Below are 60,948 nucleotides of genomic sequence, written 5' to 3' on the forward strand. Positions count from 1 at the left end.
TTGATTTATGTGAGGGATCCTTAGCTTTTCGTTCTGCTGGTCAACTAGATCTCAGGCTAATTACATAGAAGAATCATTCCTGTGTGAGTTTTTAACAAACCTTGACATTGTAGCGTGTGAATTTCCAAGATACGATGTTTTTTTCTTCTGTATTGTCTATTTAGTTCGTCAAAAAAGTAGCTTCGACATGCCAGGTAGTAATTAGCGAATGTATTTAACGTCGGTGATATATTCTATTTACTGTCACATGCTTTAATTTGTGTGTTGTCTGATGATATGCATAGATGAGCATGGTTACCAGCAGGATATATTTTTAGTTAAAACTTGAGCTAATGGGTTAATGCAGGGGGTTCTCAAACTTTTTCGACTCGCGGCACCCTTTGAGGGTTCAGAATTTTCTCAGGACACCCTATTCAATTTCTATCCTTTGAAGTACATACGTAAAAGCAGTTCTGAACGTAATATCTCGCTCCTTTATGATTGAATTTCTCCAGCTTTTGAATATTCATTAGATGATTTATAGAAGCTAAGAAAATATAAAACGAAGTGAAAATTTTAGTTTCAATCATGTTTTTCAGCAGTTTTAAGAACAAAAAGCGATTTGATCTCAATAGGATCGTGGACCATGATAAGAGAAACTCTGAGGAAAGAACTTCACACAAAGTTGAAGACAAAAACGCCAAAAAGTACTATCAAACTAAATCGAATTGAAATAGTTTTTAATTATATTAAACCACATTTAATGACTTCAAAAACATATCAAAAACATCATGCTTACTTCCATTCAGAAAAGTTCCTGGAAAATAATGAGTAGCTGATATGCTCAATTTCTACCAGTAACATATCTTGCAAAAAGCAGGAGTGTTTTCCTCTAAAAGTCAGTAACCTTCCTGAAATTAAGCCTGGAATCTTTGTGAAGAATTCAGTAATCTCACCGATTTAAGTCAGTCGAGATAGAACTTACGTAAGTTTAAAAATAAAAGCATAGCGCCTCTGCCAAGCTCCGGAATCACTATTGCAACTAGGGGGAATGCTGTAACATAATTGCAAGCACCCCGCTTGCTTGCAAAGCTGCGGTATCCAGACTTATTCGCTCTCTTTGGGAACTTAAAATTAGTCTTCATAAACCGTAGTTAAACTGAATCAGAAACACTTAATATGTACGCTCAGTTAATCTTTAAACTGGTAGCTAATAATATTTTTCACAACAGTGAGAAGTCTACATTCCTACAACTTGTAGCAATTCAGGAAACTTTGTAACGATAATACTTGATTTTCTCAGGAAATGGGTAAAAACCATTGAAATCCCGAAACGTCACACTAAAATAATCAGTAACGTTTCGGATTTTTTCATAGTGTATGAGAGAGAGAGAGATTTGATTCCCCTTCTCTCTCTCTTTCTTTTGTAGAATGATTAGTCACACTTGAGAAGATGCAGAGACAAAATGTTTTGTAATTACGGCAACTATATTGGAATTGTTAAGACATTCGTGAGCTGTAAAAAACCACTAACAAATAGAGGTGTACTCCAATTTCTTCCTCAGACCCGGGGGAATAGGAGGAGCTAACAAAGCGCTTATTGTTAGCCGATGCTCTCCAACCATACCTCCCGCAGAGAAAGGTGTTTGAGAATACAAAACTGTTTTTCCTTTGAAAATGAAGTTGGCGATTACTTGGCGTCTTAAGGGGTTGCCCACCCATAATAGTACAGTGCAATTAGACATGAACCTCAACATCCAAAGTAAAAGTTTCCCGTCAACTCCAAATTGTTGTATACTGTCCACATAATGTTTGGTAAAAAGTTACACCGTTTTCAGCGTCGGGTTTTGGGGGGAGGGGGGGAAGAAGTTGGTAAATTAGTAGTTTTTATCAGTTTTTTGGAAATATTTAGAAAACTATGGTGTTTAGCGCGAAAAGTGCAATATACAAAATAATCTACTCTAAATTACGAACAACATGGTCCTAAACATTATTTTGTTAAGTGAACGGTTCCAGAGTTACGGCGGGTGTAAAAGTAGAAAGATTTTCGCATTTTTAAGATTTTTTGGAAAATGCAATTCTAACTACGACGTAAACAGAAATAACTAAACAATTTTATTAAAAATTAATATTGTATAATCGTATTCTAGTCTAAAATAAACTAGGAGGCACCACATGGGGTTAGAAACGTAGAAATACTGGGAACAAAAACCGGTTTTCTGCAATTTGTGTGAACTGTGATAAAGCACTTGAAGTTAGACTACTAGCTTCAAAGAAAGATTGAGAACAAAACTTTCAGAGATACACTTGAAAAGAAAGTTAGCTGTTCAGTCTCTAGCCTCTATTACCAAGTCTATGATAACTAACAACACCACTGTATGTGTGAACCCTAATACTAGGGGTGTTTGTGATCCGAAATTTCAGAAATTTCAAAAACTTTTGGGTTGACAACACATTTTAAAACTGAAAAATTATTTTTAAAAAACTTTAAAAATAATTTTTATCAATGATTTAAATGATTTTTGTATGCATATTTGAAGAGTTTTTACTGGGGAGGGAGAAGGGTCGAGCTTCCTCATATTTTTAGAAATTTTCACACTGCCTTCAAAAAATTTTACTTGAATCCACGCGCTCCCCTGCCTAATACTCTTTCACATCGAATGGTGTGCACTGTAAGAAAATATGAGAGACTTTAAGAAATGCTGTCGAACCCGCTTAAGTGAATAGCCACGAAAAAATATTCTAATAAGCGGGATATTCTAAAAACCGAGATAAAAACAACCACATTACATTGGTTTGGTGCATTGAAAATGTATTATATTAAGCGGGATATTCTTTTAACCGATATTCTAATAAGCGGGCTCGACTGTATTTTAATTCGAATTACGTGCATATCCTCCACCCTTGTTCTACGAATCTGGCTTGATAAGGAAGGGGAGCAACTCTTCTAGTGGTGTCTGTTTTGGTTCCAGATTCAAATGAATCATCGGTCATCCCTTATTTAGAAAAAGCGTCCTACATCATTGATGAAGATCACCTTCTTCATCGTGTTTTCTGATGTTTCCCAGCTACCTTTAAGCAGATTTGCGAGCAATACATAAATTACGTAATTGCTCATTATAGGCCAGCAACTTGTTTTTGATGAATACGATCAAGGAACCACAAAAGATAAAAAACAATTATGTAGATCACGTTCTACGACTAACATTGAAAGTCATTGAGTCAAAGTTGAAGACTCAATCGATGTAACTGCCAACCAAAGTGAATTTCTAGCTAACACTAAGAACAAAATGGGCCTAATTTCTCTCCTGATAATGTACTTGCAAAGAGGCGGTTACACAGTTCATCAAGCATCGGGTGAACGATGACTTATTTATAGTTTTAACAGCGATCGATAAAGCTAAGAATGGAGTTGAAGCTTGTGTGATCGGTGATAACATGGACTTATTAGTCTTGTTGAATGTTCACACACCATCAGAAAACAAATTGAAAATGATGGTACCAAAGAAAGGAAATCAGCAGGAGAAGGTGTGCACTGTTTCGGACATTCAGCGAGGCATTGGAAATATGAAGGGTGTACTCTTTGCAATATACCCCTTCACAGGATGTGACATTGTACCATCTTTCTACAAGAAGAAAAACATTTCACCGTATAGGAAAGTGTAAGCCAACAACGCTTTTCGTACGAAGCTTCTAAGTCTTTAAAGATTCCAAAGCTGACCCCAGTGCGGTGGTTGACGCAGGAAAGTATTTCTTTCTTGCGATGTTTGGAGCAAAGAGTACTGAAGATCTAGATAGCTGTCGCTACCAGTGTTACTTGCAGGCTATTGCAAAGCAGCCCATACATTCATTGTTCGAGTTGGCTTACCCTCACTTCAACAGCTACCAGACAGCCTTCATATAGAACCTACCACTAGGTTCAGCAGTGGCTGGATGAGGAAAAAATTTACCTCTAGTGGGGGTGGAAGAAGATTGGTGAATACCTGAGACCAATTACAACAATGCCTTCTGCAACTTCCTAGGAATTACTTTCCCTCATAGTGCGCGAGCGCGTTTAAAAAGCCGAATGCGTCCATAACTGCGAGTGCCGAAGTAGTGGTCTAAACTGCTCAAGCATATGCAGTAATTGCTCAGGTCTAGGAAGAGTAATAACAGGGGCACTAATATCATAGACGAAGATCTAGAAGAGGACAGTGGTATGCTTGAAGAGGACTGAATCCTGGTGAATACTTTACATCAAAATATGTCACATTCAACGTTCTACATTTTTATTAAACATTAGTATTGAACTCGTTTACGAACGTCAAAAAGTTTGATAAAATATGGCTGTAATATACAGGCAAATATGCCTATTTTCTAAAGAAAAAAACTTCAAAAGCTGCACTTATAATAAAAATGTTATTAGTAAAAATGATATAAATATAAATCATAATTGTTATGAATTTTTATAATTTATAATCATCGTATGTTTAAAATATATTCATTCTTATTGCGGCATTGTCTAGCCTCCTTGCAGTTGGACAGTCTCAGAACTACATGTTAAATGGACGAGATATCTCGTCATCAACTGCAAGGTGGCTAGAGAAAGTTTGGGTTTCTCCGTGCGGGCAGATTTATATAACCACGGTCCATGAATGCTTCTTTTCCCTTAAAAGTAGAGCCCCTTGAGTAGGTGGTGAGGTTGTCGTTCCTTCAAGGGCTTATCACAAACATACCACCTTCCCCATAAATCGCAATTTACTTTTACAAAGCACTCCTCATACAAAAAAATTAGTTTCCTGAGTGATAATGAATTTTTTTTCCGAAAAATCTAAAAAAATACGAAAAATTTCTATTTTTCACCAATCGTAACTCTGCAACCGTTCACTTTACAAAATAATGTCTAGGATCATTTTGTTCGTAATTTAGTGTAGATTATTTTGTATATTTCACTTTTCGCGCTAAACACCATAGTTTTCTAAATATTTCGGAAAAACTGATAAAAACTACTAATTTACCAACTTCTTCCCCCCCTCCCCCCAAAACCCGACGCTGAAAACGGTGTAACTTTTTACCAAACAATATGTGGACAGTATACAACAATTTGGAGTTGACGGGAAACTTTTACTTTGGATGTTGAGGTTAGGCCTTTTTTCGGTCTATTTGCACCGTACTATAAACAGGTGAGTGAAAATTAAGAATAGGTAGCACGTGTGTCCACGATTTCAAAATGGCGGACGTAACATTTATTCAATCTACTAGAAAAAGAAAATCTCCGCAACATATAACGATTATTTGTACTGCATATTTTCATTCCAAAAGAGGAAACAAGACGTACTGGTCCCGCATTAGAAAATTGACATGAAATTGTCGTGAAAATTTTCTGTCTTCTAATTTTAAAATGGTTTTCCAAAATAAAAGAATCCTCAAAACTTTTAGTAATAATGAAGTAAAAGTACTGGTGAATAGCGAATAGTTAAGCTGATTTTATTTTTTCAACTTCTGAAATTTTTTTAATAAATATATTTTTTTAAAAATTAATAAAGGGGCCATTTCATCGTATTTTTTCCGAATGTAAGGCTTCAACATGACACTTTTTTTTTTTGCCATAACTGCTTGATGAGCACATTGTTTTATTTTGAGTTTGCGTGTTGGAAGGACTAACTCAAAATAAAACGATGTGTAAATCAAACTGTAAATTAAACTTGGTTAGTCATTCAGCTTGGACACAATCTGTGAAATTCGGTACATATATTTGTTCTAGAACATAAAATCCACAAATCCAAATTGTCAGTTTCCATGTCCATTTTTTATAATTACTGAAATCCATGACGATTTTCACTGACTTTCCAGTTGCACGGGTACTCTACAATTACATGTTTGTTCAATATTAAGGGATGACATTTCTAAATGTTTAAATCCGAGACAGGCTTATAGATTGCAAGATTACTGGGTAAAGATTGTAGATGTTTGTTGTTTTTGAATAGTTACATAATTCAGTAAGCTCATTTTGTCATCAGGGCTGATCCTAGGGTGTCGGCCGCCCGTGTGCAAAGACCTCATGTGCCGCTCCTGACCTCATGTGCCACTTCTTCATGTTTTGACTAATACTTAACGCCAATATAAATCTTTCTTCAAATTCCTGTATCAAGTTCTAATTTAAAAAAGAAAAAAGAAAAAAAAAACAGAAGAAGGATGAATTTATTAACTTATAATCTTAAGAACTTAGTTAGACCAGTTAATCAGTACGGTAAAGGTGTTCTTGTGTGAGGGTGTATATCAGCATCAAGACTTGGAACTTTTTAATTTTTTGATGAAATAATGAATCATGCTATTAGTTTAAATATTTTAAAAAACATTTTTAAACTATTAGCTCAAAATTTGGTAATCGGAAACAACTTGGTTTTTTTTTTTTTGTTTTTTTTTTTTTTAAATCAAGATAACGATAAGCAGCACAAGTTTGCGTTTGGTGCCTCAAAAATTGACCTTAAGCTTAGAAATATCTCGTAAATCGCTAGATTTAAACTTAATGGAACATATTTGGAGATATCTGGTGGCTAGATTACGAAAATACACCATTGAAACGAAAAGCGAGCTAGAAACTGTAAGACTCGAAATACGGCTGAAAACTTACTCAGAAATTGTGGAAAAAAAGGAAGAAAAAACAATAAGCGAAAAGTATTCTAGTGTGAAGATATTTTTACACTATGCATCACTTCAATGGTACATAGTGATTACTTTAGATTTGCTTGATTACTTAAGTTTTATACTCAATAAATCTTAAGTAATCAAGCAAATTAGGTAATATATGAAGATTTGGTTGAAATATGCTTTTTGGACTATTTTGAAATGCAAAAGGCTGAAAAATAATGATAAATAAAAATTATAACAGAGCTATTTGGATTTTTTTTCTATGTAATTTTAGAAAAACTTACATGGTCTGCCCTGTATATTTATGTACCTAATAGAAACGCTGCATAGGTTTTTAAAAAGAAAAAAATGAAAACTATTCAGCAAACTTTCATTACCTTAAAAAATATAATTTCTTAATTTATTGAATCGGTAATTTATCTATAAAGCTTTGCTAGTTACCTTGCATTAATTATATTTTATTCTTTGCAATAACATATTAAATTGATGAAAACATCTGGGGGAAAACAGTAAAATGGTTTTTTAAAAAAACACTTAGTTTAAACCACGGTTTAAACCAACGTGGTTTAAACCAAAGAACCCTGCCTATTATGCACTATTTTTCTTTTACTAATAATAAAGTTGAAAGTCTCTATGTCTGGATGTCTGTAGAACTCCCCCCCCCCCCTTTCTTTCCAAATCAAAGTTCCATTCGAATGAAATAACATCAAAAAGGTCTATTTTTTTGGAGTTTCCAGCTTTTTTTTTTTTTTTTTTTTTTTCGCGAAATAAATCAATCCACTGAGCAGAAAATTATTTTTTGATCGATTACTAATTTTTACCTCCGAAAAGGGAGGGAGCAAGGAACCCTTTACTTTTAGGAGTGAGGAGGCAGTCAACTCCCTTTACGACTCATCCGCCGCTGGGATGTTCATTATAAAATTCGTTAAAGGTTAGCTAAACTTAATAGCAGCTAAGCAGTTTCAAATGTATTGGCTGCTCCAGAATTAAATTAGTTATAAAGGGGAAAAGATAAAATGCAAATTTTTGAGCTTTGTCATCTAGAAATCATATACTCATTTATTACATTTGATACTTTTTTAGAACGAACCAAACTCATATAAATAGTCTTCAGAATTAAAAACCATTTTGTGCATTTTATCTTGAAGTTTTTATCGTTTTGAAATTCATTTGTGGTGAAACTTCTTTAAATTAAAGGTAAATTTACCTGTTATTTTTTTTAAGTATAGACTTTCATTAAAAAAAATTTATATTAAGCTTAAAGAGAGAATAGCTTATGTTTCCCATTATCTGCTCTAAACATTGCAACTTTTTAAGCTCGAATTCAAAAACCATTTTGAACAATTACACTGAAAAAAAAAAAAAAGATTGTTAAAAGCGCTTTTGAACTGATTTTCGAATCACAGAAAGCTCAAAAACCTGCATCACTTGAAAAGTTTAATCCTCCATGTTAATTCGTTAAATTTATTAGCTAAACTCTAATTTTAAAATTACTATTATTTTGTAATGTTTTTCAAAAAAGCGTGCATTATGACCAGGGCCGGATTAAGCCAGCGTGGGACCCGTAGCAAATGCTTCCAAGGGGCCCTTCGTTTTCGAATGATATAGTGAACAATATAGCACTTCTTCATGGAGACGGGAGGTGTACTTATAACGTATATGAATACATACATGTGGATACAGTTTTAGAGCTTTACGATGGTATCCCCTTCTATTGTCTCTCGTCTTCCCGTTACTACACGTTTTTAACTTTTAATTCCAAAAACGCAATTTTTGGACAATATACAGGGAGGGGGTCCGGGGGCTTACCCCCAGGAAATTTTCGATATATCAATTCTAAAAATTCAATTCTAACAACCCCTGATCATATTCGGAAGAGAAGATTCGGAGGCCATTATTTGGAGAAACTGAAGCCAAAGAACGCGATCAAAGTAAAAAATTTGGGTTCACAGCGACTCTCCAGGCAGTTTTTTAAAATTGAAGTCTTAAATAAAACTAGATTATCCTTAATGATGTTGCAGAGAGAAGAAAAAGTGGTGTTCAAGGAGGTCCCATTGGAAAAATTTTTGAATTCATTATTTGTTATTAATCTAAAAACACAATTTTAAGCAAAAATTCTCGAAATTATATACTCTGAAATGGTATTTTTTTACGTTCCTTGGTGATTTTGGGGCGGAATTCGTGAAAGCCATTTTCTGGAAATTTCTCGAAAGTGAAGTTGTGAAAACGTGATAGATAGTATGCCATCGGCGGTTACGTTTCGGTATGGGATGGGGTTAAGGCACTCTCCGATGCAACCCGGAAAATTTTCGAAGTTAAAGTCTTAAAAGTGCATTTTAGAATACTGTTAAGAATGTTGGAGGGGGAGAGGTACACACCCATTTTAATTTTTCGAAATTATAGTCCAAAACGCGCATTTGCAGGCCACCTTATTAGACGACGTTATAGGACGGGATCGGGCTCGGTATTACACCCATGGAAATTTTTCGAAACTGAAGTTCCGGAAAGCAGTTTTAGCGGGTTTTCGATTATGCTAAACAATTTTCTTCCTGAAATTATCTGAATTTCAAGTTCGAATAAAAAAGTTTTCGGCTACCTTTGGTAATACAAAAGAAAAGGTTCGGGCATGGGTGGCAGCTTTTTAGTTCCCTCCCACTCAGTGGAAAAAATTAGAAACGATATTTAAAGTCTTTCTTCTACACATAATTATTTTAGTTCATCAAAAAATAATGTTCTCTTTACAATTCATTTATTTCGCTCTACATAAGTGTGAAGTCTCAGAATTTTTTTTTCTTCTATCATAATCTCTTAATTTTGCTCATTGTTGTTTAGTGCCGGATCTACGGGGTCGTGTAACGGGCGGAAAATTTTGAGGATGATAAATTGAAATGAAGTTGAGTAAGCAAAGAGAGTTTAAAATGACTAATAATTACCTTTTTAGGACTCCAATTTCGAACGCTTTAAGAAGAAAGCCACTTTTAAACAATTTCTGGATGGTAACCTTTTCCCCTCTCTTATCTAACATCACCAAAGAAAGCCTTAAAATGTGGTTTTAGGACTTGTGCTTTAAGAATTTCAGCATCCTCCTTCTCCTGCTTAAATTTGAGTTTTTAGAACTTAAAATCCGAAAAATTCCGGAGAAAGCCCTTAAACCATCTCGATTTCAAAAAAATTCCAAACGAGAATACCCACCTACTTCCCTAGCTTCTCAACATTCGGGGGAAAAGGCTCCAAAGCATCAATCTTTACCTAAAATTAGAACTAAAGATAGCCTGCGTCTTGAAGATTTTAGTTTCTAACATTCTGCGAAGCAACCCCCCCCCCCCCCCGATAACGTCTCCAGTGATAATCTAAAACCACGGTCTGAAACTTGAAGTCAGAATTGTTTCTGGGGGAGTTCAGACCCTCATCCCTTTCTCTAATCTTCTCACATAGCTTGAAATTTTGTTTTCAGCTAAACCATGGGTCGATCCCTCAAACCCCTTCCTCCCAAAGATATCCTGAAATTGACTACAGTTTTGAGCACAATTTCAGGAAAGAACCCCTTCCCCTTTCCTCTATTATTATGAAACAACCAAAGCTTCCTTTTTTAGGCTTGAATTAGCTGAAAGTTTTAGGATCCTAACTCCCTTAAATTTCCTAAGGTAGCTTAAAATTGACTTCCTTTAAAAAAAAGAAAAAAAAAATCCAGAGAAAACCCAATTCTCCGTTCTCCAAACTTTGCCAAAAATTGTAATTTTTAGGTCATTTTTGAACCTTTTCTGACCCAACAGAGCTTCCACTAAGAAAGATCAACTAAAATTGAGTTTTTAAGACTTCAATTGGGAGAAATTTCTGGAAAGCAATCTATCGAAAAAATAAGATTTTTATTTTATCTGAGCATTTAGAAAAGCTAAATCGAGAGAGAAGAAAAAGATAGAGAGAAATTTAAACGGGTTAAAGTACGGAAAGTAGCTTTTTTTTCTAGAATTTTTTCTCATGGCACGGGGCCCCCAGAAGCGAGGGACCCGTAGCATTTGCTACTTCTGCTCTATGGCTAATCCGGCCCTGATTATGACAGAGAAGGTATGTTAAGAAATAGTCTTAAATTAAAAAATAAAATGAGTGAGAACGACTATATACTGAATGCTGTGACGCATCTCTTATTTCTTTTCTACCACCCTGCACTGCAAAGAGCAGTTTCACGGTTTCCAAGAATTTTCGAAGAACTGTGAAGAGAGAACTCTTTTGGAAGGATTGCAACAATTTGGCCTGTTATCCTTCTTCTTTTGGCGAGCGTCTATCCAGAGATTTACAAATTTTGCATGACCAGTAATGGCGGACACATTGTACCTGCTTTTAAAGTTTGTTTCCTTTGACAAAGGAAGTGTCTACAATGGATAATCTGACAGGTGACGTCTCGAGGGAGAGGAACTTGGGAAGAAATTGGATGTACCCGTACAAACCACGCTCCTCACCTATTGTTCCTCTGGTAATATTGTATTGTGAGCGTCACACTGACCATAGCTAAATTAGGCAAGCGAAAAACAAATTTTTTCTGGGATTAGGTTAATTTATTCTGACATTGGAAAGCAACGAAAGTCTTTTCTCAATTGGCAAGGAATGTTTTCTTTCGAAATTTACTATCGTCACTATCTGGCAGAATTGTAATTTTAAAGCAGCCCTCAGCGTTATGGGTACATTTTTTACGACAGAAGATAAACAATTTGTAGATTCCTTTACAATAGTTGCCAGAAAAATCAACGAAACGTACATAAATGCTTGCAACACAAAACAACAGTTTCCTTTCCAGATTTTGAATAAATAAAAACTCATTTCTAAAGTTTGTTTATTACTGAACACAATAGTTAAGACTAATATTTTACTTAATGTAATCCTTTTCACTAACAGAAATGTCGTGTAATAAAGACATTCATTAAGAAGCATCTTAGCAAGTGTGGACTTAGTTTTGAAAAATCGGATGTAGCGAACCGTCTGTTATAGCGATCTTCTAAGCCCAGTCCGCTGCGGGTTCGTTATAGAAAGGTTTGACTGTATGAACTTTCTGAATGGTTTTTGAACTAGAATTATTAACTTTTTCTCGCTTTTTCTTTGTATTTGGTTGTGTGTTGCACATTTCTTGGTTTTGGTATTGTTAATTTTTTCCTACAATGTTATGCCGAATGCACTTTCTTCAATATCTTCTGGTTTTTTTTTTTTTTTTTTTTTTTTTTTTTTTTGAACAACCGTGAAAATTTAGCTTGTTAAATTCCCGTTACTTAAATGAATGACTGCTATTTTTGATTTTACACGTGGTGCCGATCTGCCAGTTAGGCACCTTGTGCCCGAAATAAAGAGTCAAATACATTGCCCCCGACAGAAGGATAAGGGACGTTAATCAGAATCAAATATAAATTTAGACGTTTTTATCAAAAAGAAAATTTAATTTGAAGCAATTCCAAAGGTTGTTGTGCAATAAGTTTAATTTTTCAATGCATATTTTGTAGAATTTTCTCTATGAAGAGGATTAAAGATATTCATATATATAAATCTCACCCATTGAGGTATCGTTTTGTTTTGAGCGTAATATCGTTTAGTAACATTTTATGCAAACATTTTTATGATGGTGAGCATTGGTAGCATTCAAAAATGCAGTTTGCCTTAGATTATTTTGCTCTTTTTATCTTTTATTTCTTTCGTTTACAATTTGTAAAGTAAGACACATATTTTGCACGGAATAGCAATGTTCCAATAACATGAAAAATAATTATATTTACTACGGAATAAAAACATTAAAAGTAAGTATACAGATAGTGTAAACACCCAGCATTTACTTATCTATTAATACAATGTCTCAAAATGTCAGAAACAGTGTTATGTATGTACAGTGATGTACAAGATGTCGCTGGAAATATTTAAAAAAACATCATTTTGAAATCATTTGATCTTAAGTGTTAAAAGAAGAAGAGCCAAAACTTTATATTTCTCTAAATTCCATTATTTTTGGAGACTTACGAGTATTTTTTATTTTGAAAACATGCTGCCTATTTATGTTGTACTGATTTTCATTACTAACAGCATAGATAAAACCAGAAAGGGCGGAGAGTTGCCCTGTTCCCCGCCCCACAACCCTTATGCGAGTATGTTTACGTATGTTTTAGGAAAAGTTCCAGTTACGTCACTTATTAACACGATTGGTGCTTATTGTATCCACCTCTCAGCTCAACAATTTTCAAACTTCTTTGAAAATTAATTAATCAAGTCGTGAAATGTTATCTAAAACCGTGTTTCTAACTTAAAATGGCACAATAAAAAAAATTCTTGTTCAAAATATAAGTAAGAAATTTTTTTCCCCACCAATTTTTGGTTAAACCATATATTAGTCAAATGGTTTTAACATTAATGAGGAGTCCATAACAAGGAAAAATAATTTTAATTACCGTGAAACAACAAAGACTTATTCGAGGAAGTACATTAGCTGTACAAGGTGCATGAAAACACTGATAATTTTTTTATTAATTGTACCTAATTTTTCAGTATTGTCACATTTATTTCACTATTAAATGAGTAAATCTTGTTGAAATCTGAATACACGAAGATTACATTTTAGGATTCTTCTGAATGGGTCCGATATACAAACAGATTTTGTCGCAGACAGTGAAAGGTCTGAATTGCAACATTATTATATGTAGTTTTTGTTATTGAAAACAGACGAGTTCAGTTTGATAAAGTTTTAAACACTATTAACAAAGAAAAGAATAAAAAATAGCTTTTATCCACTCCACTGTCAATAAATCAACTACGTTAAATAGTGTGCCCAATTAAATTTATTGCATTTTAACTGTAATATCTTTTTCGATTATATCAAAATAAGGTTAAGAAAATAAGAGAAAATACATAAGGATTCAAAAGTCAGGAAAATTTTAAAAAGCTGTAACTTTAAAACGAATAAATATTGTTAAAAGAAAAAGCTTCGGTATATACTCTAATACTCTAAACGAAAGAAAACGAAGCCGACATATTGGGCAAAAAAAAACTCCAGAAGTATATCCGAAGATATTATTGGCTTAATGAGGCTATTAGAATAGACATTGGCTTACCTCACGAAATAACGAATCCACCATGTTGTTTCCAACTGTTTTGAATCTGTATTGTAGAGTTGTAAGAAGTCATACTTCTGCTGCGGAACATACGCCGTCAATGCTTTAAAAACTGAACTTTTAGAACTGAAATGAGCGCGCAACCAACTTTAGAAGCATGACCACCTAATTCCAATCTCTCAGTGCAAAGGATCTTTAAATAACAGGGGATTATGCGAAGCCAAACACGGCAAACTAAAAGGCACAGCTTAAAAAGTTTATCTTTACTAAAGAAAGCCCTCTTCAACTACAGTCGTTCCCGTTTACAGCGAAGTCAAAAGGACTACGTAAAGTTTCGTCACAGCCGTAATTTCGTCAGAAAATTTTAAACTATTCGCAATAAAACGTAAAGGGGAATTGAAGCCTTTGCATTGTAGCCATTAATTCGCTATAAACGGGCGAGACTATCAAAAGCATAAAGCAAATGACAGTGTGGCATTGCCAGGGCATATCCTGCCATGTATGGTTTTTCAACCCTTAACTGGCAGGATGGGGCCGTGGTAGCCTGATCGGTAAGGCATTGGACTCGGGGCCGGAGGGTCTCGGGTTCGATCCTTGCTGGTCGAAGATCCACCGTCGTCACTGATGGTGACTGGGCGACGTTAAATATGCTCGTGGTCACAATGTCCTCCAAGTGAAACGATACCTCTGGGGGTGCCAGACCAGGAAGTTATTTGGCTCCTGGCCTGGTTCTAAATTCTCTCGAACTGTCTATAGATGGCACCATCATCTATTGTGTTGTCTTTGTATTGTCCTGGAACAAAAAATTGGATCATTAGAGGTAAAAAGCTTCTCCGCTGAGAATAGCTATATACCCCAATTGTGTGTAATACGAACTGGTAAGGTTAAGATTTTGTAATGTCTCAGGTGGAGCGTATGGTGTATGTAACCTCTTCATTATATGTCTTGTGCACTCCACAAAATTTAGCAAATTAAAGTAATGAAAGCATTGGAAACTGTCCAATGCTTATTATACTGTGTATTTATTTATATAGATCTAACTGAAACTGTACCGTAAATGATATAAAAATACACATACTGCTGATTAAAAAAAAATTCGCATTAGGACAGCACTGCCGTGGACAGGTAAACAGCAGTGTCTGCAGAAATGAATTTTCGGGATACTTGAAGAAACGAGTTTTAGATTTAATACTAACAAGAAGGGAATGCTGGAATTAGACTTCGTTTCAATCTTTTTTTTTTCAGCGGAAACCAAATAAGCAAGCTTGTACAATAAAACTAACGTATAACCGATGACAAAAATGCAAAAAAAAAGGAAAATGAAAAATTTGCAGTTACTGCCCTTTACCTGCCTACGGCAATCTAAAACCGCTTGTGTAAACATTTCAAAGAGTTGGATTACAAAAGTTCAACTGTTCTGGGGTATACGAATCCCCACCTCACCACAAAGGTTGAAAATTCGTGTTTTTTCCTTTTTTTTTTCATCAAAAAATGCCTGGTTTTGTTTTTGTTCGGTGCAAACCCCATCTTTCTAGTCTTAGTCATTTTTGTGCTGTTAATTTTGAGTTTTTCAGTCCTTTTAGATGACTGTACATGAAGTGTGAGCGAAAATTAAATATTTTTATTATTTTTAGGATATGGAAATATATCTCCATGTAACAATGCGGGAAGAGCAGTAACATCAGTTTATGCGGCATTTGGGGTTCCACTCATGTTCTTAGTCTTAGCAGATTTGGGTAAACTATTCACCAAAATTATGAAATTTATTTTTCGTTACTACCGAAGATATTACAAAACTGGGACCTGTAGAGAACACTCTTCTGCAATTACTGAAAACAAGCCTTTACAAGTAAGAAATTTACATTCTTCTTACAAACTTTTTTTGAATACATTTGAGTAATATACTCAATACTCCACACGTATTAAATATTTATAAACATTAAAATTGTGAGTAATATACAAGGCCAACTAGAATAGGCAGCTGGTGCAACAAAAAAGTAGGAGTCAAAAGAAGCGAGGGAGGGATAGGCGACGGCACCCTTAAGAGGTCACAGTACCTTTCAAACAATTTCTTTTAATTTATATAAATTTTATATTTCCTTGAAACCATAACATGCATACTTATTTCATAATCAATAATTTATTTTCAAAATTTAAAAATATTGCCTACTTTTTCAAAAATTCAAAAAATTGAGGAAAATTTCAACTTTTTAAAATCCCTAAGGCTTTTTCATTTTTGCACTAATTTTAAAAACGTTTCTTGCAAAACGATCACTATAATCATCTCTAAAAATCTGTGCATTCATTTGCTAATGAGTTCATTAGAAAATTTTCTGTGAACAATTATGTAAAAAATCGAAGTTTTTTTTAAAGAAATTTGGTTTTTAAGAGCCATCATTTTGAAGTTCAGACAAGGTGTGGCAGTGACCATTTTTGATTTTTATAATTTTTTTATATGTCAAAGTAGGTCATGAGAAGTGAATATTCTGAAATTTTTAGCCTTCCAAAAAATTTTTTTCGCTCGTTAAAAATTTCCAAAGTTTGAGGTTTTGCAGCGATTTTTTAGAAAAATTCTATAAGTCGCATTTCAGTGCGCTATAGCTCTTTACAGAAACACCACCTAACGGTTAGGTTTATATTTATTGGTTGTACTGTATCTAGTGATGATGACTTCATAGTTATTTTGGTTGGGGGTTGTTGCTTTCTTCACATAAGGGGTCGCAAAGTATGAATTTTATCCGTTTTCGCGCAAGTTTAACCTGCGTTATTTCCCCCCAAAAAGCCACCCCCGAAAAAAATGTGACATATACTGAAAGTTTATACTATAAAGAGAGTAAATAGCACAAAATTTGTTTGAGGTTTAATTTTTTTTAGGAGAAAAATGGCCTGATATTTTTCAAATTTTCAAAAAATGTGCTTTTTTGATCGCAATTAACTCAAAACAGCATCACTAGGAAAAAAAAACCTTTTATATATTATGGTTCCTGGCTATGTGTAAAACATCATGAAAAAGAAAACAGCATGGGATCTCTTCTTGTTTTCTAGAAAATAATTTTTTTTTTTTTTTGTAGCTCATTTTATGCGTATTCTCGTGCGTAAAACGTGTGTCTAGTATGCAGATTAGATCTGCTAAAACTTCAAGTATGTAGTAGGAATGTATATATGTGTGAATAGAGAAAGAGAAAAAGACTAGCAATACTTCATTTTTCTGATTTTTACAAATTGATGGTATTTTAATTGCAGGTTGATCAGAAAACGATAAATCGATATCATATATGTATATATATATATATATATATATATATATATATATATATATATATATATATATATATATATATATATATATATATATATATATATATATATATATATATATATATATATATATATATATATATATATATAAATAATATTATATTGATTTATCGTATCAATGCCGAAATAATTCTTTTTTATTTATGTCCATAGCAGTGGAAGAAATTTCATGAATAATATCTGCTTCACTTTCCTCTAAATGTCTATTTTCTATGTCATCTTCAAATACCTGTTCAGAGTTCTGTTTCTTATGGTCTTGGTCAGGCATCTACCAGTCAACAAGGAGAAAACAAAGAAGAAAACATTTTGTCAATCTCATGTGAGGGGCGGGCTCTCTTAACTCGTAAAAGTACACGATTTTCAATGAAACAAAGAGAGTTTCTTTAAGAAAAGTTCCTTTATGGTGAGAAAACCGGGAGAAAATCAGACGCCCGACCAAGTAGAACATGCAATGAGAACAGAGATGATTGAAGACATAAAAATATTCCAACCGAACAATATCTGACAAAAAGTCAAATTCAAGCTGCTTTTAGCCGATATACAAAGCAAAAAAAAAAGCAAAATAATACTGATTTATCAAGAACCGACAGCCTTTTAGAGATATTTGAAGATAACATAAAAAATAGACATATAGAGGAAAGTGAAGCAGATATTGTTCATGAAATTTCTCCCATTGCAATAGACATAAATAAGAAAGAATTATTTTGGGATTGATACGATAAATCAATATATATATATATATATATATATATATATATATATATATATATATATATATATATATATATGTGATATCGATTTATCGTTTTCCGATTTACCTGCAATTAAAACACCATCAATTTGTAAAAATCAGAAAAATAAAGTAGTGCTAGTCTTTTTCTCTTTCTTTATACACATATAAATACATTCTTTGTACATCCTTTAAGTTTTAGCAGATCTAATCTGCATACTGGACACACGTTATACGCACGAGAAAACGCATAAAACGAGCTACAAAAAAATTATTTTCTAGAAAACAAGAAGAGATCCCATGCTGTTTTCTTTGTCATGATGATTTACACATAGTCAGATACCATAATATATAAAAGTTTTTTTTTTCCTAGTGATGCTGTTTTGAGTTAATTGCGATCAAAAAAGCACAATTTTTGAAAATTTGAAAAATATCAGGGCACTTTTCTATAAAAAAAATTTAAACCTCAAACAAATTTTGCGCTATTTACTCTCTTTATAGTATAAACTTTCAGTATATGTCACATTTTTTTCGGGGGGTAGCTTTTTGGGGGGAAATAACGCAGGTTAAACCTGCGCGAAAACGGATAAAATCCATACTTTGCGACCCTTTATCTGAAGAAAGCAACAATCCCCAACCAAAATAAACTATGAAAATCATCATTACTAGATACAGTTTAACCAATAAATATAAACATAACCGTGAGGTGGTGTTTCTGTAAAGAGCTATAGCGCACTGATATGCGACTTATAGAATTTTTCTAAAAAAGCGCTGCAAAACCTCAAACTTTGGGAATTTTTAACGAGCGAAAGAAAATTTTTGGAAGGCTAAAAATTTCAGAATGTTCACTTCTTATGACCTACTTTGACATATAAAAAAATTAGGAAAATTAAAAATGGTCACTGCCAAAATTTCCGTTTTTTGTCTGAATTTCAAAATAATGGCTCTTAAAGGTTTAACATGCTCTAAACATTACAGTAATTTATAAAATGCTTATCCAATGCACAGTTTTGTCGAATATGTTATCCCAATTGTAAAAAGTATTACTTTAAAGCTGTATCTTTAATAGAAAAAAATTCTTAGGGATTCTAATGACATCAAAACACAAAAAAACCCATCATCGAGAAAAAGCAATTTGAAGTTTATCTTTTGCATAAGAACATATAGGAAGCATGGCCTAAAACCACTCATAACTTTTTAAATATTTGAACTAAAGCATTGAAACTTTTCCTCTGTGTTCAGAATAGTTTTTGTTTTGAAATAAGCGATAAAAAAATTTTTTGATCGTTCCATCATTTTTGAGGTACTGTAAACCCTTAAAGCTGGTTTTTGTAAAATTTGGTTATATTATTGGATTTTAACTTTTAGTGATTAAAAGATCTTGAAAATATGAAACGTTGTCTCAAAAATTACTGAGATGACTACCGTAAACTTCCCTATTCCAATTCAAAGTTCCATTCTTATGAAAAACTATCATAAAAGTATATTTATCTGTAATTTTTATTTTCGTGAAATAAATCAATTCACACTAAAAAATCACTTTTCTATCGATTATAAATTTTCAACTCTAAAAGTGAGGGGACAAAGCCCCTTTGCATTTGCAAGTGAGGAGGCAGTTTCCCCCCTTGCCTCCCGTACGCGCCGCCTGTGCAAACGAGAGGCCTTGTCATCCTAATCGGAAAATAGGAAAGCGGCCTATGTTGGAATCAGAGTAGTAAAACTTTTCTGGTTGTGGGGTGTCCGGTGATCAAACTAACAAAAGGCCTACTTTGGCACTTGGCATTCCTAAGAATATACTCACAATTTTAATTCAAGAAATTCCTTTCCAATAACTATTGCTTTATGTCAACGCATAAAAAAGTAAGCTATACTTAAATGATAATTGAAAAGTTAAATATTTGAATAAATGTTTTACATTCAAAAATTAGTAACAAAAATATGCAAGCACATTTTTTTTTTTTTTTTTTTTTTTTTAAATATTGCATGCACTTGTTCATGGGTTTTTAGAAAAAAAAATCCTAGCTTTCAACGCTAAAATAGCAGCAGCAGAGAACTTTCCTTATGACTTGTTGCTTACGGTCGTATTCAACAGCCGAATTGAACCGTATTCAAACAGCCGAGGTGCCGATGGAAGCTTAAGCATTGGTTTCCTAGGAGGGAATCGCCGACCTTCGGCGTCGCTTCTCGCTGAGAGGAAAACTTGATTCTTCTGCGCATGCGCGCCCGAGCAAAATCGGCGTTGTGAGTGGCACGCCGGAATCACTTGACTATGAATTTCAGCGTCACGGCGAGCAGCGACGTCAAAGCTAGGTGATTTCGCTTCTAGGAAACCAGGGCTTTATTGATTGGTTGAAGAAGGTTTTCGGTTCAGGTGTCTGACTGAGGTCTAACTTGGCTGGTGAATATGGCCGTAAGGATCGGGAGCATAAAAGCTTGCCATGCATTGAAAAAGATGAATCTTTTGTAGCACCTAAACAAGTGTGAGCATATGCTTGCAATTTTGGGCTTGAATAACATTGTTCTTATTTATTTATATTTTTGGAAGGGGGGAGGGGGCAAAAAAGGAAATTTTTTACCTCTTATAATGTATACAATTTTAACTATGTATTACAGACGTAGGACTTTAAATTCTTGTTTCATCGTGTGCTAGGAAATGAGCTTTTCTATGTTTCACTACCACCAGACCCGGATCTACAAATTTTTGGTCCCCCTACCAAAAATTCTGTATGGTTCCTCACCAGAGGCCAGCAGTTTTTATTTGCAACGTTAATAAATCTCAGTGCTAGTTTTTTTTTTCAATTTCTTGGACCTTCGGACCTTTTAAGGACGTCCCCCCCCCCCCTCCACTGCGGGGTCTGCGGGTTACACAGATCCGGGCCTGTTCTCCGTAAAACCACCACTGATTTACATACAGTAGTAGGGGGAACATGGGGTAAAGTGAAATAGTGAAATATTTACTCTGCTTTTAGCTACACCTATCAGGTATTATTTTAACTATACAGTATCATATGTAGTCTATTCCTGTCAGAAAATCAATACTGCCGAAGATTTAAGTATTTCATAATACAGGCAATTTTAAAAAATTGATACTCATATTGTAATATTTCGTTGTAAGTCAAAAATTATTTTTTTCTATATACTGACAAAGTTGTTGTTATTAACATTTTAAATATTAATTGACACCTCCTCATATTCAATGCAGTAATAATGTAGTTAATATAAGGCTTATTTTTATTTTAAATAAATTGTACAATTAGTCAAGTACATACGGGGCAAAGTGAAATAGTTTGTTTCATTTACTCACTCAATCATTTAATATAAATCACTTACGTTTTCATTTATTCATTTATTCATTAACATTCCTTCGTTTAATAATTAACTTATTCATTCATTCTTTTACTCACTCATTTATTTTTCTTCATATATTGATTGATTTATTCATTTAATTATTCGTTTATCGTTTCATTATATCTTTTCATTTATTCATTTAACCTTTTATTTACTGATTGTTTTGAACAAAAATCTGTTTTATAATCGATTAGAAAATATTTCGTTAGAAAAATATTTTATTTTTCACTTTGCCCCCCAAAAAAAAAGTGAAAAATTTCCATTTTTTTTCAAGACTCAAATTTACTGCACAAAATAAAAAAAATGCTGTTTAACGTGCAAGTTTTATTATAAAATGCAATGTTCTTTCTTTTTGTACAGCAATTTTCAAAACATATTTCCGATTTGTTCATTTTCAAAAAATTCGGTTATCTTAACCATTTCACTTTGCCCCACATTCCCCGACATTTTTAAGAGGGAGAATAATTATTACAGAAGTTCCTCTGTGCTCCATCCCTGTACGAAAGAAAGTCATCCAAAATTTGGAATAACATGTGGTGCCATCTTTTGGCTTCTTCCGTATTTCGGCAAGAAAAACAGAGTCCACTTTTTTTTTTCCATCCATTGTTCTGCAGGGAAAACAGAGTACCCTTTTTCTTCTTTCCATAGTTTGGTAGGAAAAACAAAGATTACTTTTTTTCATTTCCAAAAGTAGAACTGATTTGCGTTTTTTTTTTTTTTTTTGCTGCAATTGAAGTAAATTTTAGATCCAAAATAAAGAACTCAGTGCACTTCTTTAGTTCCTTGTTGACGATTTCCATACTTATGTGAAGTACTAGGTTCTGTTCTATAAACAATTAATTAACGAAAAACAAGACACTTTTATAGGAATACTCTCTCTTTCAGTTTTGCTTAATTGTGGTCTTACTACTTTTCCATTGACACTGACTGAAATAAAAAAAATTTAAACCAGCCATATTATTTCATAACTGATATTATATTAATCTATTTACAAAAATTAAATATTATTAAGGTCGTCGAAATCCAGAAGTTATTTTTTAATTTCAAAAAAAATGTAGGAAAATTGGGGGAAGAAGACGGAATCATGAAGTTTTTTGATCTTAAAAGTAAACATTTGGTAAGGGTGTTTTTTTTCCCCTTTGTAAAAACTCCTTTATGAATTCAAAAACCTTCTTTGGTATGGAACTATGAATAAAGCAGCTCAACAAGAATTTTTTTTTTTTTTAAGAAAAAAAAATTGTAGTCAGCTGTCACTCATCGTTAAAAGTGCTATGTGTGAAGCAAATTAGATCCATAAAGATTGAATTTTAAATTAGGGGACCAAAATGTTTTAAAAAGATTGGGAAACCTTCTTCAAAGCAAATTGCGATTTTTTGGTATTATATCTCCGGAATTAAAAGAAGATCATTAGTTTTGACATGTAATGTGATGAAAGTCATTTCTGTAAGAAAATATTTCGAAAACTGACAAAAATAACTCTCCACATGCAACGAAATCAATTTTGCATTACAATCAAAATATTCTTCATATGCATACGATAATTCAATATAAATCTTTAGTTAATCTTTAAAAACATATCAATCAGTTGCCCAATTTAAATCGAAATTGTTCATAACGATCACAATTATATTAACAGGTGAGTGTGATTGGACATAACGAACAATACATTCAAGGACTTTCTTTCATATTAAGAATCGCGCGTTACCCTGCCAAAAGTAACTCGTGGTTTAGAGAGAAAATGTTATTCAAGCTCTGGACATGTAACAAAACAACTCATCGTATTACAGAGTTTTCGCTTCGTCATAAGAAAAACTAGCGGATAAGAAACCATGAGCTAATCTCTAGTACTCAAGTGAACCAAAGCAGTTGAACCTCATTTCACGCGGGATTATATTACACGTATTTGAGTATACACGGTTTAAGATACGACGTCTTTAATTTGTTTTAAACGGATGAGTTTTGATTTTACGCGGATGAGGCATTGCAAACAAATAAATTATCCTCCTTCAGAATCCAAACCCCTGAGATCGCAGATAACTTGCAATAAACTACATTTTGGCATGTTACTAAGCAAACTAGAACCACTGGAGACATTTTTTGCTATTGGTTCCAGTTCCAAAGCTCTTTCCAAGAGTAAAGTTATTAATATGATGACATATAACAAAAAAAAACTTTCACATTCAAAATTTTGAGTCATTCCTTGACAATGGTAAATGATCTTTCTGATTTGATAGTGAAGGAAAATCTCGTCATAGAAGCGATTAGAATAATCATGGATGCGTTAACGCCCCACAATGAACTACAGAGAAAAAATAATAACTGCCAAAAGAAAACTATCATAACCAGCTCTTTTTTGTGAACTCTAAGTAAATTCATGTTTTCTGTACGTAGGTTGTGCATATGTAACGAAATAAGTACACATCAAACTTATTTTATGTTTATCCATCATTAGAATGAAGGTTTTTTTTTTAAATCTATGGAACTAAACCCATGTTTTAACACTGCTATTAACTCTTAACTCACACGATTTTAATTTGCGCGGCATCTTCGTAGAACGTAACCCCCGCATAAAACAAGGGTCTACTGTACTTTTAAAATAATAATGTTAAGTTTAGTATTGCTATTAAAATAATAAGTTCTGTCTTATAAATGACATCTTAAGTGCTTAAATCCAATGATTTAAAGAAATGTGTTATTTCTTTTAGTATATGACAGTATCTTGGAGAACTGTAAGGCAAGATAAAGCTTCAAATACGACTAAGAGTGGAAACAATCTTCAAAATGACGTAATGGAAAACCAAGTAACAACTTTAACAATTCACAACGATGATTTGTACAAAAATCTTGACTTTATGAATCCAGATGAAAAAAATCATAAGCATGTAGAAGTTGAAGATGATTTCAATCTTCCTATCACTTTAGCGATTGCTCTGGATGTAGTATATATGATTATCGGTGGTTTTCTTCTGTCCTATTACGAGGACTGGACGTACTTTGAAGCTTTCTACTTTATTTTTATATCGATGACAACAATAGGACTTGGAGATTATGCTCCAGAAACACAGAAATATTTGATGGGAACTTTCATTTACCTAGTATTCGGGCTTATGCTTACTTCAATGTGCATTAATGTAATTCAAGAAAAAATTACAGCTACGTTTCAGAAAGGAAAAGTGAGGATCGGAGATAACACAGTGCTGAATGTCAGTTCCTTGCTTCAAGATGAAGATCACAGATCAAGAGCTCAAAAATTGGATCCTCAAGTGTATAACAACTGTTATGCATTCAAACTGACGATGCACAAAAACAGTATGTGCAGTCTAACATCCAATTCCATTACTCAAAACTATGCTAAAAAGTCTCGCGGAAGCGTAAGCAGAAATATCTCAGATTTTGGACTCAAAAGCGATTCCAATAAAGAGATGTTTTTAAAAGTACCTCAAAACAGGTTTACTTTTTATGATTCACCTTATAATACCGTACAAGATGACAACGAATGTACGATAACATCACTACGAAAATATAGATTGTAACCAGTGACCAAGGCACAATAAAATATTATGAAGAAATAGAAATATTTTTATTGGTGAAAACACTCAACAAGTATCTTCCTCTGTTGGAAAGTTTCTTCCTGGAAAATAAGGTGATTCAATAACTTTAAAAATGTTTAATTTATTAAAACTTCAAACCTTTGAGTTTAATCACACAATATTAAAACAAAATAACTCGAGTTATTGAAGAACATAAAAACATCATCTCTTTAGCATAGTTTCAAAAGAATGAGGAAGGGGGGGGGGGGCAGGTTTATTCCTGCGAATAAACCCCAGGGTTTTTGGAAAGAAAATGTTTCATGAAATTTCAATTATAGCCCTTTGACAATTTTAACTGCAAATTTACTTACTTTTCCCCGCACAGTCAATGTGCAATATAACGTCATTTAAACACTAGAGAAGTGAAATGAATATGAATGGCTGCTATTATTTACTTTCTCAGTAAATATTCAAATAAATAATTTCAATGTAGAATTTTTATCTTTATAAGAGCTGTTAGGCTACGTAATCACTCAAAATAACTTTTGATGATGAAAAGATATCGCATAATGAGTTTATTTCAGAGCGTTAGTGAACATAAATAAGGTATATATTAAGAGCATATTTTTTAGAAAATATGCAAACTTCAGTTCCAACTTTAACTCAATCAAGTATTTCAGCAAGCAGATTTTTAACTATTTTGAAATTTAACCCTTTTTAAATCTTTTGTTGTGAAAGTTTTATGCGTTCAAGGAGTATATTATTTCAAAAAAAAACACCACATACTCATGCAATAGACCAATGTAAAAAATTATAGTGATTGTTTACCATGAAAACTCCTAATATTCCCAGAGTATTGATGTATGATCGAGCTTGTTCAATGTCCTTACATTTTATTGTGCTGGTAGTAGATTGTATGAAAATCCCGCGAAATATCACCGTACTGACATAGCATTCAAAGGTTCATTTTTGTCTCCAAGCTGAGGATGTATCAAAGTTGGCAAAAAAACTTGGCGACCAAAAGTTTGGGGATAACTGCCGAATGGTCACCAATTTATGACATCGCTTCAGTGATTATTTACCATGAAAACTCCTAATATTCCCAGAGTATTGATGTATGATCGAGCTTGTTCAATGTCCTTACATTTTATTGTGCTGGTAGTAGATTGTATGAAAATCTCGCGAAATATCACCGTACTGACATAGCATTCAAAGGTTCATTTTTGTCTCTAAGCTGAGGATGTATCACAAAGTTGGCAAAAAAAAACTTGGCGACCAAAAGTTTGGGGATAACTGCCGAATGGTCACCAATTTATGACATCGCTTCAGTCTGCATTGAAATTTACACTGATTTGCCACAGAAAACACGTATAAGACCCCTTTTAGAACATCCGAATTCAACCAAAACGGAAGGTGCACAACTAGACCTATATAATATGAAATTTCAGTCATCTAACTTTCAGCGATGCCCAACCAACTGCGCAATAGCCATATGAGATTCGCAAACCCGATACATTTGGCTCGTTGTTGTGTTCGATACTGCGAATCGAAAACTATGTTCTGGAACTTTTCAAAACAACCGGTCATCTTCATTCGGTATGTTAATTGTTGGTTGCAAATTTGGAATCAAATAGTCTGGTGCAGGTTTCTAAAAAACAGCTGGAAAGTTCGTATAAATAAAATAAGCATGTAGTAAAGTGATAAAAATTCTTGGTTTCTAATTTTTCTTTAACTGTGTTTGCCTATATTATATACAAAACTATTTAAATGCATTTAAATTTTACATTGAAATGAATTTAAATCTCTTTCTGGCTCGCAAGATTTGTCCTAACATGAGGTTAAAAAAAGGTGGGACATCATCGTTTTACCGACACACATATAGACACATCATACATAGAGACGTCACGAGAGAACTCGTGATATAATTAACTCGGGGCTGGTCAATCAAAATAGATGTATCAGCTCTCCTTTCAATATTAGGTACATATGCAAGTGCGGACGGGCCGAAAAAACTAGTGCGAGTAAAATGGAAATTCACGACGAAATTTGAGTGAAAAACTTTTTTCGATTTCAACTCTTTCTTTACTGTGTAAAAAAAAAAAAGAAAGAAAGAAAATAGCATCAATACCCAATTCTAATGGCAAGTTTTCTTTCATATAAAAAACTTAAATCATAAAAAAAATTGATATTCTTTACATGGTATAGAAATGATACCACAAACATACTTTAGTTTTAAAAAAGAAAATATTATATATGTCTTTTCCTCAGGAAATAAAAATTTCACTTTTTTCAGATATTAAAAATTATACTAACTTTGCCAGCTGTAAGAAAATTTTCATTTTTTTTTTTTTCCATTTAATCCAAATGGATGATACCATTCACTGATAAGATCCATAACGTCACTGATTACTACCGGGAAACGTTTCGGGATGTAAAGAGTTTACACCAGTTTCCTACGAAAAAAATTCTATGAATGCCAGTTGTGGTGAAAAACATTTTTAGCTAACAGTGTAAAAATATATTAGGCCTCTTAATTAAATGTTTCTCCTTCAGCTTAGTTAGGGCTCCTCCGAATTGACTAAGCTCCTATCAAGGGCAAAATATGGTCTCTAGATATTGTAGCTTTGAAGGAACTGATTGCAAATTTGTTTAACTTCGGCCATATTTGCTGTAGGAACTTTCTTGGTAAATCAGGAAAGTGCCAAGTTATTGCTACATTCATAAAAAGCTAAACCCATACCTCACTTGTTTTTTTTTTTTTTTTTTTCAATTAATTTATAAAGAAAATCATAACTTCATATAACATATAAGTTTTACTAAAGAATTCAGAAACTATTTCTGTATTAATTTCAAAACAGTTGTTGATTTGTTCTTAAAGCCATGATACAGTTGAGATAACATATTGATACTACATGCCATTTCCATTAAAAATCATGGTTTTTCCAAGAAACGTATGATTTCTTTCATTCTGCATTTTTTATAAGCTGAAAAATAAATCTATTATTTCGCAAATAGGTTCTTGGATCAAAATGACTCATTTAGGTGGCGCCTACACATTTTTTTTAAATGTGAATTATTGATTCCATTACAGAAGAATTAGTTGACGAATCACGATAATACGGTGCCTTTAATTCGAAACCAGTGAGTTAAACGTATTCTGCAACTCTGAGCCTCTGACTCCAGTAATACTTCTTCAGCAAACGAAAATACTTTTATTCAAAATATGCTGTGTGTGTTTTGTGTTCTTTTTAATTAACTAAGTACAAAAATGCAAAAGAAAGGACAATTAAAAAGTAATAAATAAAATAGTGAAATTAATTCATCCTTTTGGGGGGCACAGGCCCCCTGCCCCACCCCCTAAAATCCGCTACTGACCAGAAATATGACTGAGTTTTTCAGAGATTTCAGGAAAATTGTAACTTTTAATGCAAAACTTTCCTGGTTTTGGTTTGATATGCTATTAGCAGAAATTAGGCACATAAGCTGTCCATTATTTTCCAGGAACGTATCGAAGTTTGTTTTAGTGCCTACAATACACAATTAAACCAACAGCTTTCATGGCCGACAATAGCTCGACGATTTTTTAAACGCAAAACCACGAGAAGTAAAGTTTGCAAACAAAGCAAAGGACAAATGAGTGAAACAAATAAAAATTAATTGAAATATTTTAATACAGAATTATTATGTACAACAGCAGGAAGAAAGTTTAAAGCTCGGAATGTTCAGAAAGTTGTGCACTTGCCGTGCCAGAATCATCATTTATAGAACTTGCAGATTCAGAGTTATCATCATTCATTTTTTCACTTGATAAATTGGATGTCAAGTCCTTCATCAAAACTTTCCTTTTATAATCATCATAGTGACCTAAAATAGAAAAACAATTAATAACAAAACTTATAATTCTTTCACATACTTCACCTGACACTGTATATATATATATATATATATATATATATATATATATATATATATATATATATATATATATATATATATATATATATATATCTGTGTGTGTGTGTGTGTGTTGGGACCCAAATCTGAAATCAGAGAATGGTCGAAAAAAATGATCACATGGCAAATGGGTCACTGACAAAAGCATAGTCTGAAACTGAATTATTTCGGAGTGTGTGCACTTGAATTTGATGAATTCTTAATACGGTAAATTAGTAGTGATCCAAGTCTGCTTTTACATTCGGCAAATGAACTAAACAAATTCACATTTATAAATAATCCAGATAAAAGTCAGAAAACAACCGTTCCTCATTTTAAATGTTTGATGAAATACAATGAATCAAATGAGTTTAAGTAAAACATGGTAAAATAACAAAGGATGTAACAAGTTATGAAAAATGCAGTTGCTTATTTTTGCCAGAGAAACTGTGATGGTACTTTGAGTTACATTTGATGCCAGAAGATACGCACTTACATCTTTTACTCTCACATTGTTTTTTGTAATTGGAGAAAAGATTGAACAACACATCATGAAAAGTGAACGAAACCCTGTGAGCTTCCTGATTCCAGGGAAACCGTTCATGAACAGTTTTTGCTTCAAACATAGTCTAGTTGTAAGACAGCAACAAAATCAGCTATACAAAAATATATCAGAATCCAAAAAATCATGACCAAAAACATGTGCAGGTCGTCCGTAAAACAGATTTCAAATGGTACATTGATAATACAAAAAATAAATAGAAAACACAAATAATAACCTTAATCACTTAATCCTACTTTTTTCCCTTATGTATTATTGATAAACAAAATTAGAAGAAACACAACTCTTTTTTAATTGGAATCTTAAATGTACATAAAAGTTATTCAGATCCTTCACATTTTCAAAATCAGAGAATAAACACATAAACAATGTTACATACCAACACAGCCTTCATTAGGGACAAAACGATAACCAAATGCACACACTTCACAATTTTTTGGACCAGGTCCTCTGCAATGTCCTTTGCATGCCATGTCACATAGTTTACATGATAGACTGGAAGAACTTTCTTCTTGGTAGTAACCTTTCGCACACTGATCACATAAATCTCCAACATAACCAGCATCACAAAAACAAGAAGCAGGTTCATCCTTAGTTCCGCCATTCTAAAGATTATAAAATAAAAGGCACATAGGTAACATTTAACATTTACTTCTAAATATGTAATTATTTCTCAATGTTTCAGATAATTAGGAACTTACTAAACATTTACCATGACCACCACATGGAGTTTCAATTCCGCCTGGGCAAGGAATACAGTCAGGGCCATATGTATTATTAGGACAACAAACTAAAATTAGAAATAGCAGAAATGAATTTCAAAGTTTGATTACAGGTGGAGTTCAAGTTAGTTAATACAAAATGCTAAAAATTCATGAACTTCTTTAGATTAGCCATTATTCCCTATAAGAAATATTGTGAAAAGAAGAAGAAATGCATACCTATATTTTAAAAAGAATTGCTCCTGGTTAATATTATTAACACAATGGCTGTAATCCGATTACTAATACGATGAGAGATATTAAACTTACTTGTTAACCCATTAACGCCCACTGTCCTCATTTGAGGACAGCCAATAAATCATTATTTAAAAGCTCGATAACTAAGTTAAAACTGTAATTTCATTATTCTGAGGGTAGATGACAGCACTAAAGATATTCAATTCCAGTTCCACATTTTTGCGGTTATTTTTTAGTGTTGTTATTTGGATAGTCATTTTTCGATTTTTCTAATGCTACATGTGCCTGTTCTTTTTGAATTTTTACACCGAAAATTATCAAGGTAAGTTTTAATATTTTTTATAGTTGCCTTCCTTTAGAGTTGTATTGAACATATAAAATATAATTAAATCTTTTCCCGCTCATTTTTTGTTTTATGTATTACATAACATATTGCTGTCCTCAATTGAGGACGCTGGGCGTTGAAGGCAAAATCAGAAGAATTTTTCCGACACTAATTATTCTTCTTTGATTGGAGGTTTTAAGCACATATTTGCATTCTGTTTAGATTTAAAACACCTTAGACATCAAAAATAAATTTTCTTTTTATTTTCAGATTGTTATCCCAATAACTCGCGAAAATTATAAAATAGTATGCCTCGTAAATTTCTTACAATTGAAGAAGCTCACGAATATTTGTTCTCAGAACAAATTGAAGCAGACATAATTTCAATTCCCCCTGAAGTTGATGAGCTCACAGATGAAGAGGATATTGATGATGAAGGCACAAATTTACCGGAAATATCTGATATCACTGGTACTGTGGAGATTGAAATTGCAGATAAAGATGACAGTGATGTAGAAGAGAACTATGGTATGCCTCCACCAACCAAGAAAAAAATACAAGGAAAAGAAGAAAAACGTTAATTAGATAAAAAGTCAACCACAGTACACAAAATTGAAAGAAGAAATGAAAGCAAATGACCTTTTAGGGGACGTCTCAGAGATATGGCAACTAAGAAACATTTGAAAAATGTTTTACTCCAGAAGCTTATGACCTCATTCTAAGGGAAACCTTTAGGTATGCTGCTGAAATAAAAAAAATCCGGACTATGCTCTATCTAAAAAGGATTTGATGATATTTATAGGATTTTTAATATTTCCTGGATACCACGTAGTGCCTAGTGAAAGAGACTACTGGTCCAACCATGAGGACTTGGGGATTGACTTAGTAAAAAAAGCATGAGCCGTAATTCTTACACCCTTCAAAAAGAAAGAGTGTCCCTCAACCAAAGATAATACGAGAATACAACACGTTTATGGGAGGTGTTGATCAGCATGACTGGTACTTGGAAAAACACACAATATCCATAAGGGGAAAGAAATGATATTGGTGTTTGTTCACCCGAATGATTGACAAGGTAATGTAAATGCTTATGTTTTGTATAAGACTCTGCACAAAAAGGACACTAAGAAACAAATGTCGATTAAGGACTTTCGACGTGAAATCGCTGTGGCTTATCTGAAAAATGATCAAAGCAATCGTGTAGAAAGAGGTCAACCAACTAAAAATTCTTTGTCGTCTGGTGCAGTTTTTGAGGATGAATTAATTTTGCAATTTATAATTTTTAATTAGATTGCATGTTATACAGCTATTTAAATATAATTTTAAGAAATTCTTTTAAAAAAATGTAAAATAAGATGCAAATCACACATTTTTGCACGCTAAAACAAAGTTAATTTACTGCTTCTACAAAGAAGATTTTATATCCCTGAACGCCCAGCGTCCTCAAATGAGGACAGGCTGTAATTTTAAAATATACTTAAAATATGTTTTAATTTCAGGTTATATACTCTCAAGAGACAATAATAAGTCAAATTTATTAGATTCGTTAAAATATATTCGGCAGAAATAATTTGGGCGTTAATGGGTTAAAACTGAACATTTTCGAACAAAAATCCTTTACATTGAGTAACTTTTTAGAAATTTCAAGTTTCACCATTCACATATTGCAGTGTAAAATGACAGTGACAATTTTTTATTGTCATTTTCTGTCCATATCTTATTAGACTGCATTAAAGTATTTAATTAGCTTCTTCAACAAGGCTATAATTTATATAAACTGGTTAGCAGTTGATTGAATCACTTTATAGTTGGGGAAAACCTAACCTAGCAGCATTGTGAAGGAACACTACGCAGATCCTAATCACAGCATTACGATGACGCAAGGTTAGGTTTGCCCTAACTATAGTTGAATTTTTGGTGTGATCAGCACTTAGTGCTTTTTCTTGAATTCATTCCAAAATATCATCTGCTGTAAAGATTTCCATTGTTTCAAGACTGTTATCAATGCTAACAAAATAATCTACAGATGAATAAAAAAAAAAGAGAGACCTCTTTTTTGCGGTACTCAGATAATAACATATCATCTTCATCACCATAGTCAAAAGAACTTTTTTTCATCTCTACTACTGGTTTTAATTTTTGCATTTTTCAAATAGTTTTATGGTAGTGTGACTTTTCAATGCATGATACAAATTATAATTTGAATATAATAGATTCACTTTTGCTTCTAATTTTTCACCACCTTCTAAATAAACTGCCTAAACAGTCTAAGGAACATTTAAAACTTTTAATTACTCTCTGATCTAGCGGTTGTAAAACAAAACTGGAATTCGGAGGTAGAAAGTCAAGTACTATGTTTTATTAATTTTTCACATGGGTAAGCAAGACTAACAAAAGAATTTTTCTGATTTGTTATGCAAATCCTTTCTTACTTTCCACTAACTCATTCCTTGGTTATTTTTGAAGTGATCTGTGGTGCTTGGTTTGCAGCATAATTCACAGGAAAGTTTCTTGAATTTCTAAAGCTTAAATGATTTTCCAATCACTAATATTTTATTTCTCTGTTCTCACCCTATACCGAGCAAATAAAAACTCTTTGATTCACTCTTCTGCTATTTTTCACTTTTGAATTGAAAAGTCTGGTCCAATTTCGTTTTTAAAAATACCCAAATTTATTCATACAAAAATTATTTCTTAACTACAGCTAACATTATTACTGCACATAAAATCAGTATAACCCAAGTTTTTTGCAAATTTGTCCGCTTGAGCTTTCACAATATGTACCTTAATTGCAAAGTCAGCTTAACATTGATTTTTGAACATGCACAATAATGCTCAATCTACATCATTATTATCATTTTTAAAACCTTTTAGATTTGTGAAAAGGTCATACATTTTTGTTAGTGTTTGCTTAAAATTTCCCTCAAGTGCATACGTTACACACAAGATTTTTAGCACAATCAAATAGAAACCAAACTTAACTAACAAGCTCTTTGTTCTAGCCATGGCAATACTACAAGTGTTCAACTGCAATAGCATTTTTTTTCACTTAGCTTATTCACCAGCACATTCTATAAGTTGTACCCCCCCCCCTCCTCCCCCCACATAATTAGCAAAATTTAGAATGATTAACATTTTGCAAGCTTTAAATCTACAATAATTTTATTGCAAGAGGAGTTTTCGGTTACATTCAAATCCTGAGCAATCTGATACTTGGATGACTGTCTCAAAATCTGTTTTGCAGCTGTTTTTATTTAGCACTTTTTGAAATCCCTTCTTATTTAATAAGATAATATTTCAGTTCTTTACATAACATGACTGGGTTCCTCATGTTTTTGCACAGAACTATCATTTGGCTCATTCAGGAAGACATACTTTTTAATCATTTTTGCAGGAATTTTGTTTTATAAGGAAAATTCATAATTTATTATTTGAATGTCTGAAAAATTTATACATTATTTTTACTATATATAGTAGATAGATTTATACCATTCACAAGAGTAGTTGATTCCACTTTAGGTAAAAACTAAGTTAAGGAGATATAAATTTTATACTTGTATTTTACCAATGAATTCAGTTTTAATTACTTTCAATTTGCTTTGATATTTCTCAAAAACATTGGATTGAGGTCTTACATGAATACAAAAGAATTAAATTTTTCAGACTTTCCCTTATGTAATTAACAGCAAATACAAAAACATTTCTCACAAAATGAATAAGTCAGTATTAAATATTTAAGATTATCAGCAATTGACTCTTCAAAGAATATTTAGAGGAGTAATATTAAGCAACGAAATTTTTCAAAACAAAGTCGCATAAAAAACATGAAATATATTTCTTTCATAGATAATAAATATGTTTCTTAAATTGTACATAATATATCCTTAGGTAGCATGAAACACATTTACTTAACACACTAAAAACTACATATTGAAATGATTTATAAATGCTTACCTTGCAGTTTGTTTAAGCACAAAGATTCTAATAAGTCTACATTTTCCAGCCTTTTTGCAAAAAACCATTCTTCTAAGTCAGCTTCATGCTCTTCAGCTAGGTTATAACACTACATAAAATGCAGAAATAAAATTTCACACAACTAGGACATCTATCTTTGTACTCATCATAAACGATATGAAAAACATCATTATTGTATATGTATTATATTAATTGAATATATATATATATATATATATATATATATATATATATATATATATATATATATATAAAATTCTGATGCCGTAAAAACATTGCATAAATAATTATCTATGTAGTTTGGAATTGAAAGAAACATTGTTTAAATGCAATGTTTCAGTTAAGTATCAACTTTAGTATAACAAAAAAGAATGAATAACTTGAACACAAATACAATCATCAATCCTGTATTTAAGTCTTTTTTTTTCTTTCAAAATGAGGAACATTAAAACATTTTTCAGAATATTGAGCTAAAATGAGAAGATAAAAAAGCAGAAGAACTTCAGAATAATTTTATGAAAAGCAACATAAAAGAAACTTAAAATTCCAACAATGCTGAGTAATTGTTAAATAATGCACTACTTCTTATGATAGATATGTTCAGTTTGAAAAGATCTAGAATGTTGCGGATAAATATAGTTTTTTTTTCCTTTCAAGTTAGTATTGTGATTTTAAAATTGTATTACAAACTAAAATCCATTCCTTAACACAACCATTCATACTAAGTTACTCTTTCAATATTCATCAATTGTTTTAAAAAAAATGTTCTCAATTTAACTATTGTTAAAAATGTTTACATTTAAAACAAAAATTTAAACACCTTTTATTTTCTAGAAAGAAAAACTTCAATTTTGGATCAATTTTAAATTATTGTCAAAGATATTTTTGGAGATTATTGCGCAGTACATAAAAAGTAAAAACATAACTGAGGAACTTAAGTTCACAGTTTATAAAATTAACATTTAAAAACTATGCCAATAATAGTTTATTGCAAGACATATTATACATAATATAATGAAGCTTTAATGATTAATGAAAAAGAATCACTCCCACCTTGCTAAGAAAAGCTAAATAAGTATAGGATAATGAAGCACACACATACGCAAAAGCATATTCATAAAAATATCACAAGAACACAAGTTGCTGTATGCCGAATTTCAACATACAAGTTTGAAAAAAGCATGAATCCATAAAAAGAAAACAATAATAAGGAAATAAAAGCAAAGAGTGGCACTTATTCCTTCAAAGACGTTATTCTCACTAAGTGGTTGGATTGGCTCATTAGTAAACACAAGAGAGAACTGAAAGCATATAGAATGTTACTTTCTAGATTGACATACAGAATTTGTTTGATTTACTGCAACAACATTTACAGATTCTAAGCTGCTCATAGAAACCATGCAAATTATCAACTTTTAGCATTTATTTTTGTTTTATGAGTTAACAAACTAAATGAAAAAATTGGAAGAAATATAAAGACGTGTGTTGAATATTAACTTTCACAGAAACACTCAGTATAAATGAACCTTTAATTTCTTTTCTTAATAAAGAAACAATTGCATATGTGTACATAGACGGATACAAATACATAATGAGATATTGTTACACAGAAAAAGAAATCTTAAGAAATAGATCAAAATTTTGCAAAGCTGAACAAAATATATTTTAGGCATTTCAAATACAAATACAGTTTACTTTGAGGTACTATATGTTAAAAATGAAATTTAGAACCAATTAGGGCTGAGTGATATATGAACTTTAATGCCATGATATATCGCTCTCCAGATATCAATTTATTTGATATAATTATGCCTGTCAGATCAACATTCATGATGGTAACAAAATCCAAGGAATAAAGTTTTCTGATAATTCCTGATTGAGCTCCGAAAATTTCCCTGATTTTTCAATCATGGCTTTCACAAAGATGTAAAGGATAACAACATTGATGTAGAATACGCAAAAATAATTGCAGATATGTTTCTGGATTACGAAGAACCTTTTTACCTTTCATTGATGCAGAGAGGAATTAATAGGTAAAAAAAAATTCAACTAATGGCAACAAGCAATGTTTGAATATTTTAGTGCCTTTTTTTCATAAACTCCCTTCCTTTGGAGTAAATCCTTGTAACCCTCAAACAAGTGAAGAATTTGTTTTTTTTTTTTTTTTTTTTTTTTTGTAAGTTTTGTACTGATTTTAATAATTTTTCATTGTGTAATTGAGTGGTAATTTTTCAACATTTATTTATTAATTTCTCATACAATTTACTATTTCCTGAATGGTAGACAATACAAAGTAGACAATGCAAAAATATAATGCCATTTTTCACAATTTTGTTCTGTTTGGAAAAAAACTATACTTCTTCCATTTTGTTCAACAATGAAAATTACCAAGATAAGCAGATTTGGTGACTGCAAACGATACTTTTCCCTGATATTAGAAGAATTTTTTTTTATATCCTGATAGTTCTCTGATTTTTTCCAGATAATAAAATTTCCCTGATAATTCCCTGATTTCCAGATTTTTCATGTTATGTTACCACTCTGACATTTTACAGGAGGAGGAGTGCAAAAGATAAAAACTCACTGCATATTACACAAGTCAAATATCAACAAGATCTTAAGCAGAGGTGCTCATGAAAAAGTGGGTCATGAGGTAAACTAACAACTGAAATTTTAAAAAGCTTTCAGTCTTTTTACTTAGGATTTGCGTTTTATGGAGCAGATGTTTGGTAAAATTGTGGGAGGAGCAGAGAGCATAGCTCTTGAAGGGATGGGAAAACCTAAAATTCTCTGAATTTTATTGTCTGAAATAAGAGAACAGTCATTGGCCATCTCAGTGAATAATTATTTTAGCACACTAGCAGATAGAGGGGAGGGGCAAGGGGGCTTCAGCTCCTTTCAAAATGAAATCGTCTTACACTAGACAAAATGACATTTCGACCCGAGTTTTTTCGCCTTCTTATTTTAAAAAATCTACCAATGATTGGTAGTGACCAGGGGTGCCCATCCCCCCCAAGCTCAATGGCGCAAATTCCCCCCCAAAAACTTTCTCGCTTTCGAATCGGGTTAAATATAACAGTTTTTAGAGTGTGTAATTTATAGCCAAATTCATGGGGGGGGGGGGGGGAGCGCTAATAAATAGCATTTGAACTGAAATACCAGTATTATTGGATTGTTGATCTGCCTTGCCTTCCCAAATTTTACAACGTGCACCTTGAGTAAACAAGTTATGGGTACCTCTGAATTTTGCTACACCTTTTTTTTTTTTCAAACAATATTTTGAACAATTACAAGAAGAGTGGATTCTACTTTCTGGCTTGGGATGGAGTTATTACTGGATGTATACAATATGAATCAACACTGTAAAAAAAATCCGGAAACGTTTCTGAGTATATCGTGCAGCTGTGGTTCATGAAAGTTTCAAAAACGTTTCTGAGTATTTCGGAATCCTCTTTCTGTAATGTCCAGAAACGTGTCTGAGTATTTCGGAATCCTCTTTCTGTAATTTTTAGAAACGTTTCTGAGTATTTCGGAATCCTCTTTCTGTAATGTCCACAATCATTTCTGAGTATTTTGGAATCCTCTTTCCGTAATTTCCAGAAAAGTTTCTGAGTATTCTGTGCAGCTGTGGTTCATGAAAGTTTCGAAAACGTTTCCGAGTATTTCGGAATTCTCCAAACAATTTTCAAAAACGTTTCCGAGAATTTCGGAATCCTTTTTCCGTGATTTTTTTCTAAAATATAATTCTTTATTATAGTATTGCATACCATATCAGTTTCAATTCTTTCATATCTAAGAGCAATAATACAAGCAATTTTAGAATCATTCGTGGATTTTTTTTTTTTTTTTGAATTTCTAATGACAAATAGCATGGTTAACAGCATAACATATGCACAGTTATAAATTTTTGAAAAATTATGAAATAATCTAGTAGTTTCATTCCTAATCACAAAATCGTCGGGGAATTGGAGTGGGGGGTACCTTCTGAAAAGTGGGGATTGTTTGTTAAACAATCTTAAACTTCAGTTTTTCTCTCAATATTTTCAAGACAAACCTATCAACATATTGTATTTTTAATGCAGAACTTAAAAATATATCTTGTATCAAACTTGATAGCTTTTATCTTCGGATAAAATTTGACAGGACTTACCTATACCCTTCGCGTTCCGGAATTCGTTCACCTCAAGTCAATTTCTCTGACGAACAAAGTGTACCGAAAAGTACCAACAGAGAAATTGATGAATTTAAATATGACACCAAGTCCCCCTGCTGGAACCATTCGGGTTGATTCTTCTGTTCTTGCCCTTTTCCAGCTCATCACAAATATAAATACTTATTCAAAATAGGTTACTGATTTTATTTTTACAGTGTGCGCAAAATGCATTATATATTTTATTTATTAAAACATTGAAATCTATTACATGATTATTCCATTTCATATATACGAGAATTCCCCCCCCCCACCATAAGAGTGATGGTGCACCCATAAAATGCTATGAAGCGCCCCCCCCCCCTTGAAAAAGCAACATCATATACATTATAAATCAAAGTATCATATAAATTATAAGTCAAATACTTTAATATGGTGTAAAAGTACAAAATTATTTTATTAGGTCTTTTTTTTTTTTTTTTTTTTTTTGCTTTTGGTAAAATTGAGGCTCGTAAAACGAAAAAAATGAAGACACTTTTAAATACATATATGTATCTATTTGTTAAAGAAATTAATACACATTTAACTAATTTAAAGCGTTTCGCTAATGCAAATATTTAAAGAGATATCGTCATTTAGATAATACTGAAGCACTATGTTCCTAATTACAAGAGATAGTTTTTTTTTTTATTTCATACAATCTAGCTACACTGTTTACAAGAGAATGAAAACATGCAACCTTAAAGACGAACTATCAAACCTGACAATTTGCATATTATAACATTTAATTCATAATGCTTGATACATAAATGTTCAGCCAAATATTAACTGAGATTGACACATAAAAACAAAGTACACAATAACACTTATTTAAAGTTTTTTATAATCTACAATTCATAAATTTTACAGAATAAAACTAGACACACTTGCACTTTAAATATGTGTTCTATGTAATGTAAAATATTTTCAAATTGCAATAGTTCACAACGAAAAAATGATACTGAAGAAAATAGTTTTTTTTAACGAGAGTTATATGAACTAAATCTCTTTAAAGTAATAGAGTTGCAAAGCGTCTTACCTATTCGTCGGTGGTGGTCTTTTGCAGGCTTTGGTCACCAAAAAGGTGATTTTTATGACAGAATAAAATTCTGCCAACAAAAATTACCCATTTGGTAGAAAGAAGAAAAGTATCCAAGAAAAAAGTAAATTACCTACACAAGTTATGCGACGCAATGAATTTACATGGCGTCCTCTCGGCAGTTATTTGGTTTTTAATTTCAGTTTGTATTCCTTCCGCGAGCATGCGTCGAGAATTTGCACTTCGTACTTAAAAATAAGTGACATAGCTTCAAATTCAATCTCATGACGATACATAAACAAGAAAATATAAGACTTTAAAATTATCTTCAGTGAATTCATGCGAGAAACAAAACTTCTACTAATCCCCTTGATGAGTGTTACTTCGCATACATGAGTCAGCACTTGTTTTCATTGCGTGCTTTCGAAAGTTTCAGTTTTGATTTGCTGCTGGACTATAAAATTGCCGTGTGAGCTGCGCATGCGTCGACTCTTACTTTCTTGCTAAACGGGAAAGGTTTTTCATTATAGGAGAAAACTGCGGAGGGCGTACGAATCTGTGTATTACGGAAAACTTTTTTGTATATTCAGAGAGTTTTCCGAGATTTTTTACAGTGTATAAAATATGAATCTTATTTTATTGTCACTTAGATATGGGTTCCGGGGGTTTCTCCTCCGGAATATTTTCGAAATTGTAGTTTTAAAACCAGTTTTAGACAATCTTTGGTGATGTTTAGGGGATAGAAGGTTTGGTGTGCCCTTCCCGGTAATGTTTCAATACTGAAACTTTAAAAGTGCAATCATAGATAGTTTAACGTTATGTGAAAGAGGGCTTTTCCTTTGTTTTCAAAATTGTAGTTCTAAAAACACAGTTTTAGACTATCTGTGGTAATGTTAGGGAAAGAAGTGATCTTAGAGCTTGCCCCAGGAAAATTTTCAAAATTAAAGTCTTAAAAACGCTACCTATGGTTAGGGGAAAAGCAGTTTTCTGAAATTGAAGCTCTAAAATCGCAGTTGTAGCCGACCTTTGTGACGTTAAGAAAACGAGTTTTCGGAAGCTCTCCCGGAATTTTCTAGAAAGTGAAGCCCTGAAAACCAAATTTAACACGATTTTTAATGATGTTGACGAGAGTAGGGGGGAGGGAGAGGGGCGCTCCACTTAAATTTTCGAACTTGCAGCTTTAAAAACGCAGTTTTGATAGATCTGGATAATGTTAGTGGAAGGTGAATTTCGGTGCCATTCCCTCGGCAATTGTTTGAAATTGATACTCCAAAAACGCAATTCCAGGCTTGTCTTTAATCATGTTAAGGAAAGAGGGGGGAATCAAGGGCTCTCTCCTATTAATTTTTCAAAATTGCAGTTCGACAAATGCAGTTTTAGATAACTCTTGATGAAAAGAGGGTGTTATTCTGGCGCTACAGTGGGGGACGCTCTCCTGGAAGTTTTCCAAAATTGAAGTTACATATCCAAAAAAGATGGATTAGACACACCGTGACAGATATGTTTCGAAAATCCTCAAACATGGATTCAGCTATTCAGCACACATCGAAAATCAGAACTCGAGAATTTTAATGAATGAAATATCCTTCTATACATATCAGATATAGAAGAAAGTAAATATGATTACGAAACATAACTTAAACACCTTAAGAACAGACTGTTCTACCTCCATCAGCAAAAATTAACATTTCTGAAAGTTTTAATAAAAATCATCTAATGATAAATTGAAACAATCAGTTTAAAAATGGTAGAGAAGATGGGAGCAAAGTGAAATGAGAGAGAGAGAGAAACATTCTTCACAAGCTTAAGCTCGTTAATGAAGAAAATATATTAATTGTCAATTGAAGGGATAAAACATATGTTATTCGCAAACTTCAAAACTAGTTCTTAACGATTGTTGAGGTGCAAATCAATCAATGGAAGACTAGAGCATACTGGTCAGAATTATTACAAACAATAAAACATTTTTGGCCTCTCTCCCTCTCATTATTTTTGCACACGCATTCATCATGCATAATTGTGCTACTTCCAGAAAATTTATAAAAAGATTGAAAAGAAATCAAATCGTCTGACCCAGCTTTGAAACGGACACTTACTCCATGCTGTCTGTGATGTTCCCTTCATTGTAAAAGAGACACGGTTATTAAATTTTGGAAAGAGTACCAGGGCCGTCGCTAGGTCAAAAAAACTGGAGAGGGGAGGGGGGTACGCTTTTGGCGGCTCGTTAATTGTTTCAAACGCATGTTCCAATATGCAGAGAGGGAGAAAGAAGATTTGGCTTCTGGTTTAGCAGGGATAGTCATATTATTAGACCTTAGTACTAGTAATATAAAGTTAATCGTAAAGATAATATTCAATCAGAATTAGGAGATGTCGGAGGGCTACCTTCTTGCATTATTTCGAAATTGAAGACTTAAAAACGTAGTTTTAGACTATATTTTAAGTTTGGGAGGGTGAAAGAGAGGAGGTCCAGGATAGCCTCTCCCGATAATTTTTCCAATTTTAAGTTCTCAACACACTCGTACGTTATATTTAATTATGTTCAGAAGAGGGGGTCTGGGGCTCACCCCCAGGAATTTTCAAGATTGTTATTTGAAAAATACAGTTTTAGACGACCTATGCTGATGTTAAGGGAGGAAGAGACTCGGGGTCATCGTTCTATAATTTTTCAAAATGCAAACTTCATGCACGTATTCCCAATTGTGAATTATTTGTGATTGTGACACGTAAGGGGGGATCTGGGGGCTCTCCCCCGGGAAAAATCTGAAAACAGTAGTTTGAAAAATGCAATTTTAGATGATCTATGGTGATATTAAAGGGAAGAAAAATGCTCCCCCCTCCAAAGATTTTTGAAATTTTGAAGCCTTAAAAACACGATTGTAGACTTTTTTTGTTTAAAATCTAGTTCACCGCCAGATTCTTGAAATTAAAGCTCCGAAAACGTAATTTAAGCCAACCTTCGATGAAAGAGGGAAGGGGGAGTCTTGAAGGGTCTCGAGACCAGAAATGTTTCGTAATTGAAGCACTAAAAAGGCGAGATTTAAGACATTTTTCGATGATGTTGGCGAGAGAGAGGGCGGGAGGGGGGGGGCATTCCCTTGAGAAAATTTCGAGCTGTAGAAACCGCAGTTTTAGAAGATTTTTGGTAATGTTAATGGGTGGAGAGATTCGGAGTCCTCCCCTGGCAAATTTTCAAAATTAAATTCAGTTAAAGCAATCGTAGACGATTTTAAATACTGTTAGAGGAGTAGAAGGTTTTGGAGATCTCCCCCGAAAATTTTTCTGAATTGAAGCCTTAACAATGATTTTTTTGAGAATCTTCGGTAATATTAGGAGAACGAGTTTTGGGACACCTCAGGGAGTTTTTTTTTTTTAAATTAAAGTCCAAAAGACGAAATTGATTCGAACTTGAATGATGATGAATGATTAATTGAGAGGGCGTTTCTTGGAGGTTACGTTGAGAGCACTCTCACAGCTTTTCGAAATTGTAGTCCTAAATACTTAGGTGTAGGCTATCTTTAATCACGTTAGGGTATGGGATGGGGTTTGAGTTTGTTTTCCCGCGATTTTTTAAAAACCCAAGTTTTAAAAACTCACTTCCAGGCCAGCTTTGGGGACGTAAAAAGAAATGTTTGGAGTTCCTCAGTATTCCTTTCATTTTGGCTACGTCCCTCCTATCTTCATTGTAAATTTCAATAATTGATAAACATACTGTGGTAATATTTTTTTCCAATTTTCCTTTGCCAAACACGATAATTTGCTTGGGTTTTCCATAGTAAAGTTTTAAATTTTCCGCACAATATTTTTTTTACTTGCAATACAAGCATTTGCACCCTTAGAAAAAGGACTTTTAACATTTTGAACGGAAGTGGTAATTTTCTGCGATACCTTAGGTTTCTATTCCACTTCGTTTTATTTTAAATATGCCACCTGCATCTCTTGATCAAACATTGATTTATTTCCGATTTTTACATTCAAACATTTAGAATTGGTGTGAGTATTCATTATAATACTTTGAATCTCTCTTTGCATTTAACTGTTTTTTTTTTGCTCTATATCTCTATTTCAAATTTACTTCGGCAACCAATACATTTTTCTCCACTTAGCAATGATTTTCAGGACAACATTTTTCATTAAAAAAAGGATATACATATGGGAATGTTTCGGCGACCCCTATTCTATGGGCTGTCCTATTTATTTATGTATTTTTATATATTTTTTTTTTTTTAACTGCAGAACCACGAAGCATGGTTTTGTATAACCAGGGCCCCCGAGAGACAAAGGCGTGCAACATGTTAGTTTGGTCACCTGTCCTCCCTCCCATTATTCAAATTTTGCTCTATGCACAATGTTTTTAATTCGAGCCGAGCGCATAGTTTCCGACTTAGCAGACATACGCACGCTGCGGCCTAGTGAAAAGTGTACTGTACTGAATACTTTTTTTTGTGTTAATAAAAATATTTGAAGCGTACATTTGCTCGTCCCATACATAGATACTCTTAATAAAAGAGAATCATGGATGTTCCTAAATTGTATTTTAAGATAACATTTTCTATTCAAATTTGACAGAAAAAATACTTTTTGTCACTATTATTTCACTTGTTCATTTATAAATTACTATTTTAATTTTTCAAAACAACGAAGAGTTTTCCTTTTTCTTCGTTAGTTGCATCGCTAAAATGAAATTGTCGGCCACACTTCTGAAAAACGGGGGCTTGCTACGGCGACGGCCCTGAAAAAGTACGCGGAAAAAGTATTATTAATGCTTCTATTTCTTGTTGAATGGGTTTAAATATTTTTTCTTTCCAAAATTTAAAAATTTCATGTTCTAAATAAAAAAAACAGTTCTGTAAAAAAAAATCCCCCCCAAAAATTTTGATGGCGCAACTTGCGCCATAATCCCCCCTTGTGGGCACCCCTGGTAGTGACTTCTGAGTTTTTTTCAGTTATTTTGAATGCAAAACAAACAAAGCGCTAAACAAAGTTTTCTAATAGCACACTTTAAATTTTAAAATTTATAAGCAAAAAGGTGTTACTTTAAACCACACCAAGAATCTAAAAATGCATCATGTGTGACAAACTGTATAATTATTTAAGATAAATACAACAAAAACAAGTTTTAATGTTTTGACAAAATTTATTAAAAATACTTAAAAAACAGTAACGTCCAAGTGAAAGAAAAAGGTATTTCTCTATTTTTTATGCACAAGTGGATTCTTCTAAGCCAACTTATGGCTCTCTGTCCTCAAAAACAGCACCACAATCCACAAAAATCTTTTTAACTCCGAAACTGGCAAAATACAAATTTTTTTCTACAAAACAAGAAAAAACCTGAAGATTTCGCTCGTATTCAGAAAAATGAAAAATACATGAAAATCCATAAAACTTTCAGGAAATCTGGAAGAGTTGGCAAGTATGATACACTCATTGGGCACACAGGACTATGAAAGATTATGGATTTTAAAGTCATTATTTCAAATTAGTTTCTAGTTAAGTCCAGTCCTACTTTATATCAGAGGCATTAAAATCTGAACATTGTTACTGTTGTAGTAAATAATATTGATGTATGACGGTATATCACTCAGTCCTAGTACCAATAGATTGATGAAATTTTGGGAAAGCTACAAAATATAAATATTTACCTGGTCTTTTCCTCTACCTACATCTGCACATGTTTTCTCTTGTATTTCTATAAACCTTAGTTCACTGAAAAATATTTTAAAACATTATAATGCATATGCAAAAGTTTTTTTCAATATAAAACACCATTTTATTTTTACAGTAATATGTTATGCTTCAAAACTAAGATGTTTTTTGCATCAAAGTTTGTTTTGTGGGAAGCTTGTTGACTTGTTTAACAGCTAATAAAGATTTTAAAAACTTGCTATGTGGCATAAAAATTCGAAATTATGTTTGTTACTTAAGAAATTGAAACAAAAAGTAGTTTTAGGCAGTAAATAGTATTAAGCTCTTTAAAAAATCTTTTATTTAGGCAACATTTCTAATAATTCTCAAAAAAAAAAAAAAAAAAAAAATCATTATTATTTCCCAGATCTTGTAAATTACTACATTTTTCTAAACACATAGTACAATTTCAAGAAATTTTCTATGCAACAGTGGTATTTTAAGATACTGATTGAAATAATTTTGCATTTTTGAATATTTTACACAAAAAGCTTCAAAAACTCATTTAACATTATTCAACACTGTGCCTTTGCTTCAGTGAATAAAATATAAAATATGCCAAAAAAAAAGAACATACAAAAACAGTACAGGTTTAAAAAAAATTGCGAATTTTGGAGCGATTTCTCACTTTTTATTTAAGGATTTCATTTCTTTCTTTTTCCAACCGCTCCTCCAGATGTCTTGCTATATTTTTTTCAGGTTGTAAACATTTTAATTCAATAAAAGCAATTTTTTTTTTTTTTTTTTTGGTTTTGTTAGAGAATAGCATTGGAGGTCAGGTCACAGTAAATAGCAACAGATAGTAAAATATAGACAGATATACGTAACTGGATAGATACAGAAAGACATACACACAGGCAGATTGATAAATACCTCCGCCAAATTTATTCAAGCTTGGAGTAAAAAGGTGAATGGGATAAAAAGCAAACTGTGCATTCCCCCCATTTGCAGCTAAGTAACTTATAAGTTCATAACATTGGAGCACATTTAGACTGCTCACATGTGCCCCCAAAACTGTACGAATGTACACCATAACTCCAGGCTCATTATTTCGCTGAACCTCGCTTTGTGGGTTTTTATTTTTTATTTTTTTTTTTTTTGAAATAAGATCAGTAAATCATTATATTTACTAAACAAGATTCATACTTCAAAATAATTAATTTTCACAAAGCAATATAAAGATGTATAATTAGCATTCACTCAAAAAAATCTAGCATAAATTATATTTAAGTTTCAAAACTGCTTGATTGGCATAACTGGAAAAACATTACTACCCATTACTTCAACTTTTATAGGAAATTGGATGGATTACGGTGATGTCACTGAAATATTATTACAGTGAAACCTGTATAAGTTGACCACTTGTAGCACACTACTTTAGTGGTCAACTTATAGAGGTTGAATTATACGACAAGAACTAATTCTGTGCCTGAAAATAGCGGTCAACTTAGACAGGTGTTCAACTTATAAGAGTGATCAACTTAACAGATTTTACTGCATTTAATAACTTTGATATTTATTTTTTTTTAAGTTTGGGAAAATTGAATGGTTTGTATGTGCCTCTGCTCAAATCACCTCTCTCTCTTCTCTTGTATTTTTTGTAAAAATGTCAATAAGGTATTAAAAATTGAGAAGCAAATTGCCACAAGTTAATTAAAAGCGGAAATGGAAAAAATATATAAAATTTTGAAAATAGCAATCGCACGGCACACAAAACAAGTCTTTCCCCAACAGTACAAAACAAGTTCACAATAAAAATATCACATGAACCTCGGTTCATTTGTCTGCTCTTGTGGTTATTCACTGTCTGCTTTGCACCGATGCAGAGGCTACTCTGTTACCCTCAAAATGTCTGTTTGTGATATTTTATATTTCTTTTAGCCTTTGTCATTAGTACTTTTAACTACATTATCCCACTTTGTTTTTTATATAATCAATATCCTTGATATAATGATGCAAATATGAAACCAATATTGATAGCCAAGACATGGGACAAGTTTGATTGTTCTTGCTTTTTATCTAATATGTTCAAATTCAAATAGAAACAAAATATAAAGAAATAAACATAAAAATGGCTGTGGCTTGATGGTAAAGTTCTTAGAAATGTTTAAAAATTTTCTTGTATCATAATTAAGATTAAACTATGATAAACTCAGAGTTATACATTTAGACACATTATTTAAAAACTATTTTATGACAAAAAATATGCAATTATTATTTTTCTTTCTATCTCTCCATCTTTAAATAACAAATTTTAAACGGGCATGAAACTATAATCAATATCAAGGTACAGATGTGATATACCCCCCCCCCCCCATTTGGCGACATCCGATTTTTTGCACAAAATTGAAATATTTTTCTCGCCAATGAGGCGATAAATTTTTAAGCATGGCATCCCTGGTGAAACTAACCTGTGGTTGGCAACGCGAAGGCAAACTTGTCCGAACTTGTTTACTTGGGTTCTTGGTTTTACGCAGGAGAGATACGTGTTGTTTTGTGCAATATACCTTACAGGAATGCTTATTTTGTGTTAGTTTAGATTCAGTAGTTGTGTTTTGAAGTAAAAACATTAGAAAATGCCAGTTTCTTCAAACTTGAAGGTTAATTAAAAGTTAACTCCAACGTGGTGTGTATCTATAACGCGCCATTGTCAGATGATGTTTTGTTTTGGACTGAGTGTGAGGATTTATACCATAAAAAAGTAAGTTCTTTATTTTAGAATTCACATAAAAATTCTCACTTCGGAAATTCTTTGATTTTTACAAATCCTTGAGGGGTTCTTGTAGCTTTTAACTTTATTTTTACTGTATGTTAATTAATTTTACAAAAATAGTTTGGTTATTTTGTTCTAAAAGTTAATCCTTATCGATGCCACGAATTATTTAGACATTAACGTGCCTCCTTTAGGTACTGAATTTTAAGTTAACTGTTGGGAAATGTGTCTTTACCTTAAGTTCATAGAACTAAATGAAAAGGTTTACAGAACCCCAACATCAAAAAGCCGTGCAGTCTGCCAGTAAGAAATAAAACATACTCAAAGTAATTTTAAATAAATAACATTTATTAAAATATCACAGTATACAACAATAAACATTTGTTAAATACCAAAAATAATTTAGAGTGTACAAAAACCCCCCCAATAATCACAGAAATTTCAAAGTTAAATTACTAAATAAACACTTTTAGAAAAACGCGAAACATTTTAGAAAAATTGTAAAAATGTCACCTTCCAGCGCTAAATGCGCATGTTTACATTGCTGAAGACTTCTTGACCAAGTGTAATCGAAGAAAACTGTTCCATCATGCACCGGCCGATAGGCTTGCTTAGTTCTAGCAGAACCTCTTCAAATACCGGAAAGCAAACTTGTGCATCCACAGGAATCACATCGGAACTTTCTGGAACTCTGGTAGGAACGTCTAGGAAATCCAATCATGAAGGTCACTCTGAAGGACATCGATGATTTCAAACTGATGACTGTCCCACACCACCACAGGAGCACCGGTAAATCAATCCAGGTATTGGCCAAGGTTAAGTGTTATGCCTAATGGCAATGAACTTCATCTCCTGCGAACGTCTTCAGCAATGTTGACATTTTTTCCCTCCATTAGCCGGAGTAATTTAGAACATTCTTAAACAATACTTAACACTGAATAAAACTTATCTCAAGCCCAGCTTGAATTCAAAAACGTTGCATCATCAACGGCTCGAGCGCGCCGCAACATCAATCAACAACCTAGCATGGTTGCCTAACCTTCAAAGACCAATCCCTGATTGGTCAACAAAAAATGGCAAGACGCCAATGGGGAGTAAACACAAAACAAAAGTGAGCACTGAAAATATTTCGATCAATCTATTTATACGTTCTATGACCGCAATACGTCATCCCATGACACACCCTACTTTGCATTGGAGATATACATCTCAACTATTCCTGATTGAGTGATTCAACAATCTTTCTATTCGTTTTTTCGGCTCAAGGTAGCCAAAAACATCTCAACCATCGGGTGTTACGTCATAGGATGATTCCGATGTTGCACGATCATGCCCGAATCAATTTCAGTTATCCGCCGCTGGGAAACAAGACGTGGAGTGGCAAAAACATATCGGAGGTAAGTTTCAAAAAAAAACTTTAACATTTGTAATTGAATTAAAAGCGCTCCAAGATACTGAATAAAGGCTTTTAAGCCCAACATTAACAATTGAAAGTTCTTTCGGTTGTACTCTTAAAAATGCTGAATTTTATTAATAAATCTGCACAATAATGGTGCATATTTCACACTTAAAACTGTCATTATTGTACACTGAACGGAAGGAGCCACCCTTGGGTGTACATACACATGAATATGCATAATATACATAAATATACATAATTGTGACCATACTCCGACTGTAATGTATTTGTATATTAACAGTCGGAGGGATAACGGACCGAGCGAAGCGAGGTCCTGGCGAGCCCGAGGTCTCATAGTACTTTCGTAATGAGACCGAGGCAGGGCCGGCGAGCCGAGGTCTCATTACGAAAGTACTATGAGACCAAGGGCTCGTATCCCGGAGAAATGATGAAAAAAAATTAATGCATTAATTTCGACTTGTAATTAATACAATAATTTATTTCATTGTATTTTAATATGTTTACAAAAAACCCCGGCCCTGTACATTTTTGAAGCATATATTCGTGATATTTTTTGTTGTGCTTTTATGTTGTTTTTATATATATTGTGTTCTGAAGTGCTTTGATCATGTTTTTTTATCTGATTTTTTCCTGTTGGCGCTAAAAAAGCATCGCTAAGAACGATGTATGACGTATGTCGTCATACATCGTTTTCTTGGCGACGCTTTCTTGGCGCCAACAGGAAAAAGTCGCCAAGGGTGGGGTATATCACATCAGTTCCCAATATCAATTTCAAAGGGTGTTTAGTAAACTAATACCAGAAATTTGAGAAAATAAAACTTTTATAATACAAAAAATAAAGAATTTCATTTGCCTTTATGTGAGAAATAAATCTTTAATTTAGCAAAAAATCCAGAACAAAAAATATACCAAATATCTATGTAATGAAAATAAAGACTAAAAATTAAATGTGGAAGAAGAAAGAATCAAAATTTAAATTGCTAACCTGTTCTCATATGGTCGAAGCTTTTTCTTTTCCCAATCAGCATCTCCACCTTCAAAGTTTTGACGACCTGTTTCTTCAACAGCCTAAACCAATAAAAGAAAAAGGAAATTCTATATTAAAAAAATAAATTTCAATGATGAACAAAAAAAAAGATGAATTGGTTCGAAAACCAAAATGTTTTAACTAAGCTCAATTTTCTTTCTTTTTTTTTTCCTTTACTTGCTTAAATTTTACAGTTAAATAAAAATATTAAAATTCGATACACCTATTATATAATTTTTTAAACATCTTACACGTCAGGCTCATAGTGTAAGCATGTGCATATTTTACTTATGATAACAGTATATTATTTTTATTTATATGTATGAATTAAATTCTAGCATTATCAATATAATTCTGTACATTTTTTGAAAGTTAATCATGAAACCCTTACAGAATATTGTGTAACTATAGGTACACAAAATTAAAGAAATTATTTTGTAAAAGAATTTTTACAATATTTTAATTTTGGGGGGATTCAAAAATTAAACTGTTTGGATTTCACAGCTTATTCAACATAGTTTATTGAAATAAAGTTTGCAACATTCTACTAATCAAGGTTTCCAGGGCGGTCATTCCAAGCTCGTCAGCTTGTGAGATCGAGATTCTCGCTCACGTGATCAGTTGTAACGTAGAAATGTCGCAAAGCAGTGTTCTAATCTACTCGAAGCTAGCCACAAGCTAAGTTTGAGTCGATTAGAATGCTACTTTGCGACATTTCTACGTCACAACGGATCACGTTAGCGAGAATCTCGATCTCGCAAGCTGACGAGCTTGGAATGACCGCCCAGTTCTTATGCTTTCACAAATTTATTTAGATAACAAAAATGGCATGAAAATATTACTGAAAGTTTTAGTAGATTCTACTAAAAAGAGCTTAACTCTTTTGAATTTTAAAATGGGTTCCTTGTAACCCTGAAACAGGTATAAGCAGTTCTCTGCAAATTTGTGCAATTTAACGTAGAAATATTTTCCTTTCCTTTTAGTATTGAAATCTGTAGCATTGAGTAAAGAGGCGACATCAATAATAAAGCACTGAAGCTAAAAATTGAAACGTAAATGAAATGTGTCTAAAATAAAACAGAAAACAAAGTTCAGGGCTGGAGTTACTAAAAATTTTTATCAAATCAAATAAAAATAATGTGAGAAAATTAAGCATGAGAACAGTCAATTAACCAACTGGAAGTTTCAAATGATCCTAGCACTCCAAAAGTTAATGTCTCCCCAGCAAATCTCTTTATTAATAAAAAATTACTTTATATAAAATCATTATCTATGAAATAGCACCAGAATTTTTGAAAGATAGAGGGTGTTACATTTCCAAGACATTTTCATTTGAAACTGAGGGTTTCTAAAACTAGAAAGGCAGAAATGAGGGGTGATATATTTTTGAAAAATTTCAAAATAGGAGAAATCTGCCAAATGATTAAGATTCTAAACTCTAGAAAAGAGGGATAATGAATAAACATAAGTAACTGGAACTACAAAAAAAAAAATCAACTTTAAATTAATAGAGTATTGACAGAAAATAAAGTAACATAAACAGGCTAAGAATTATTTTTCCTGCAGGAAATATAACTGTATTTATACCTTTAAAAACGACGTTACAAGACTACGACAAGCACGACAGGGTGACACTGGCTTCCCTTTAAAAGGAATCTTTTCTAAGTTTTCTGTACTTGGCATTCCAGGTATTTGAATACACGTAATGAAAGACACACACAGACATGCAAGAATATTTGCTTGAAATAAATTAAATACGGACATTTTTCTTAACACCTGTGAAATAATCATAAATTAAAATGATATTTTGAATTAAATATGTGAGTACAATGATTATATGAAAAAGTATCTTTATTCCAAAAAATGCAGTTATCAGAAAACAAATTCCCTATAAAGTGAAAGAAAATCTCTCTTGTGCTTTACATTTTACTCTCACAATGATGAAAATGAGAATTATTTAAAACTTTCATTGCTTTATAACTTGTATGCAAAAGCATTTAAGAATGCTTCATATTCTCAAAACCCAAAATGCTTGATAATGTAAGTAATGTATGATAATCTGTGTTATAGAGGTTATCATACACAGTCTTGTTCCTAAATATAAGGTTCGAACCTTTCTACCATTTTTTTCTATGACAGGATTAACTACAAAGAAGGGAGAAATCAGCTACAGGCATCTCTTGTATAACACGGTTTCAACATTACACGTACCAAATTTGCGATTATTATAACACGGTTTCAATATTACATGTACCAAATTTACAATTAATATAACACGGTTTTGATATTATATGGTAGAAAACTTGAATTTAATACCTCATGGTTTTGATATAGCATGAAAGTTATGTTTAAAAAGATGATTTTTTTCATTTTTGTTTAATACATTCTGTTAATGTTTGATAATAACTCTAATAAGTTTATACGAAACTTGGTTTTGATTAACACGGAACAGATCCCTTGAAATACACCGCCGGCTCAGTCATTTCTGCCTTAGCCCTGGCTATAGGGCGGTAACTTACTTAAAACATCCCTTGATTCACATTATTTCTAAATCTCGTATAACACGGTTTTTATATAGCACAATACATATTGCCATGATTTTTACCACTACATGATTAAGTAATGCAGTCTTGCATAATATAGACGAACGCGCGAACGGCGTTCGCAGAAAATTTTTGGCTTCGCAGAAAATTTTTTTCAAACTGATAACGTTCATTAAAAAAAAAAAAAAAAAAAAGATTTTTTTTTTTTTTTTTTTGAAGGGAATTTTTAAGAAAATCCCAGAATTTATTTCTGTTAAAGCCTTTCTCCAAAAGCCTTTTAAAGCACTTGTGTAAAAAAAATAATGGTTTTGGCAGTTTTCTTCAGTTGGTGAAAAATAAGCAATGTTATTGTAAAAAAAAAAATTAAATGATTTAAAGCACTTTTTTTCTTGTCTCTTTCATATTTGAATATAAATTTAATTTTTAATTCAAGGGTGAGTTAGGCAAAATTATTATTTGCAGAAAATTTTCCGGTTAGGATTTATTATGTTCGCAGAAAGCTTTTCGTTTTATCTAAGTCTGAAGTAATGTAAAAGTTATTTTTAAAAAAGTCGTGTATAACACGATTTCAATACAACACGGAACAAATTAACTGTGTTATACAAGGGACGCCTGTATTCCATTTCACAACTAAAAGATAATCCATACTGATCAATTCAAACCATCTCTAGCAGTTTGTAGGACTAAAATGTTAAAAATTTACTCTTACTTTTCATTTTATTACTCCCCATGCAAAAAGAGTATGATAGTGAGTATAGCATGCATATCTGTGTAATGTGTGTACCTGTCAGTGGCATCATATCTCTTAAATGGATCAATTGATTTTTATTTTTTTGTTTGAAAGGTGATTGGATGAGCTTTTAGCCAAGGGTGCCCAACCTAATACCTGTAGACCATATGGGACCTGTGAAGCTGAGCCATGTGGCCTGTTGCTATGTTCAATATAACCAGGTAGATCCACAAAAAGGGGGTTAAGACCCCCTAAGTGAACAAATAGTGCCTAGAACAGCATGTTTGGGATTTATATTTTGTAAAAATTTACCCCACACCTATTATTTGAGCCAAGAAATGTCATTATCTTTCTCCGATAATCAGAACTGATCCCCTGCAAAACCAGAACCTGGATCTACCCTTCACTGTAACAAGTTGAAAATTATGCTCTTGAACCATCTAAAAAACAACTAATCATCTTCATTCAGTATTACAAATCATGGTTGCAATTTTGAGACAAATAGTCAGAAATTGGTTTATAAAAAAAACAGATGGAAACTGACTAATAAAAAAAGCAAATAGTACAGTCGGACCTCGATATAACGAACGCATCGCGACCAAAACTTTTATATGTTAAATCAGGGTTTATTTGTAATATCAGGGTGAGAAAAAAAATCCCTTACCTTATCTAAAAGCCTAAATAAGTAACTACACAAAAATATCCATAATTAGAAAGTGTGCACTTTTTATTCAGCATTCTGGGACTTATTACTCACTAGTTAATTTGAAAATTTAAGTACCGAGTAATAGATGTTTCAGTTTCCTTGATATTTGACTCGAAATAGTTCTCTTTCGACTTCATGGAGAAAAGAAAATACTGTCTCATTTACTGCCTGATGTATGACATATGGTTTAGTTTCCAAGCCATATAAAGCATTAGAAAAAGTAACAGTTCTGATGGAAGTTTCGTTATTACTTTTCTGGATCAGAATTGCTATTCACTGGTTGCCCCTTGGACCATCAAAAATTGCTGATTCTAAGAAAAGTCTCTTTCTGCTCCGGACAAGATGGATGTATCATCTGAAAAACAATCCAACATTTCCTAACTCAAATTAACAGAAAAAAAATTCGAATGTTAAAATAATTCGTTAATTCAGAGTTTATTATTCGGTAAATAGGGAGTTTTGCCTTCATTTTACTCAGGGAAAAGGAAAAATTGGCTAAATCGCGAAATTCATTAAATAGAGGTTCGTTAAACCGGGGTCCGACTGTAACAACTATCCATGGTTTGTAATTTTCTTTCTTTTTTCATGTTTTCTCATGTTATCAAAAAAAATTCAAATACTCTCTGTTGAAAGCCAAAACTAGAACTCAGGATTGATTCCATTTAAAAAAAAGGGGAGGGGCGATAGTTTGAGGATAAGCACTTCCCACTTACATTTGCTGTCTTTTTTGAGGCTACTTATAGAAACGGCTGAGCTAGTTACTTTGCATCCCTTTTTTTCCAAATTTCCACGCTTATTTTGATAACATCAAAGCAGACCTGACGCATGCGGGAATTCACGAAAGGTTTCGGGTTAGGAAAAGACCGTACAGTTGAACTCTGTTAATACGGCAACTGTTAATACAAAATCATGCCAAAAATTAACACTTCATTAATTAAGTTTGATTTGCTATTTAATTACATTAAAAATGTCACAGATGCTATGTAGATCACCATGTCTTCTGCACTCTTCCTGGAAAATTTTCCCCTGATTGAATACTTTTATTTTTGCTTTTAGCAAGCTTGTGTCATTGCAGAAAGCTCACCATGTATTCTTAATAATGTGAGTAACTTCCTACCCATCTCTTTTAGTTATCAAATAGTGACAGCTATTCTACAATTTCTAGGTGACACTGAAAATCTTAAGCGAAAGTGAAACAACGGTCAATACAGCTACACATTCCTTTCCCATTGTTCTTATTGTTCCCCATATCAGCTGCCTCTTCTAAATAACGAACACATCCCAAGTTCACATTTGCTGGCTTTCAAGTGGATGGGAAATGTTCTGAGCTGCATTGAATGGGTAACCAAGGTATTACTGCGCTGATGGCTATTCTGAGATTCATTCAAGTAGTTTACTTTCACCTCTTCATCTTTGTAGAGGTCAGTCTTGCTGAGCAGAGTGATGCAGCCGAAACATGCTGGGCTCATAACCAAAGAAGTTTATATCTCTTTAAAATATAGCTAAGGGCAAATGTAAGTCAATGCTAAATTAATTATTTCAATAAATGTTGAAAAATAGAAAATTTGCAGGTAAGATTATAATTCCTGGCTGAATAATTTTTCACCTAATAGTCCTATTTGACTCCAATTATTTTAAGTTTGCAAGTTGTTGGTCAGAATACCTCATTGTCATGTTATTTGGTTTAGAACAACTATTAATTCAAATTTGAGAAACTAAAAAAATGTTAACATCAGAGCAACAGAATAATTTATGTATTATACAAATTTTCCTTTAACAGATGGGTTTGCTTTGATTTTCCAGTCACCAAGCTTTTTCTTGTTGCTACGTACAGTTAACAGGTATACAAATATTTTCACTACTTTTCAAACTCAGATTAAAGGAATTGATTATTCTCATTTTTTGACCCATGTAAAAAATTCACATAATTTTCAAATGTGTTATGAGCACTTGTATGGGAAGACTATTCAAGAAATTATAGGTAAAATAAATGAATTTTTACTCATAAAACTTATCCCCCCCCCCCCCCTCCACACACACATAAAGTCTCAGAATGGTGCTTGTCTCATTGGCAGAAGAGACATTAAAAATTAAGAAACTTATGCTCTTCGCTTGGAAATACAATAAAATGAGTATGTTGATGAAAACACAAAGTATTCATGAAAATGTGAGGAACAATATGCACTGCTCCAAGGGATTCTGTGACTGCCATTGATGCTCTTGAATACAAGAGACAAAATTATAAAATAAATAATTAATTTAAGGGGTTACCAGTATTTAAAAGTAAATTAGATTCAAGCAAAAAAGTTTCTAAAGTATCTGCTTTCTTTCCAAGGAAGGAAAAACAGCTTCTTTGATCTCTCACTATGAAATCTTTCATGCGTGCGAGCTAAGACCGAGCAAGTTAATAACTTTAATGCATCTGCAGTTTCTTTAACGCACTTCAACAACATTAGATGAAATTGGTGAACACAAATTTCAAGTGAACTCGATGATTAACAAAATTCAAGGACAAGATTAACAAAATTCAACATTTACGGAATCTGCAAATACAAACTAACAAAATGCAATAGAATGTCTTATTCTAGGCTTTTAAACAGTAAATGAGCAAACTAATAATCGAAAATTAATGATTGATCGAAAAATAATGTGATTCAACAAAAAATACTACCGATTATAATAAATAGAAAATAGTAAGTTTTGAGCTAAAGGTAGCGATCTTAAAATATTTCAAACCAATTCAATGGAAGACACATTGAAATACACCACATACGAAACAGAGTTCTGGCAAACATTTATTTTTTCCTAAGTATTCCACCTGAACACTTAAAACTTTCCAATAAAAAACCAACACGACTTCGCACAGTAACCGAACCAAAAAGTAAACAAAGATACGACTGTTGCCATTTTACTTATGAGGAATACTTAAAGACAGCTGATGCTCCAATATTTGACCTCATAGCTTACGTTTGACGACCTCGACCGGTAGCTATCGGTTGGTTAATCACTTGACAGCTAATGATCATGTGCGTCAATCAACCAATCAACAACTTAAAACGGTAACGGGTGCATAAAGTCCCTAAATGAAAACTACGTTTTCATGAAGGGACTCTAGTCAGGATATCTCTTGCAGCGGTGCCTACGAAAAAGTGGGGCAGAACTGTCGAGAGGGAGGAGCAGCAGGGAACTCCCCCCCCCCTCCCCGGCGAGAAGCAAGAGAGGGAGCACGGCACTTCATATGAAAAGAAAAACACATTTTTACAGAGTATTTTACATTCGATCAATAGCGAATTCAGCAGCATTAGAGCGTATAGGCTGTCCCAGGGTTATCCCCCGGAAGTTTTCAAAATTGTGGTTCTAAAAGAGCAATTTCGGACGCTCTATATTGTTGTTAAGGGAAAGAGATGTTTGAAGGGCCTCCCCTGAATTTTTTATGAAGGACTCGATTCACCTAACGTCACTGCGGGAATTAAACGGCATTGCAGGTACTGTAGCCAGAGGCCCGGATCTGCCTTCCTGCAGACATAACAGTGCGGGGGGGTCACGTCCTTAAAGAGAACAACGGTCCATGAAATTGTGTAAAAAAAAATTGGGAAAACAAACTAGTACTTCGGCTTATTAACATTGTAAATATACCCTGCTGGGCCTCTGGGGAAAGGGTCTTACAGATTTTGTTGCAGGGGGGCCCAAAGCTTATAGATCCGGGCCTGACTGCAGCAGACGAAAATCCGATTCTACGGCTTGCTTCTATTAACATATGCTTGCGGCTAATAAACTCTTCTTTCCATTAAAAAAAGGGGGTTCTTTAGAAAGTTTTTAATTTATAAATGTTGCAAAAGAATGAGGAACGATTCATTTTGTATGAAATACTGTCTTTAAAAGCGTATTTTCAAGATTTTAAGCCTCTTGCCTCCTTTTCAGAAACATAGTGAAAACTCACATCCTCCTTTCATTTATCCCTTTTTTTAGCATTTTTCATGCAATCATGAAATCCAGTAATTATTCGATAAAACGAGTCACACTACTAACACTGAATACCGAATCAAAGTACTCGCAGACGAAAAGTTGAAGGGACCGTTACCAAACTGTGAAAAGTGTCCATTGAAGTCTTAAAAACAAGATTAAAGGCCATCTTTGGTTAAGTTGGAGGCGTTCTCAGTCTCATTGTTGGAGGATTGCGTTTTGGGGGTACCTCATAACATTGAGGAGGGGATCATATAGCACTTGAGGGAGGGGGGATGGACACTTAAAGTTTCTGCATTCTAAGATCTGCAATAAAAACAGCCACCGGAAACTTCGATCAATAAATACACCATCAATTTATTCTACTTATAATAACTGAAACAGAATATAAAATAATCCAATATGCCAGCGCCAAACAAAAGCAGGAGAGAAAAGCCGCCATTATCTAATTGAAGCGCGGAAGTAAACCAACTCGATTCGTAAAGTGCATTCTGAGTACTTAGCACCCAACAAATAGGAAGCAGGAGAAAGGAAGATCCACATTTACACGGTAAATAATCAAAATGCGGTGACAAGCAGGCAAAGCTGGTTACAAAAGTTCCACGTGAACACGGGTAACGAGTGTTACAGAAAAATATGCAATTTGATTTCGAAACGGGTAAAAAATTGAGACTAGCCCGTAAAAGAATAATAACAGCTAAAATACAGCAGGAAATTTGATAAAAATCACAAATCAGGTAAATGTAGAATGTAGTTAATGAATCACAAAATCGGAAGTAAAAAAATCACAAAAACGTGGAGATTTGCGGAATAGTGGAAAATCCACGGATTTAGGGACTCTAGATTTTTTTCATATAGGGACTCTAGATTTACCTTGCTAGAACCGAACAATGACGTTGGTTACTCCAGTCATATTGCACCTGCGATCACAACAGCGATCACGACATTGTCCCCACCTACGTACAAATCTGGTGTCTTATATAAACCAGTATAAATAAAACTCCAAGTTTTTTTTTTTTTTTTTAATTGTTAGGATAAAATGTTTTGATTAACTGAAACTGGCCACCTCTTTTTTAACAGCAGCTCAACGTAAGGTTTTCAGGAGAAAAAGTCAATTTCGATCGCCCCTCCCTTACATACGCCCTTTCTCGAAATAACTTCGAGATATGAAGTAAAAACGTTCAGTGTTCCAAAATAAAAAAAAGTTGCAGATTGTTTTTCTTTTGACGATTTAAATGTTAAAAGCATTTTTCCCACATTATATTTGTCTACAAAACCTCATCCCAGGTGTTAACTCTATATTGCCCGAACGTTGATGCATAATAAAGGCGCTCAAAAGACATTTGCACAACGGCGCCGATCAGGCTTGGCGCGGGCCTGCATAAGTGTTTTCTGCTTGTTAACCTTTTGCCTTGTATGCCCTTCTGTAATTCAAATTCTTTGTATTTTGTATTTCGCTCACACCCATGGCAAATAAGAAGGTCTTAAATTTGGCAAAGTAAGGATTTCATTGAACCACCGGGAATACGAGGTTTAGGACATTATCAGGCAAACAAATTGCACATAGTGTAACTTTCAATATGTGCACAGATCCATGTTTTACGGAAGTTTTCTTTTCTTTTTTTAAAATTTTTATTTTTCTCAACTCACCCTGAAGCATATTTTTTAAAGCTATTACTTACGAAGTATCTTCAAATCATTAGAAGTTCAGCTTAAAAAACATGCAGCTCTATAATTCCATTAGCACTCGTTAACGAATACTTGCAACCATAATTGCCAAAATTGAGTTCTAAGTTCAATTTCAAACCGTGGCTGGGTGGATGGGAAGGACAAAACGAAACACGAAATGCAGCCGCCCCCTCCTTACTGTGGGTTCTGAGATGTTACTGTAATAAAATATAATTGCATTTCCATCTAAAAGCTGCACTGTGCACATTCATTAAAAAATAATAATAATAACTGGACTCCAAAAGAAGAAATGTCAATGTGCAAAACAAGCAATTAAAAAGTCAATTTTCGGTTATTCTCGCAAAATTTTTAGTCTTTTGTACGAATTAATAACTAAAAAAAATAAATAATTTTGAACATATGTGAAAAGATTTTCAAAGGGAAGCATTTGAATGGTATTAGAAAAAAATTAGATAAAAATTTTAATATACAATTAAAAATCGTATTAATTTTAAAAGTAATAAAAAATGTTAGATTTTTGCGGAATCTCAAGAGTTGGTAGAACCTGGATTTAACTGTTCAAACAGAATAGTATTTTTCGTTTGTTTCGAGTTACCAATACGCAACTTCTGGTCAGTATTGCAAATCATGATTCCAACTTTTTTTTTTTTCGGGACACCCTACTGTGCACGGGGATCATCATGGGTACCGTGATATTTCCATCAGAACGTTAATACGGAACTGTCAAGCTTTTGTGTTTGTTGGGTCATTAATTTCACGGTCTAGGAAGATTGGGCGCCCACTATTGGGCGCCGCATATTGGACGCTGGGAACTTTGGGCGCCGAGCATTTTGGGCGCCGAGCACTTTGGGCGCCGGGAACTTTGGGCGCCGAGCA

General features: G+C 33.0%; 2 protein-coding genes across 2 annotated transcripts; one reads left to right on the forward strand and one right to left on the reverse strand.

The window, feature by feature from the left end:
- Positions 1-14,444: 14,444 nt before the first annotated feature.
- On the forward strand, positions 14,445-24,771 carry LOC129231009 (TWiK family of potassium channels protein 9-like). Its single transcript, XM_054865254.1, has 3 exons — positions 14,445-14,508; positions 15,323-15,537; positions 23,790-24,771. Exons 1-3 carry the CDS (start codon positions 14,445-14,447, stop codon positions 24,615-24,617), a joined length of 1,107 nt encoding a protein of 368 aa, XP_054721229.1. The 3' UTR covers positions 24,618-24,771.
- A 3,496-nt stretch (positions 24,772-28,267) lies between these two features.
- LOC129231259 (protein disulfide isomerase Creld1-like) lies at positions 28,268-57,295 on the reverse strand. Its single transcript, XM_054865537.1, has 8 exons — positions 57,194-57,295; positions 52,029-52,217; positions 50,400-50,482; positions 45,239-45,302; positions 34,348-34,456; positions 29,811-29,899; positions 29,489-29,714; positions 28,268-28,478 (listed from the first exon to the last, which is right to left on the reverse strand). The coding sequence occupies exons 2-8, from the start codon at positions 52,203-52,205 to the stop codon at positions 28,321-28,323; spliced, it is 906 nt and encodes a 301-aa protein (XP_054721512.1). The 5' UTR covers positions 52,206-52,217; positions 57,194-57,295; the 3' UTR covers positions 28,268-28,320.
- Between the last annotated feature and the right edge of the window lie 3,653 nt (positions 57,296-60,948).

Source organism: Uloborus diversus, chromosome 10 (assembly GCF_026930045.1).
Source record: "Uloborus diversus isolate 005 chromosome 10, Udiv.v.3.1, whole genome shotgun sequence".
Lineage (NCBI taxonomy): Eukaryota > Metazoa > Arthropoda > Arachnida > Araneae > Uloboridae > Uloborus > Uloborus diversus.

Coding starts and splice junctions, on each gene's coding strand:
- LOC129231009 (XM_054865254.1), top strand. CDS start 14,445: ATGGCACCATCATCTATTGTGTTGTCTTTGTATTGTCCTGGAACAAAA. Junction 14,509..15,322: donor AAAAAATTGGATCATTAGAG/GTAAAAAGCTTC, acceptor TATTATTTTTAG/GATATGGAAATATATCTCCA. Junction 15,538..23,789: donor CTGAAAACAAGCCTTTACAA/GTAAGAAATTTA, acceptor TATTTCTTTTAG/TATATGACAGTATCTTGGAG.
- LOC129231259 (XM_054865537.1), bottom strand. CDS start 52,205: ATGTCCGTATTTAATTTATTTCAAGCAAATATTCTTGCATGTCTGTGT. Junction 29,900..34,347: donor GTGCTTAAACAAACTGCAAG/GTAAGCATTTAT, acceptor TTCTAATTTTAG/TTTGTTGTCCTAATAATACA. Junction 28,479..29,488: donor CCCTAATGAAGGCTGTGTTG/GTATGTAACATT, acceptor TTTCTATTTTAG/GTCACTATGATGATTATAAA.